Source organism: Arvicanthis niloticus, chromosome 29 (genome assembly GCF_011762505.2).
Source record: "Arvicanthis niloticus isolate mArvNil1 chromosome 29, mArvNil1.pat.X, whole genome shotgun sequence".
Classification (NCBI taxonomy): domain Eukaryota; kingdom Metazoa; phylum Chordata; class Mammalia; order Rodentia; family Muridae; genus Arvicanthis; species Arvicanthis niloticus.
Genome location: NC_133437.1, coordinates 540,297 through 601,597, shown reverse-complemented (window position 1 = coordinate 601,597; position 61,301 = coordinate 540,297). Strand labels below are relative to the sequence as shown.

The 61,301-nt window shown below is 37.2% G+C and overlaps 1 protein-coding gene across 4 annotated transcripts; it reads right to left on the bottom strand.

Annotated features, from left to right (window-relative positions):
* Nucleotides 1–24,420: 24,420 nt before the first annotated feature.
* LOC143440318 (sulfotransferase 2A2-like) lies at nt 24,421–51,225 on the bottom strand. Of its 4 annotated transcripts, none has more exons than XM_076926983.1 (7): nt 51,019–51,225; nt 49,718–49,926; nt 47,947–48,073; nt 35,510–35,604; nt 30,505–30,682; nt 29,330–29,514; nt 24,421–24,638 (listed from the first exon to the last, which is right to left on the bottom strand). In XM_076926983.1, exons 1-7 carry the CDS (start codon nt 51,152–51,154, stop codon nt 24,603–24,605), a joined length of 966 nt encoding a protein of 321 aa, XP_076783098.1. In that variant the 5' UTR covers nt 51,155–51,225; the 3' UTR covers nt 24,421–24,602. The 4 variants fall into 4 exon arrangements, with proteins under 4 accessions (XP_076783098.1, XP_076783100.1, XP_076783099.1 ...); XM_076926984.1 differs by lacking the exon at nt 24,421–24,638 and adding an exon at nt 27,943–28,919; XM_076926985.1 differs by lacking the exon at nt 29,330–29,514 and having other exon boundaries at nt 51,019–51,224.
* Nucleotides 51,226–61,301: the final 10,076 nt, after the last annotated feature.

Sequence of the window (61,301 nt, the reverse complement as noted above, 5' to 3'; positions counted from 1 at the left end):
TTGTCAGGAGCCATAATGGGACAAGCTAGTAACTAGCAGGTGATCATCCTGAAATGGCTTGCCTTGTGTAATTATATAATCTGCGACAAGTGAGCTTTTATTCACCAAGGCTGTAAGACACTTTATAAGGAAAGATTTCTGCTATTAATATTAATATGCTTTTCCTATTATTATTAAACATATATAACAATCACTAAGCAATAGCACACCCCTTTGGAGCAGATCTCTGTAGATCTACAAAGGTGTACTGTCTTGTATTGATGCTATATAGACAAATAGATGACTTCTTAAGTCTTACTGATGATCCTATAACAATTCGTAAAATTATATTTGTGATTATTAAGCTCTTTTATAATGGGACTGCTATTAGGTCCTTTTCTGATAGTCAAAACTGCAATGAGAACTCTGTCAGTCTCTCAAGTGTCATCAGTTTATTGCTCTTAGATAGTATCCAGACATTCTTCTACTCAGAGCACATTACAAAAAGTTGTAAAACAATTAATCAAAGGTCACTAAAAGGGAACTAATGATTTATTATAGGTGCTAGGACAGAAGATAAAATATTGCCTGGGTTTATCTACACAAAACTTCACTAATAACTTAGTTATGGTTTGAAACATTAAGTGAACCTTTGGAACTAGACAGGTGATAGATTTTTTAGCCAGATATTTACTCCTAATGGATGTGCATGTAAACATCTTCTGTTGTAAACTTCCATTTCAATTTATAATTTGATTTTTGGTGTGAACTTGTGGTGAACTTTATAACATGTGATCATGTATTCTGAACTATGTATAAGTACTGAGGACAAAGAGATAAGAAGCAGATACAATGGAGAGATAGGATAGAATTTTTTACCTTTTCCCATTTAGAGTTGTATATTGAATAAGATTTTTCCCTTTTCCCAGGTAGACATTTTCCATACCCCCCTTAGGACCTTTCTGATTTTTTCCCTTAGATAGCTTTCATTTGGAAACTTTTAACAACTTAGTAATAAATGCTATAACCACATCTCTAAGTGTCTTTTCTTCCTGCGACTTCAAACTAGCAAGGTGAAAGTTAGAGCCCAGCAGTTTCTGCTGAGAAAGAACAAAGACTATTTACTTGATCTTTTGCTGTTTTTAGGATGAGGTGCAAAGTGCCAGAAACTGAAGTTTCTGATCTCAGAGGATCAAAGAAGGCAGGTCAGCTACAGTAGCATAGTAAGTAAACTTTTCTAGAATAGATAAGTAAACTCTTATTACACAGCAACCATAAATATCTCGTAAAACCAAGTCTTACCCCTGCTGATACTTTTTTTCTCCCCTGCCTCAAGAAGAACCAATAACAAGAAAGAAGAAGACTTTTCCCTCCAAGCTGAAGCTGGCCTCTAGAAGACCATATAGTCTATCATAAAACAAGCCCCAAACAAAATAAGAAGACTGAAATAATTTCATGCATCCTATCAAATCATCATGTACTAAGACTAGACTTCAATAACAACAAAACCAACATAAAACCCATAGAGCCTTGGAAACTGAGCAACTTTTTACTCAGTGATAACTTGGTCAGGGAAGAAATAGAAAAAGAAATTAAAGCCTGATAGGTATAAGATGGAATTTTACAGTTTTGACTTGTATTTACCTTGCCAGTTTTAGCCCTGGTGTGGGGCTAGGGGTCTCCTTTCTTGTTTGTTCTTCCTGAAGCACTGAAAGAGGAATAGCATCGGCAGAGTGTAAGACTTGGTCTTATGAGATACAGACATAAGACTTTGTCTTATGAGCTATTTAGGGTTGCTGTATAATAATAGAAACTTTACTTATCTAAGTCTAAGTTACCTTGCTACTATAGCTGACCTGCCTTCTGTGATACTCTAAGGCCAGAAACTGTAATTTTTGGCATTTAACAACTCTTCCTAAAAAGAGCAAATGATTAAGTAAGAAGCCTTTGTAATATCTCAAAAAGAACTGCAAGGCTCTAACTTTCAGACTGCTTGTCAGAAGTAGCAGGAAGAAAGAAGGAGAATTAGTAAAGTGATTACAGCATTTATTACTAAGTTGTAAAAAGTTTCCTATGAAAGCTAACTAAGGCAAAAAGCAGAAAGATCCTAAGTTGAGAAAGGGAAAAATTCTCTAAAAGGTGAAAAGGGGCAAAAATTCTACTAAAGGAAAATATTCTTCTAAGGGAAAAAGTTCTTTTTTATCTGCCTCTCATCTCTTGGTCTTCAGCACTTAAACACCTTTCAAAATAAATGATCACATGATATAAAGTTTATCATGAGTTCACAAACAAAGAAACAAATCATAAATTGAAATAGAAGATTACAACAGAGAATGTTTACATGCATATCCACAAGAGTAATTATCTGGCTAAACATCCATCAACTGTCACAGCTCCACAGGTTCACTGAATATTTCAAATCATAACTAAGTAGTTAGTGAAGTTTTGAATAGATAAATCTAGTCAATATTTTATCTTCTGCCCTAGCACCTATAATAAATAGATAATTCCCTTTTTATGACATTTGGTTAATTGTTTTACAAACTCTTGGAATGTACTCTGAGTAGGAGAAAGTCTGATCATTATCTAAGAGCAATTAACTAGTGACAATTTAGAGAATGGCAGAGTTCTCATTGCAGTTTTGATAATCAGAAAGGTTCTAATAGCAGTCCCATTATAAAAGAGCTTAATAATCACAGATATACATTTAGGAATTTTTATAGGATCATCAATAAGACTTAAGAGATTATCTACTTGCCTATATAACATCACTACAAGACAATACATCTTAGTATATCTGCAGAGATCTGCTCCAAAAGGGTGTGTTATTAGTTACAGATTGTTATATATGTTTAATAATAACAGAAAGATCATATTAATAGCAGGAATCTTTCCTAAAATGAATTCCCTAATGGGCTTTCCAAATAAGGTAGGACTTTTCATAGATTATATAGTAATCTGTAGCAGGCCATCTCAGGAAGATTACCTGCTAGTAAAATTCAACCAAAAATGGGTGTAGAGCTAAACAGAGAATTTACAACAGAGGAATCTCAAATGGCCCAAAAGCATGTAAAGAAATGTTCAAAGTCCTTGGTGATCAGGGAAATGCAATGAAAACAACCCCGAGATTCCTCCTCACACTAATCAGTAGGGCTAAGATAAAAACTCAGGTAACAGCATGTGTTGGGGGGATTTGGAGAAAGAGAAATACTCCTCCATTGGTGGTGGGATTAAGAACAAGCAAAACCAATCTAGAAATCAATCTGGAGGTTCCTCAGAAAATTTGAAATAGGTCTACTTGAAGACCAAGCTATACCACTCTTGTGCATATACCCAATAGATGCCTCAATATGTGTCAGAAGCATGAGCTCCACTATATTCACAGTAACCTTTTTGTGACAGTCAGAAGTTGGAATTAAGCCAAATGTCCCAAAATAGAAGAATGGATACAGAAAATCTGGTTCATTTACACAATGGGATACTATTCAGCTATTAAGGAGGACATTATGAGTTTTGTAGGAAAATTGATGGAACTAGAAACTATTATCCCATCTGGTAGTGGGAGCAGACACCCAGCGGCGTCTGCACCCTTGTGGAGACTTTATCTTGAGACATCCCTGGGAGGTCAGTGTCCTCAGGGAGGCAGAAAACCAGAGGGTCTGCACCCTTGTGGAAGCTGTATCCTGAGACATTCAGGGAGGCAGGTAGGGCCAGCTGCACATCGCCCTACACACCAGAGCCAAAGCTGGGAGTAGGAAGCTCTCAGGACCCCCCAGGCACCAAAACCCTGCCCTTGTGGAATTCCATCCCCCTTCCGCCCCTCTTCAGATCCTGGTGGCGGGAGCAGGCATCCAGCAGGTCTGTACCCTTGTGGAAACCATATCCTGAGACATCCTAGAGAGGCCACCAACCTAAGAGCAGGGGACACCTTAGTCATCTTAGAGGAGCCATGGAACCCAGAGCAGCAGTCACCTTATCCTGAGATATTCTAGAGAAACCACTGCACTCAGAGCAGTGAATACCTTGTTGGTCTGCTCTCAAGAAGACACCTTACCCTGAGACATCCTAGAGGAGACACTGCACTCAGAGAAGCTGGAGCTCAGGATCACAGGATCACAGAGACATCTGAACCCTGAGGAGTTCTGACACAAGCAAGGTAACTGGAAAGACAGTCCTGAGTCAGAACCAGTGAGAGAGGGTAGCACTAGAGTTAACCAAATGGTGAAAGGCAAGTGCAGGTACGTAAACAACAGAAACTAAAGTTACTTGGCATCACCAGAACCCAGTTCTCCCACCATACAAGCCCTGAACACCACATCACACTGCAAAAGCAGGACACAGAATTAAAATCACTTCTCATGATGATGGTAGAGGACTTTAAGAAGGTCATAAATAACACTCTCAAAGAATTTTAGGAGAAAACAGGTAAACAGATAGGAACCTTTAAGAGGAAACACAAAAATCCCTTAAAGAATTGCAAGAAAACACAAACAAACAGGTGAAAAAAATTAAACAAAATGCTCCAGGATCTAAAAATAGAAGTAGAAGCAATAAAAAAACCTCAAAAGGAGACTACCCTGGAGATAGAAAACTTAAGAAAAAACCCAGGGGTCATAGATGCAAGCATCACCAACAGAATACAAGAGATAGAAGAGAGAATCTCATGTGCAGAAGATACCATGGAACACATTGACACAATTGTCAAAGATAGTGTGAAATGCAAAAAGCTCCTAACCCAAAACATCCAGGAAATCCAGGACACAATGAGAAGGCCAAACCTAAGAATAATTGGTATAGACAAGGGTGAAGACTCCCAACTTAAAGGGCCAGTAAATATTTTCAACAAAATTATAGAGAAAATCTTCCCTAACCTAAAGAAAGAGATGTCCTTAAATATACAAGAAGACTACAGAACCCAAAATAGACTAGACCAGAAAAGAAATACCTCTTGTCACCAATAATCAAAACATCAAATATACAAAACAAAGAAAAAATACTAAAAGCAGTAAGGGAAAAAGGCAAAGTAACATATAAAGACAGACCTATAAGAATTACACCAGACTTCTGACCAGAGAATATAAAAGCCAGAAGATCCTGGACTGATATCATACAGACCATAAGAGAACACAAATGGCAGCCTAGACTACTATACCCAGCAAAACTCTCAATCAACATTGATAGAGAAACTAAGATATTTCATGACAAAAGCAAATTTACACAATATCTTCCCACAAATCCAGCCCTTCAAAGAATAATGGATGGAAAACTCCAATACAAGGAGGGAAATTACAACGTAGAAAAAACAAGAAAGTATTCTCCCAACAATGCCAAAAGAAGAAAGTTACACAAATATAATTCTACCTCCAACAACAAAAGTGACAGGAAGCAACAATCATTTTTCCTTAATATCTCTTAATATCAATGGACTCAACTCTCCAATAAAAAGACATAGGTTAGCAGACTGGATACATAAACAAGACCCAGAATTTTGCTGCATACAGAAACACACTTCAGTGAAAAAGACAGACACTACCTCAGAGTAAAAGGATAGAAAACATTCTTCCAAGCAAATGGTCCCAAGAAACAACCTGGAGTCGCAATGCAATTTTGGAGTAACAATTTTTTTTGATTAGGTTGATTTTCAACCAAACCTAATCAAAAAAGATAATAAAAAAGATAAGGAAGGACACTTTATACTCATCAAAGGAAAAATGTACCAAAAGGAACTCTCAATTCTGAACATCTATGTCCCAAATGCAAGGGCACCCACATACATAAAAGAAACTTTGCTAAAACTCAAAGCATACATCATACATCACACAATAATAGTGGGGGACTTCAACACCCCACTCTCAGGAATGAACAAATCATGGAAACAGAAACTGAATAGAGACACAATGAAACTAACAGAAGTTATGAACCAAATGGATTTAACTGATATATATATATATATATATATATATATATATGATATTTCACAATTCTTTCTTATATTTCACAATTCTTTCACAAAAGAATATACCTTTTTCTAAGCACCTCATGGGACCTTCTCCAAAATAGACCATATAAATGGTCACAAAACAGGCCTCAACAGATACAAAAAGATTGAAATAATTTCTTGCACTCTATCAGACTACCATGAACTAAGGCTGGTCTTTAATAATGACAAAAACAATGGAAAGCCCACATACACATGGAAACTGAAGAATGCTCTACTCAAGGATGACTTGATCAAGGAAGAAATAATGAAAGAATTAAAGACTTTTTAAAATGAAAATGAAGACCCCACATACCAAAACTTGTGGGACTTCATGAAAGCAGTATTAAGAGGAAAAATCATAGCTCTAAGTACCTACAAAAAGAAACTGGAGAGAGCATACATTAACCACTTGACAGCACACCTGAAAGCATTAGAACAAAAAGAAGAAAACATACCCAAGAGGAGTAGACGGCAGGAAGTAATAAAACTCAGAGCTGAAATCAACCAAGTCAAATCAAAAGGACTATAAAAAATATCAACAAAACCAGAAGCTGGTTCTTTGAGAAAAGCAACAAGATAGACAAACCCTTAGCCAGATTAAACAAAGGGCACAGAGACAGTATCTAAATTAATAAAATCAGAACTGAAAAGGAAGACGTAACAACAGAAATTGAGGAAATTAAAAAAATCATCAGATCCTACTACAAAGGTTTATACTCACCAAAATTGGAAAATCTGGATGAAATGTACAATTTTCTAGACAGGTACCAGATACCAAAATTAAATCAGGAGCAGATAAACCATCTAAACAGTCCTATTAACCCCCCAAAAATAGAAGAAGTCATTAAAAGTCTCCCCACCAAGAAAAGTCCAGGACCAGATTGTTTTAGTGCTGAATTCTATTAGACCTAATACCAATTATCTTCAAGCTATTCCATAGAATAGAAACAGAAGGGACACTACCCAATTTGTTCTATGAAGCTACCATTACATTCATACCCAAACCACAGAAAGACCCAACAAAGAAATCGAACTACAGACCAGTCTTTCTTATGAACATTGATGCAAAAATATTCAATAAAATTCTCTCAAACCAAATGCAACAACACATCAAAATAATTATCCATCATGATCAAGTAGGCTTTATCCCAGGAATGCAGGGATGGTTCAATATTCAGAAATCCATCAATGTAATCCACTACATAAATAAACTCAAAGAAAAAAACCACATGGTCATCTCACTAAATGCTGAGAAAACATTTGACAAAATTCAACATCTCTTCATGTTAAAAGTCTTGGAAAGATCAGGAATTCAAGGCACACACCTAAACATAGTAAAAGCAATATACAGCAAGCCAGCAGCCAACATGAAACTAAATGGAGAGAACCTTGAAGCAATCCCACTAGGATCAGGGACTAGAGAAAGCTGCCCACTCTCACCTTACCTATTTAATATAGTACTGGAAGTCTTAGCTAGAGCAATTAGACAACAAAAGGAAGTAAAAGGCATACAAATAGGAAAGGAAGAAGTCAAAATTTCACTATTTGCAGACGATATAATAGTATACATAAGTGACCCTAAAACTTCCACCAGAGAACTCCTTAAGCTGATAAATGACTTTAGCAAATTGTCTGGATATAAAATCAACTCAAACAAATCAGTAGCCTTCCTCTATTAAAAGGATAAACAGGCAGAGAAAGAAATTATGGAGATGACGCCCTTGACAATAGCCACAAATAATATAAAATATCTTGGAGTGAATCTAATCAAGGAAGAGAAAAATCTGTATGACAAGAACTTCAAGTCTCTGAAAAACGAAATCAAAGATCTCAGAAGATGGAAAGATCTCCCATGCTCTTGGATTGGCAGGATTAACTTAGTAAAAATGACCATCTTGCCAAAAGCAATCTACAGGTTCAACACACACCCCATCAAAATTCCAAATCAATTCTTCATAGACATAAAAATTCAATTTGCAAATTTATTTGGAATAACAAAAAACCCAGGATAGTGAGAACTATTCTCAACAATAAAAGAACTACTGGGGGAATCACCATCCCTGACCTCAAACTGTACTACAGAGCAGTAGTGACAAAAACTACATGGTATTGGTACAGAGACAGACAGGAAGATCAATGGAACTGAAGACCCAGAAATGAACCCACACACCTATAGTCACTTGACCTTTGACAAAGGAGCTAAGACTATTGAGTGGGAAAAGGACAGCATTTTCAACAAGTGGTGCTGGCTCAACTGGAGGTCAACATGTAGAAGAATGCAAATTAATCCATTCTTATCCCCTTGTACAAAGCTCAACTCCAAGTGGATAAAGGACCTTCACATAAAGCCAGATACACTGAAACTAATAGAAGAGAAGTTGGGCAAGACCCTTGAATACCTAGGCACAGGGGAAATGTTCCTGAAGAGAACACCAATGGTTATGCTCTAGGATCAAGAATTGATAAATGGGACCTCATCAAATTCCAAAGCTTCTGTAAGGCAAAGGACACTTTCAACAAGACAAAACGGCAACCAACAGATTGGGAAAAAATCATTACCAATCCTACATCCGATAGAGGGCTAATATCGAATATATACAAAGAACTCAAGAAATTAGACGCCAAACAACAAAATAACCCCATTAAAAATGGGGTACAGAGCTAAATAAAGAATTCTCAACTGAGGAAACACGAATGGCCGAGAAGCACCTTAAGAAATGCACAACATCTTTAGTCATCAGGGAAATGCAAATCAAAACAATACTGAGATACCACCTGACACCAGTCAGAATGGCTAAGATCAAAAATTCAGGTAATAGTAGATGCTGGTGAGGATATCGAGAAAGAGGAACACTCCTCCATTGTCCGTAGGTTTTTAAGCTTGTACAACCACTCTGGAAGTCAGTCTGGCAGTTCCTCAGAAAATTGGACATACCACACTACCTGAGGACCCAGCTATACCACTCCTGGGCATATACCCAGAAGACGCTGCAACATATAACAAGGACTTATTCTCCACTATGTTCATAGCAGCCTTGTTTATAATAGCAGAAGCTTGGAAAGCACCCAGATGTCCTTCAACAGAGGAATGGATACAAAAAATGTGGTACATTTACACATGGAGCTATTACTCAGCTATTAAAAATAATGAATTCGAGAAATTCTTAGGTAAATGGATGGAACTAGAAAATATCATCCTGAGTGAGGTAACCCAATCACAAAAGAACACACATGGTATTTACTTACTGATAAGCAGATATTAGCTCAAAATTTTGAAACAACAAAGATTCAACTAACAGACCACAGGAAGTTTTTGAAGAAGGAAGAACAAGTGTTGATGCCTAGGTCTTACTTAGAAAAAGTAACAAAATACCCAAGGGAGCAAATAAGGAGACAAAGTGTGGAACAGAAATTTAAGGTGATGTTGTATGGAGACCATTCTACGTGGGTATTCATCCCATGTGCAGTCACCAAAAATAGACACTCATATGGATGACAGAAAATACTTGCTGACAGCAGCCTGATAAGGCTGTCTCCTTAGAGGTCCCCCAGAGTCTGACATACCCAGAGGCAGATACTCACAGCTAACCATTATTCAGATCAAAAGTTCCCAATGGAGAAGTTAGAGAGAAGACTGAAGGAGCCGAAAGGGTGGATGCTCCCACGAGGAGAGAAACAATACTAACCAACCAGAGGCCCCCAGGGTCTAAACCACCAGCCTAGGAGCACATAGGGAGGGACCCATGACTCTAGCTGTATATGTAGGGGAGGATGTCCTTGTTGGGCATAGGCGGGAGTGGAGATCTTTGGTCCAATGAAGGCTGAACACTGAGTGTAGGGGAATTTGAGGGTGGGGAGGTGGGAGTGGGGAGTAGGTGGAGTGCAGCCTCATAGAAGCAGGAGGAGGGAGGATGGGATAAGGGGTTCCTAGGTGGTGGTAGGAATGGGGTAAGCATATAAAATTCTAAATGTAAATATTATATTCAAAAAGGGGGAAAAAAGAAAAGCTTTTAGAACCAACATCATTAATAAAATGTCAACCCTCTAAAAATTATCCTGATACTAAAATTTATTTTGGGAATTGTACATTGCAGAATACACAGCCTTGGTGTATCTATTCATCAAGCAAGTTATGCAGACTTGCTCAAACCTCTGATGTCCTAGAATTCCAACTGGATGCAGTGAAGACAGTGTCAGAGGCTTATCAATTTACTCCTCCCCCAACCCCTCTTCTGATATCTCAACACCTGTAATCAGCTTGAAGACATTAATGACGAGTCAGCACCCCTATTCTCTGGGCTTGGGGACTAAGGTGGTTAATATTGGGCTGTCTTTCTAGGGAAAAGTAGTGGTTTTCTGGAAATAGAGAGGATTAGCTAGGATTTATTGCATAGCCATAACCTATTGGTAGAAATCTGTATAATTATTGATAATTATTATCAAGATGAAGTTATAATTTCTTAAATGGTACAAAATTTACTTTGATTTCAAATTTAAGGGTTTCTTTGGTATAAGCTTCTTATTGACATAAAAGTGAGAGGAATACTGATACTCTCATAGGCATTGTGCCTATATAACACATTTAGGAATACAAGGCCTAGACCCAGTCCTTCTTTAACTTTTGCAACTGATCTGAGATGGTTACCCTGTGAGTTAAGGTACTACAGCAAATTCATGGCTTTGAGTTTATTGTTAGGGTGTTTTCTATATTTTATTAATAGCTGAGTGGAGTTAACAGACAACAGTTTAGATTAACTTACATGGATAGTTGGTTTTCAAAACGTCAGAATTCCACAGAATTGTCGTTACAAACATTTCTGTATTAATGTTCATTTTGATTAGAAACCTGTCTGTTGCTGGACGGTGGTGGCGCACACCTTTAATCCCAGCACTTGGGAGGCAGAGGCAGGCGTATTTCTGAGTTTGAGGCCAACCTGGTCTGCCAAGTGAGTTCCAGGACAGCCAAGGCTATACAGAGAAACCCTGTCTCAAAAAAAGGAGAGAGACCTGTCTGCTCCTGACAGTTTCCTGTATTGGGTTCCAAGAAGAAATTGAGCATCTTTGGAGTTACTTCAGTTGTGGTGAGACAGCCACTTGGCCAGAATTGTCTCTTTTCATCTACAGACAAATTACTGTCCAGAAAAGGACACTCTTGCAGAATACTAGACTGATTATATCTGCCTAGAAAGAATAATCAGCTTTTAATAATTCCGCATCACTAGGTCTGTCAGATGATCCTGGGACAGAAGGCTGAAGATCAGATGCTCCAACGTTTTGTATTATAGGGAGTGTCCAGGTGTTCAGCCATCTCTATAATTTGGCTAAGTTTTAGAAGCTATGCTTTGTGCTTCCCATAATTTTAGTTAACTCAGTTAATCTGGATTTCTGACAGGGTTGAAAACTTATAGTCCCATAGCCAATCCTTGCTATTTACTTTGAGAGAAAAGATTTGAGTGGATGGTTTTCATCTGACATTAATTCTAAAGCCAAGAAAAAAGCCAAGTCCAAAACTAAGTGTTTTAGTTAGGAGACATGACAGAGGTTCTATTAGTCAACAAAATAATGGACTAGGTATTAGGACTCTCTTGTACCTCACTGATACAAATTGGCATAATTATGCTCTAATTGTATTTTGAGAGAAAAGTTTTATTTTAACAGGAAGGGTGATATGTAGGAGGAGCTAAGGTGGGAGGAGTACTGAGAGGAAGAGAAGGAGTAAGAAGAGGAGGAGAAGAAGAGGAGAAGCTAGGTGATGAGAGAGAGAAAGAGAGGGAGGATATGTAGGCAGATGTTCACGTGTCTTCACCAGTCAAAGATAGTTGATATATCTAGGCTGGATATTAGGTTACACTTCTGATTGAGCAATACCAAACTTATAAAGCCTTTGATTAACATTTTTAAAAATGTATAAGTGCAAAAACGAAAGGGGGCATGGGATAGGGTTTTTCTGGGATGGATGTGGAAAGGGGATGGCATCTGAAATGTAAATAAAGTATCCAATAAAAAAAGAAAATATTATCCTGGGTGAGGTAACTCAGACTCAAAATGATATGCATGGTATGTACTCACCAATAAGAGAATATTAACCAATAAATACAGAATATGCAGAATGTAATTTACATTACTCAAGAAGGTTAACAAGGCAAATGGCCTAATTGGCGTTGTTTTGGTTGTACTTGGGATGGAGAGGAAAACCATACAGGGGTAGAGGGAAGAAGGAACCTGTGTGGGAGAGGGGACAAGGATGGGAAAAGTGGAACATAATCAGGTATTGAGGGTGGCATTAGAGAGTAGCCCTGAGGGCCAGTAGAAGGAATGGATACATGCAACCTTGAAGTGAGAGGTAGGAGAACCCTCTAGAATGTACCTATGACCTGGGAGGTAAAAGAATCTCAGGAATCAAAGGAAAGGACCTTAGATGATGTGCCCAACACTGGGGATAGGGAATTTGTAGTGTCTACCTCCAGTCAAAAGAGAGAACATCAAGTAGAGAGATGGTTTTGCCATTCCACTGTCAAAATCTCTGACCCAGAATTGTTCCTTTCTAAAAGAACTGCAGGGATAAACATGGAAAAAAGCCTGAAGGAAAGGAAGTACAGTGACTGGTCCAACTTGGGATCCATCTCAAAAAGAGGCTCAAAGGCCTGATACTATTACTGATGCTATGTGTCCTTACAAACAATGTCCTAGCATGGCTGTCCTCTGAGAGACCCAACAAGCAGCTGAATGAGACAGATGTAGATGTTGACACCCAATTAATGTATTGAAGTTGGAGACCCCTGTGGTTGAATTAAAGATACGCTGGAAGAATCTGAGGAGGAGGGCAACCCCGTAAAAACACCAGCCATCTCAACTAACCTGGACATTTGGAGATGTCTCAGATACAGACCAGCAACTAGGCAGCATACACTATCTAGTATGAGGATCTCAATACATCCATGTACAACAGAGAACTGCCTGGTCTGGCTTCAGTGACCCTCAAAAGACTTGAAGCCTCAGGGAGTGTGGATGCTAGGCTGTGGGTATTGTAGGGGCTTGGGGAGTTGGGGGATTGAGGATATCCTCTTGGAGACTAGAGGAGGAAGAATGAGATGAGTAATTGTGAGAGGGTGGATCTTGAGGGGGGATAATGACTGTACTGTAAAAAATCAAGTTAATAATAAAAATAAAAGAAAGGAAAAAAAAATGCCCTGCCTCCAGATCATATGGAAGCATTTTCTGAATTGAGGGTCCCTCTTTTAAGATAACTTGTGTCAAGGTGACATAAAACTATTATATTATATTAATTATATTATATTATATATTACAATTACATTATGGGGTATGGGTCATGGCACATGTATGGAGGTCAAAAGGAATTTTGTGAGGATTCCTCATTCCTTTCTGCTTTAGGCATGATATGCAAGGAACTTGTTACATCTGGCTTGCAAAAGCAGGTCTCTGTATCTGTTGTGCCAGCTATTGACTTTTAACATTTGTTCCCACCCTGGACATAACAACCCATGGTGTAGCATTTTTCAATAGTAAGCAGAATTGTATCTTGAGGCTCCCATAACTAAGCAGAATTATATCATGAGCCTTTTATTCTCATGAGACTTCTGGATCTTAGATGCATACTTACATGTTCTGTTGTGTTTGTTCTTTGTATGACTTAAGGTCATGATATAAACTTACTGTTTTATCTAAGGTCCTTTTTCTATCAAGACTTGTCCTAGAGAGGAGATTAAATAAGTAAAGATACTTGCCATCAAATCTGAGGAAGTAAGTTAAGTCAATATGATGAAGGCAAGAACCAGCAGCTACCAAAATTATCTTCTTACCTCTACTATACACAAACTATACACTATACATATACTATATACTATACTATATACTATAGATAGTGTATAGTGTATAGTGTATAGTGTATAGTGTATAGTGTATAGTGTATAGTGTATAGTGTATAGTGTATAGTGTATAGTGTATAGATGCCTTTCTTTCTTTCTGTCTGTGTGCTCTATATGCACCCAATGTGTGTTACTTGTGCCCTGAGAGACCAGTAGAAGGCACAACATCCCCTGGAACACATGGTTATGAGCCAGTATGTAGATTTTGCAACTCAAACCTGTTGTGTCTTTGACAAGAGTAGAAATGACTCTTAATACTGGCCCATTTCTCCAACCACTATGTTTTTAATAGACTTATTTATTTTATATGTATATGTGCATGGCATGGATATATGTCTAAAGCATCTGCAGATGTGCTTTATGGCTCTGGAGATACCGGGAAGTGGTAGTGAACCACCTTCTACATGTTAAAAACTGAACCCAGGCCCCATAGAAAAACAGACAGTGCTTTTAAGAGCTGATAGTTCTATTCAGCGCCTCATTATTTATTTGAGCCTAATATACTTTTAGTTACTTTAAAGCCTCACTGACACAGCTGCCTAATAGACGTGCAAACATTTATAAGGAAAAGCTCACAATACTTCAAACCTATAGGCAGCTAAGGAATACTGAGGTCATGAGAAATAATCTTCACCTGGTAAAAGCATACAAATTGGTTATTCAATACCTAATTGTGAACCCTGAAAACATACAAGTAACATTATATAGACTGAACAGCATGAACACATGTAAAGATAAATCTATCTATCTATCTATCTATCTATCTATCTATCTATCTATCTATCTATCATCTATCTATGTCAACACATATATAATAACAATGAAAAGAGGCTATAAACGTGGGTTGGCCCGGGCCTCAACATTTTGCCTGGGCTGCGACGTTTTTGCCTGCCCCAACATGGGGCTAGTGTGGACCCCAACATTATTTTGGCGCACGAACAGGGACTTGAACCTAGGCCCCAACAAATTTTATTGAGTATTTTTGAATTGATATTCATAAGAGAAACTGGTTTGAAGTTTTCTTTACTTCTTGGGTCTTTGTTTGGTTTAGGTATAAACACAGTTCTGGCTTTATAGAACAAACAGGGTTGTGCCTCCTTCTGTTTCTATTTTGTGGAACAGTTTGAAATGTATTGGTGCTAGGTCTTCTTTGAATGCCTGATAGAATTGATGAGTAAACCCATCTCATCCTGGGCTATTTTTTGGTTGGGAGACTTTTAATGACTTCTTCTATTTCTTTAGAGTTTATGGAACTGTTTAGATGGCTTATCTCATTTTAATTTAACTTGGGCACATGGTATCTCTTTTAAAAAATGTTCATTTCATCCAGATGTTTCAATTTCACTGACTATATACATTTATAGTAGGATCTGATGATTTTTTTAATTTCCTCAGGTTTTTTGTTATGTCTTCCTTTTCATTTCTGGTTTTATTAATTAGTATACTTACAGAGACAGGCAGGTAGATTAATGAAATAGACTTGAAGACCCAGAAATAAACCCATGTAACTATGGTAACTTGATCTTTGACAAAGGAGTGAAAACCAAAAACTGAAAAAATAACACAGCATTTTCAACAAATGTTGCTGGCTTAACTGGGGGTCAGGATGTACTTGAATGCACATTGTTCCATTCTCTCTCCATGTACAAAACTGAAGTCCAAACCAGATACACTGTAATAAATAGAAGAGTAAGTAGGGAAGACTCTTGACCACACGGTCACAGGGGAAATCTTCCTGAACAGAGTACCAGTGGCTTATGTTCTGAGATCAAGAATTGACAAATGGGACTTCATAACATTGCAAAACTTCTGTAAGCAAAGGACACTGTCAATAGGAAAAAACAGCAACCAAAATATTGGGAATATATCATTACCAATTCTACATCCCATAGAGGGATAATATCCAATATATACAAAGAACTCAAGAAGTTAGTCTCCAGAGAACCAAATGACCATATTAAAAAATAGGAACCAGAGCTAAAAAGAGAATTCTCAACTGAGGAAAATCAAATAGCTGAGAAGAATCTAAAGCATTGTTCAACATCTGTAGTCATTGGGGAAATGCAAATTAAACAACCCTGAGATTCTACCTTATGTGGGGACCATCTCTAGCTGGGTCCCACAAAGTCTCCAGCATAGCAGAAGATAGGATGTAAACAGCTGCTGTCTCTGTCACTATTGCTGTACCTGCCTGTGGATGGTCCGGGGCAGAGCACTAGTGGGGAAGATCTGCTGCTGCCTGTCGCCATCTCTGTAGTGAAGAGAGGAGAGCTCTGAGGGCACACCTTGAGAGTCAGCGGGTTCTGAAGTGCTACAGCTCTTGAGCCTGCTAGCTGGCTAAGAGGGAAGGGTCCATGACAGAAGCTCTCCAACAATAGGATGATTCTTGCGCATGCCTTTACTTCTCAATTAAGCTCAATATATACAGTTTGGGGTAGGTGAAGGTTTTAGCAGCAGGTAACCCCATTGGCTTAGTCTGAGGTTTTGGGGATGCCTCATATGCATGGGAAGAGAGCCTGGGGCACTATTCCTATGTGACCTGATGGTCGTAGACCTCTCAACTTCTCTGTGATAGGGGATGTGAAAGGCAGAAGCTGAGAAAGCCAGGGGACCAGGAACAGAGCTGAACTCCTGCCATCCCTAAGGGTCTCCGGGGATCAGAAGCTTGTTCAACCAGACGCCTGGTTTTCTCTCATAGCTCAGTGCCCTACAACCTTACACCAGTAAGAATGGCTAAGAGCAAAAACTCAGATGACAGCAGATGCTGGCAAGAGTAACACTCTTCTTTTGTTGGTGGGACTACAAGCTGGTATAACCATTCTAGAAATTGTTGGTGGGACTACAAGCTGGTATAACCATTCTAGTCTGGCAGTTCCTTAGAAAATTGGACACAGCATTACCTGAGGACCCAGCTATACCACTCCTGAGCATATACCCAAAATATTCTCCAACATGTAATAAGACCACATGCTCCATTTTGTTCAAAGAAGCCTTATTTATAATAGCCAGAAGCTGTAAATAATGTAGATGTCTTTTAACAGAGGAATGGATAGAGAAAATGGGTTACATTTACACAATGGACTACTACTCAACTATTAAAAACAATGACTTCATGAAATTCTTAGGCAAAAGGATGGGACTTTAAAATACCATCCTGAGTGAGTTAACCTAATCACAAAAGAACACACATGGTATGCATTAAATGATGATTGAATATTAGCCCAAATACTCAGAATACCCAAGATACAGTTCACAGACCACAAGAAGCTTAAGCAGCAGGAAGACCAAAGTGTGGGTGCTTCCATCCTTCTTAAAAAGAAGAAAAACTACACATGGGAGCAAATACAAAGACAAAATGTGGAGCAGAGACTGAAGGAAGGCCATCGAAAGACTGTCCCATGTGGGGATCCATCTGATATCCTGTTGGGGGCCAACTTTTAGCAGAAAGCAGCTATCAGCTTTGCAGCCATCTTGAGCCATATACCCTGACATGTGACTTGGATTACAATAGCCTACAACAGCTGAACACACTCAGATAATCTTGGTTTAGATACCTTGAGATTAAAGGTGTGTGAGATTAAAGGTGTGTGAGATTAAAGGTGTGTGAGATTAAAGGTGTGTGACTTCAGAGTATGACTTAGAAGTGTAGAGATCAGATTTAGAGACAAGACCTAAGGGTATGATTAAAGGTGTAACTTAGAGTGATTTTCTGACTTTGTTCATCAATTAATGACAACAGCAGGAAGGATTTTTGGTAATGCAGAGGCAGGTGTAGATTATGTGAAACAACTTGCATATGAAAATGCTAATTCTGCCTGCCAAGTGGCCATTAGACCTTACAGGAAAAAGACAGACCTTACAGGGTATATCACACTCTGTTCCAACATAGGTCCGTCTTACCAACAGGGCTTAGCTATGGCAGCTGCTATGCAAGGAAAATCAATAAGAGTTTTTTTGGCAAGTAAAGACAGAAAGACATGTTTTAAATGTGGTAAGCCTGGACACTTTGCAAGAGATTGCATGGTAGAAAATGAGTTAAGCCAGAGACAGCCCAGAAAACAGCCTGGCCTCTGCCCAATTTGCAAATGTGGAAGGCATTGGGCTAGTGATTGTAAGTCTAAACAAGATGCACAAGGTAACACCCTTTCCCATAATCAGGGAAATGGGAACAGGGGCCAGCTCCAGGCCCCAAACCGATGCAACCCAAAACAGGCTTATGGAGCAGTCAGTTTTGCACCAACAAACAACAATCCCTCTCTGAACTCAGTTGAGCAACACCAGGAAGTGCAGGACTAGACCTCAGTTCTGCCACCCACACAGTATTAACCCCAGATATGGGACCTGAGGCCTTACCCACCAAAGTGGCTTTATCAGATTCTCCATCTAACTTGGATCAGGCCATAAAGGCTCATGAGTTACATCACCTTAATTCTAAAACTTTAAAATGTATGTTTAAAATTACCAGAGAACAAGCTAGACAAATTGTCAAGCAATGTCAATCATGTGTTAAACTTTTACCAGTTCCTCATTTGGGTGTAAATCCAAAGGGACTGATACCAAACAGTATCTGGCAAATGGATGTTACTCATTATAATGAATTTGGCAAGCAAAAATATATACATGTATGTGTAGACACATACAGTGGTTTCATTTATGCAACATTACAAACTGGAGAAGCAAGCAGGCATGTGATCACTCATATGCTTGCTACAATCGCTGTATTGGGTGTGCCTAAACAGATAAAAACTGACAATGACCCAGGTTATACAAGCTCCAGTTTCCACCAATGTTGTGAAAGATTGGGAATACTACATAAAACGGGTATTCCATATAATCCACAGGGCCAAGGTATGGTAGAAAGGGCACACCAAACTATTAAATGTCAATTTGAAAAAAATTAAAAAGGGGGAATGGTACCTTACCAAGGGAACCACCAGAAATATCCTTCATCATGCACCCTTCATTTTAAATTTTTAAAATTTGGATTCTGAAGGAAAATCTGCTGCAGATAGATTCTGGCATCCTGATACCCAAAAGAATTTTGCAACAGTCCTCTGGAAAGACCCATTAACTGGAATCTGGAATCTGGGGAAGAGGTTCTGTTTGCATATATTCCCAAACTGCAGATGCTTCACATTGGCTGCCGGAGAGACTGATTAAACAAATAGACAACAATAACAAATCCAGGGAGGAGAAACCCCCTGAGAAGCGCATTTTTTTCTTCACAGGAAACATGAAGATGCTTCACAATTGCCTTCAAACTGGAACAGATCAATGAGTAAACCTGACTTGGGAAGTTATCAGTGCTGAAGGAGACATCACCACCTGAATCTCCAGGGTGGCTCTATTGGACTCTTGATTCCCTGACTTATGATTTAGTGGGGAACTAGATTGTTTTAGATTTAGTGGAAATTTAAATTGTTTAGACCCAGGAGAAAACCCACTATCACAGTTACTATAGTTGTTTTGGGGGTTTGAGATTGACTAGAGCAGGAACAGGGATTTCCTTAGTTTTCTTTAGATCAAAGCTATGATCAGTTTTGTATTTCTATAAATTTACATTCTGATATAAGACATTTATAAACAGAATAGAAGAGGCTTACACGATTTATTCCTTTGATAGAGGAAGTTATATGTTGCCATTAAAAAAGAGTGTTGCTGTCACACTAACTATTCAGGCGTTGTTAAGTCTCTTGTCTTTTGGGTCCATGTGGTTCAACAAACTGATGGCTTTTGTATGAGATGCTATCCAAATGAAACCCACACAGGTCCACTATTACAGGCTGGAAGTAGGGGACTCTGAAACCTCTGTCATTAAGACTGACGAGGATTAACCCATAACTTACATGCTAAACCGGGTAGTCAAAGACGGGTAAGAGAGCATACCGAGACCCTTGCCCCTAAAAGAAGGGAGGCCTTACCATCCTAAGACAGAAGCTCAACCAATGGCTATTGAGTATCCAAGGAGGGGAAAGGAAGTCTGGGGTGCTTTGCTCCAACCTAGGGCAGGCACGGTTTCCATAAGTTTTCCCAGCCTTCCCATTTGAAAAAAAAATTAAAAAGGGGGACCTGTTGGGGGCTGACTTTTAGCAGAAAGCAGCTATCAGCTTTGTAGCCATCTTGAGCCATATACTCTGACACGTGACTTGGATTACAATAGCCTACAACATCTTAGCACACTCTGATAATCTTGGTTTAGATACCTTGAGATTAAAGGTGTGTGAGATTAAAGGTGTGTGAGATTAAAGGTGTGTGACTTAAGAGTATGATTTAGAAGTGTAGAGATCAGATTTAGAGACAAGACCTAAGGGTATGATTAAAGGTGTAACTTAGAGGCGTGGCTTAGAAGTAAGACATATAAAAGGCAGAGACAGAACAGAACTGGGAATCAGACATTAGGGAGACACAGAGGAGAGAACTAGACACAGCAGAGAGAAGACAGAGAATCAGACACTTCAGAGAGTACAACTTGGAGTACAACTTGGAGTAGGAATTAGGCATTAGACACTTGGAACATGGAAGAAGTAACTTGGAACTTGGAGGCACTAGGAAGTAGGAACTAGGAACTCAAGACTTGGGACTTAGACCAGGAAGAGAGACTGAAGAATAAACGGGATTGAATCATACTCTGTCTGGTCTCCATTCTTCGAGTCTGCCCTCACTCTCTCTCTTGCTGAACCCTGACGCTCGGACTGGAGCAGCAACTTGGACTGGGATACAGAGGCCACCAAACGCAGGGCAGCCCGGGCCTCAACATTTTGCTTGGGCTGCAACATTTTTGGCCGCCCAAACGTGGAGCTAGCTTGGACCCCAACAATATACAGTCACCAAACTCAGACATTATTGTGGATGTCAAAAAGTGCATGATGATAGGATCCTTATATAGCTGTCTCATGAGAGGTTCTGCCAGAGCCTGATAAATAAAGAGGTGGATGCTCACAGCCAACCTTTGGCCTGAGTATGGGGTCCCCAATGGGGTCCTTAATGGAGTCACCAATGGAGGAGTTAGGGATAGGAGTGAAGGAGTGGAAGAGTTTTGCAGCCCTATAGAAAGAACAATAATATCAACCATCCAGAAACCCCAGATCTCCCAGGAACTAAACCACCCACCAATGAGTACACATGGAGAGACCCATTGATCCAACTTCATATGTAACAGAGTATAACCTTGTAGGGCATCAATGGAAGGAGAGATCCTTGGTTCTTTGAAGGCTTGATGCCCCAGTGTAGGGGAATTCAAGGGTTGGGGGTCTGGAGTGTGTGGGTGGGTGGGGGGATGGCCTCATAGAAGCAGGGGAAGGGGGATAGGATAAGGGGTTTCTGTGGGTGGGAACCAGAAAAAGGAATAACATTTGAAAAGTAAATAAAGAAAATATCCAATATAAATAAACTGAAAACAAAAAAGGTTAGGCTACAAAAGGTACAAATCAAAAGAAACCAATTAAGGATTCTTAAAGAATTTCAGAAGTTATTGGAAGATATTAACTGAGTGTGCCTTCTAATTATCCTCGCTACTCAAGAGCTAAACAGTTTATTTCATACCTTACAAGGTGATAAAGATTTAAATAGCCAAAGGAAATTATCAGCCAAAGCTGAGAAGTTAGCGCTTCTAGAAAGGAAACTACAAGATACTCATCTAGATTGTATTAATCCAAAATTGGCCTACATCTTAGTTATATTACCTTCTACTCATTTCCCTACAAGAATTCTTATACAGAGAGAAAATTATATCTTATAATAGATACTTTTATCACATAAATAGAGTAAGATATTTAAAACCTACATAGAGAAAATCTAAATTGATAGTAAAAAAATGAGACTTTGACAATTAGCTGGAACGTATTCAGCTGAAATTGTGGTACCTTTTACTAATACATAGATTTTCTCATTATGGGAACAAGATGAACATTGACAAAAAGCATGATGTAATTTCTTGGGAGAGTTTAAGAACAGATAATTTAAAAACAAGTGACTTTAGTTCTTAAAAAGAAGTAATTGGATTCTCCCTTGTATGATAAATAAAAATTTAAATTTCTACTGCTCCTACATTTTACACTGATGCTAATAAATCAAGAAAGACAACATATAAATCAGAAGATGTAAGTAAGTTGGCTGAGAGTTCCTAAAATTTGGTTCAAAAATTTGAATTATATACAGTACTCATGGTTCTGTCAGATTTTCAAGAGTCTCTTAATATAGTAACTGACTTTCAATATGCAGAAAAGGTTGTTTTACACATAGAGACTGCTGAACTTATTAAGGATGATTCTGAATTAACTTCTCTGGCTACTCAACTACAATAAATGATCAGAAATAGAAGATATTCATTATATATAAAGCACACATAAGACCCCATATGGGTCTGCAAGGTTATCTGGCACAAGGTAATAATAAAATTGACCAGTTTTAAAAAGAAAGGTTATGAGAAGCTTAAGAATTTTATAAAAAAAAAAAAAAACCCACCATGGTAACAGTAAAGGCCTAAAGAAAGAATTCTCTACCACTTGATAACAAGCCAAAGAAATTGTGAAACACTGCCTAGTTGTTCATTATATAACCAATCTCTGTACCTACAGGAAGTAACATTAAAGGTATTCAAAGAAATGAAATTTGGCAAAGGGTTATGTTGCATTTTACAGAGTCTGGTAAACTGGAATTTGTGCATCATATTATAGACATATATTCAGGATTTCAATGGACAACTAACTGCCTTAGCTTCAGAGAAGGCTGATTCTGATAATACTCATTGGTTAGAAGTTATGCTCATTATGGGAATACATATATAAATTAAAATGGACAACAGTCAAACATATGTCTCTAATATGATGAAACAGGTGTTTTACATATTATAAGATAAACTATGTTACAGTAATATCATATAATTCTAAAGGACAGGCAATTGTAGAGAGACTTAATTTCATCTAAAGGAGATGCTTAACAGGCAAAAAGGACAACAAAACCCCCAGAGATAGATTGCATATTGCTTTGTTAACCTTAAATTTTTAAAATGATAATGAACAAAAACCTATGGCTGCTAAAAGACATTGGAATATAGAAAAAACTGTTAAATTAGAGTGTTTATTTTAAGGATATTCTGTCATCAGAATGGAAAATGAGAAATGTGTTATGCTGGTGGATGGGTTATGCCTATATTTTCACAAGGAAAAAAATACTATGGGTTCCTTTCAAACTGATAAATATCGGAGATGACAAAGATAGACTTTCTAAAGTACTTGCCTACAGACTAGAAGAAAGAGAATAACAAGATCAACAGGATAGATGATGAATATGTGGTGATGTATATTTCTCTGTACAAAGAGACAGCTCTAGAACCAGCTGAGATTTAAATGTCTATATACATCCAATAATACCTGTAGGGTACAAAATTTTCATGACTTATTATTACATACAATCCTTTAATATGGCATGAATAGAAATTTATATTTTACTTTGATTATGTGATCAAACTTACCTCTAAAGGAAGACAGTTGACTTTCTTTATTGATCTTCATTAACTGATCTGTGTTCCTCACACCTTCCATATAAATATCATTACATATCTATGTGATACTTGTAAGGTTTATATGTTGCAGAATGAAAGAAGAGGAAGACAGGCCTGCCAAAGTTTATGCTCTGGGATGCTGAGATTCTGGGATCTTCCATTCCTGCTTATTGTTTGGTTCTATTTCATCTACATAAAAGCTATTTCCTCTAAAGATATGCATCCAGGACATTTCCATAACATCTCACTTTTCCTCCATGGTGGGAGGTACCTGCTGTCCTTTAGGAGAAGAGGAGTGGGCATGGAGGGAAGAAGTTGTGAGTCTGTATTTGAAGGGAGAGGAGTGGGGCAGCCTGAACCAAAATGTAAAGTGAATAGATAAATAGGTGAAAGAAAGAAAAAACCATTTAAGCATATACATACGTGTTTCTGCAGCAAATAATTTATCTGTTATTCATGCATAGTATGATAAATACATAAATACTGAGTAATACTTGTTTAATTTCCATAGCATCACACTTACAACTTTGTCATGTTTAATCTCAGTAAACAAAACCCCATATAAATGATTTATTTAAATCAAAATAAAGTGTTTTCAAATTGGAATTCTATGAAGTCAATTGGAATTTGCTGATAATACACAACAAAATAGCAAATAAAGTAGCAAATATTTGATGACTCAAGACTCCATGTTTCTAGGCTAAAGAGATTAGTCTAAAGTTGGAGAGATATAAGTAGTACTGTATGCATAGGCAGAGTACCTGAGTTCAATTCCTAGGACCCTAAATAAATATTTTACAGCTAAATAAAATTTCAGGTCCCATGTATGCAATACACTCTTCTCACCTCTGAAGGCACTACAAAGAGAAAAGTATACATACTACCACCACCACCACTGTTGCTACTACTAGTATTAGTAACACTATGTTTTTAAAAGTTACCTTCAGAATTTCACTACAGGATTTTTTCTATGTCCACATTCAGTTATTCACATATAGAACAACAGGAACATAAACATCAGTGTTCATGTAACAGTATTAGTAACACTATATTTAAGAAAAAAAATACCTTCACAATTTCACAACAGCATTTATTCTATGACCACATTCACTTAATCACATACAGAACAACAGGAACATAAACATCAGTGTTCATATCATATTTAAAATTTTGAAAACTTATTCCCATGGGAACATCCCTGGAGGGAAACCAGCCATTTTCTCCTGGAATACTTTATCAAAAACTTCAGCTTGGGCTACTGTGAAGTGATTCTTCCAGTCGCCAGTTGTGCCTGGAAAATGTGAAGCAAATACATAGGTGGATTAATAATGGTCTTAACACTGTTCTAGCTCCTCCCATCATGTTCTCTTACCATCTGTATGAAAAAGACTACACAGTTAATAAAACAAAATATAATTTTCTGTAGAAACCTTTTAAAGCTCTTCTACAGTCATATACACAGACTTCTCCCTCTGTGGAAATTATGTCCCACATTTTCCTTTCCCAAACTATATGCTAAACAATCTACCCGGAGCAACAGTGGCTTGACCTTTTTATATATCCAGATTGTTCCTGCTTCCAACCAAGCCTGTTTCCATCACACTATCCAACTCAACAGTGTTTATGCTCTCAATGATCCAAACAGACTTCAATTGTTCTGTCTATATTATAATATTTACTTATAGAAGTTCTTCACAACATGCAAACAACTTTTAAATTATATCTTAAAATAGTTTTTACTTTTGTGTGTGTGGGTTCACATGAATGCTGCAGATACACACAGTTATGAGCAGTATTTCAGCTGTCTCGAGTTTCCCAAGAGATACACACAGCTACTACCAGCTGACAACATCATGACTTCTGTTTTACTAATCCATGGTGTTTTATGATGCATGAAGATGTGTATAATTTGTGCCCCTGTCCATTATAAAACTGTCTTTTCTGGAAAAACATTGGTTTTCACCACTTCATTCCAGAAATTGTCCAATTTCTAATTCTGTATTGCATCCTCCTTCAACCCATATGGCAAATATCTTTAATATAATTACATCTATTTTTTGTCTTTTTATTAATGACACTGTAAACTTCTCTATCTTTCCTTCATTTACAACCCAGCAACCCTCTTCCTTGATTTATTTTCCAGCTGTGTCACTGTGATGTGTTCCACCCACTTCTGCTTTGAATATACACACAGAACATGCATCTAATATGTTAAAAAGAAAGTGTTTCTTAAAGTACTATATGGTTCATTTTGCAAAGAGTGCCAGACATACAGGCCACACTCAGTGAGGGATTATTTTAATGAATCCATGAATACATGGGAAAGGTGTGAGCAGTGTGCTTGTTTTGCTGATGAGAAAAAAAATAGTCTTTGAGATGTTTTCAAGCATAATGATGGATGTGGATATGAATCCAAAAGATTGAAAATAGAAGTCATGTTTTCTTTATTACATTACTTTCTTTCTGCATCATCACAGAAGTTAATTTTAATAATCTAGTGGGCTGTATTCAAGAAACTATAGCCAGTTCTATTATGTGTTTGTTTGTTTTTCTTTTTTATTATTGGATACTTTATTTATCTACATTTCAGATGTTATTCCCTTCCCCATTCGTTACCCCCAGAAACTCCTTAACCCATCCCCCCTCCTCCTATTTCTATGAGGGTGTGCCCTGACCCAACCACTCACTCCCACTTCCCTCACTGGGACATCCAGCCTTCAAGGGTCCAATGCCCTCCTCTCCCACGGATGCCAGACAAAATCATCCTTCTCTACAAATACAGCTAGAGACATGGCTTCGTTCATGTGTGTTTCCAGGCTAGCTGCTGAAATTCAGTGAGCTCTGGTTAGTTGGTATTTTCTCTCTTTCCATGGAGCCACAAGAACCTTCAACTCCTTCAGTCTTCTATCTTACTCCTCCATTGGGAACCCTGTGGTCAGTTTGATGCTTAGCTGTGAGCATCCACCTCTGTATATGTCAGGCTCTGGCAATGCCTCTCAGAAGACAGGTATATCAGGCCCCAGTCAGCATGCACTTCTGGACATCCACAATAGTGCTTGCATATGGTGATTGCATCTAGGAGGGATCTCCAAGTGGTACAATCTCTGTACAGTCTCACATATTTTCTCCTGTATTTTGTTACTCCTTCTAATAAGGACTGAAGCACCCAAACTTTGGTCTTTCTTTTTCTTGGGCTTCATGTTGTCTGAGTCCTGTCTTGGGTATTGTGTGATTTTGAGCTAATATTTACCTATCAATGAGTGCATACTATATGTGTTCTTTTATGATTGGGTTATCTCACTCAGGATGATATTTTCTAGTTTCATTTATTTGCCTAAGTATTTCATGATTCATTGTTTTTAGTAGCTGGGTAGTACTCCATTGTGTAAATTTTCTGTATCCACTCCTCTGTTGGAGGACATCTGGGTTCTTTCCAACTTCTGGCTATTATAAATAAGGCTGCTATGAACATAGTAGAGCATGTGTCCTTGTTATATTTTGGAGCATCTTTTGGAAATATGCCCAGGAGTGGTATGACTGGATTCACAGGTAATACTATGTCCAATTTTCTGAGCAACCTCTAGACTGATTTCCAAAGTGGTTGTACAAGCTTATAAATCCACCAACAATGGGTGAGTTTTGCTTTTTCTCCACATCCCTGCCAGCATCTGCTGTCATCTGAGTTTTTAATGTTAGCCATTATGACTGTTGTGAGGTGGAATCTCAGAGTTGTTTTGATTTGCATTTCCCTGATGACTAAAGACGTTGAACATTTCTTAGGTGCTTCACAGCCATTCAATATTTCTTAGGTAAAAATTTTTTTGTTGAGCTGTGTACCTCATTTTTACTAGGGTTATTTGATTGTCTGCAGTCTAATTTCTTGAGTTCTTTGTAAATTTTGGATATTAGCCTTCTATCAGATGTAGGATTGGTAAACATCTGTTCTCAATCAGTGGTTGGCTGTTTTGTCCTATTGATGGTGTATCTAGCTTTACAGACATATTACAATTTTATGAGGTCTCATTTGTCAGTTCTTGATCTTGGAACATAAGCCACTGGTATCCTGTTCAGAAACTTTTCTGCCAGTGGACAGACCTGGCTTGGAGGACAATCTTCTTCTTCTTGTCTGTTCTTCTTGAGGCAGTAGAGTGGGAAGAGCATCAGTGGGGGTAAAACTTGGTCTTATGGGATATTTGTGGTTGCTGTATAGTAAAGGTTTACTTATCTTTTATTTATTTACTTTGCTACTGGAGCTGACCTGCCTTCTGCGATCCTCTGAGGCAAGAAACTACAATTTCTGGTGCTTAGCACCTCATCTCAAAAGAAGCAAAGGATTAAGAAAATAGCCTTTGTACTGGGTTAACTGTGTCAGCTGGAACTGCTGGGCTCTAACTTAGGCCTGCTAGTCTTAGGTCACAGAAAGGAAAAACACTTAGAGAAGTTATTATAGAGTTTCTTATTAAGTATAAAAAGTTTCCTATGAAAGTTATTTAAGGGGAAAAGTGGAAAGGTCCTAAGTGGGGGAAAAAATCTAATAAGGAAAAAGTTCTAAGGGAAAAAATTCTAGGCAGGAGAAAAAGAAAGGAAAGAATGAATGACTCTTCAGTAATTATATATCTTTCAGAATACATGACCACAGGTTACAAAGTTCATCACAAGTTCACACCAAAAATCAAATCATAAATTGAAATAGAAGTTTACAACAGAGAAAGTTTATGTGCATATCCATTAGGAGTAATTATCTGCGTAAACATCCATCATCTGTCTAGCTCCACAGGTTCACCGAAGGTTTAAAACTATAAGAAATTAGTGACATTTTGTATAGATAATCCCAGGCAATATTTTATCTTCTGTCCTAGAACCTATAATAAATTGTTAGATCCCTTTTAGTGACCTTTGGTTAATTGTATTACAACATCTTGGAATGTGCTTTGAGTAGGAGAAAGTCTGGATACTATCTTAAGAACAGTTCACTGGTGATGCTCGAGAGACTGGCAGAGTTCTCACTGCAGTTTTGACTATCAGAAAGGGACCTAATACCAGTATCACTATAAAAGAGCTTAATAATTATTGATATAATATTAGGAATTTTTATAGGATCATCATTAAGACTTAAGAAGTCATCTATTTCTCTATATAGCATCGCCATAAGACAGTACACCTTTGTGGATCTGGAATGATCTGCTCCAAAGGGGTGTGCTATTGCTTAGTGATTGTTGTGTATGTTTAATAATAATAGGAAAAGCATATTAATAACAGGAATATTTCAAAAATAAGTCCCTTAGAGCCTTGTGGAATCAGAGCTCACTTGTCACATATTATATAATAATCCAAGGCAAGCCATTTCAGGATGATTACCTTCTACTTATTAGCTTGTCTCATTATGGCTTCTGACATTTTCCTCTCTGCCGATGTGTTTGAGGATCTTCCCAATTTCTCTTTTATTAGTTTCAGTGTATCCAGTTTTATATGGATGTCCTTGAACCACTTGGACTTGAGTTTTGTGCAAGGAGATAAGAGTGAATCCATTTGCAATTTCCTACATGCTGACCTCCAGTTCAACCAGCACTACCTGTGGACAATACTGTCTTTTACACACTGTATGGTTATAGTTCCTTTGTCAAAGATCAAGTCACTGTAGGTACCTGGTTTCTTCCTATCATTTAAGCTACATGATACATAATGTGTGTATCTGAAAAAGATTTAATCCAAGTATGTTCTCATCCTAGGAGAATATTCCTGGAAAAACAGAAACAACAATTGTACTCATGGAATTTTGTCTTAAATTCTATTCCATCTGCTCTGATGTGTCTCTGTTAAAGCTTTTGCTTGTCAGTTTCCTTATCCCTTTAATATTAACAGAGATTCTTCGTTCCTTTATTACTTAATAACAGACTTTTTTGTTCATATACTCTTTTACCTCTGCCAAATTCTGATTTATTTTAGAAAATCTAAGAACAGACCACTTCTTTTTGGTGATACCTTCAGTTCAAATGCAGAAAAATATGTCTCCACAAAGTCTGAAGTGAAGGAATCTGAGAGCATATGGCAACAGCAGTCTACTTCTAGAGTCGACTTCCAGAGGAGTTGATCTTTAGTGAATAGATACCAATTTTCTTGTGGTGAGTGGTGACATATCATTATGCTTAAATCTGATTCAAATTTTCCTATTATGGATATATTAAGAGTATTAGATTAGATGAAATCTAGTCATTACTTTGACTTCATTTTACCTATGAAAACTCCTAATATCTTTCAATTCTTAGTATCCAAACGTCACACACTGGAGAAGAGGACTGAAGGTAAAAGCTGAATCATTTAAATTATGGGTAAAAGAAAATTAAACCCACAAGTCTTTACTTCCTTCATTTGTACCAATGCTTTTAGTAATTGTTAAATATCTGATTCTTGACACCTTCTTTCTTCTACTCTGAGTGTCATCTCACCTATCATTACCTTATCAAGTTGTAGAAAGTTTCAAAATCTGATTCAGGCTAACAAAATCATTTCTTAACCATACAGCCATGAAACCATACACACAATCTACTCCCAGCATAGAGAGGTGGCACAGAGATAGAGAGATTTGAAATTCCCCTTTTAGGAGAGACAATTCAGAAAGAAGAGAGAGAGGTCATGAATGTAAAGTAATCTAAACACAGGTTGGCAAATACCATCAAATTTTAACATTAGAGAAATTTATGTAGTCATTTTGGGGTTACTCTTGGCCTACTCTGGGGCAGCAATCTTGATCTGTTCAGCATCTTTTCCATCTATTAATGTAATTGTTGTGGTTCTATGGTTATCATCTCAGATATATCTTCAGTCTACTCCACTACACTTTATATATTTTAGAGTTGAGGATTTTGATACAGGGAATTTAACAATGCCTCTTAGAAACATGATCATTTTCCCATTTTTCATTGCAGTTATTTGACATGACCATCTCCAATGCCAAGATTGTCTCCCAGAATAAATCAACTTTTCAGAGTGAAAAGGCCCACATCTTTGTCATAAACCATTACTTTGTAATGTCTGTGAGAAGCCATCAGTGATGAGCAGTGACTGCCAGTACATACCCAACAATTACTTAGAAATTCATTGGCACAAAAAGTCCCTAACATGTTCTGACATATTCTGAAGATAGACAATTTCTTTACCTTTTCTCAGAAGATTCAAGCCATTAGGAATCAAATTTTTGTCAATGAGACTAAAATTGGACATCTTGTTTTCTTTCATGGCTTGGAAAGAGCTGTACTTGAGGACTAGATCCAGCTCATCGGGCCCTAATTTTTTTCCTAGAAAGTCACAGATCTTCTTTATGGTTCCCTTTACATCCTAAAAGAAGAAGAAACAAAATGAGCTTTGTAAGTAGAGAGGTCTGAGAGAACAGATGCAAAGAAGGGATCTGTGGATTGGGGATGAGAAAGGGATGTGAAGAAAGAGCATCAGCAGATGAAAGAGCATGAATGGAGTTTAGGCAAGAAAAGGCAATGGAACTAAGGCAAGAAAAATGCACAGAAATTTATATACTGAGTGGGCTTGCAATGTGGCTGATCTTTATTTTCTAAAGACAGAGCCTGGGGTTTCTTTTTAGGGAGAAGAAAATACTAGAGATAGTATCTCATTGAACCAAGGTTAAATTTAAACTTACTTTGTAGAGAATAATGAACTTGAATTTCAGACTTTCCTACTTATTTCTCCATAGTTCTCTGGTCACAGGTATGTGCCAACACATTCACTAAGTATACTGACAGTTTTTTTTCTTAAGACCAAACATCCAGTGCTTCCAGGGTCTAAACTACCAGCCTGGGAGAACATAGGGACTGACCCATGGCTCCAGCTCTGCATTTAGGGGAGGATGGCTTTGTTAACCAAAAATGGGAGAGGAAGTCCTGGCTCCCATGATGGCTGGATGCCCCAGTGTGGGGGAATTCTAGGTCAGGAAGATGGGAGTGGGTGGGGGCACATCATGATAGAAGCAGGAGTAAGGAGTAGGGGGGGATGTGATAGGGGATTTCTGGGTTGGGAGAAAAATGAAGAAAGGGAATAATATCTAAAATGTAAATAAAATATTCAATGAAAAAAAGGACAGGGCACTACTCTGGAGTTTTGGCTTGTGTAATAGATGTTGCTATGGAGACCAGTATACCTCAACCTCACAGAGATTAGAGATTCATCTATCTGGCTTTTTGTTTCCATGTGCTGGCATTGAAAGTATGTACAACCATACATATCCTGCCCTGGGACGTTTAAAGTAACTTACAGAAATGCTGCTAGATAATGATCAAGGCAAATGAAGGAATGTGCATAAAGACCTCAAATTGATTATTGTTTATGCCAGATAATACAGTTTGCTTAGGCTAACTGAAAACAATACAGCTTTCGAAGAGTCTGCAGCAACATTCTCAATATTTATTACTTGGAGGAGTTCTCAGAGACTTTGTTTTGAGTAAGCATCTCAGGTTACAGCTCAGGTGGGCATCAAAATCACAATTCTTCTGTCTCAGATCTCAAATTGTTGCAAGAATATCTGTGTACTATAACAATTAGTTTAATCCTAGGAAAAAGTCATCATCAGGCAAAATTTTATAACCCAAAAATTGTGATTTGAATATTAGTTTTCTCCCTGGGCTCATGAGGTTTTTTTTGTTTTTTGTTTTTTTGTTTTGGTTTTTTTTTTTTTTTTTTTTTTTTGGTTTACAAAAGTTTTTACATATATCACATTTCCACCTAATATTTCATAGGAAGGTAAACAATTATGACAATAAATAATAAGAATGTGTTAAATTGACAGAAAGGTGCCTTTTGGAAATCTGCACTAGTGTGAAGCAGATAGATAGGTAGTGATTCTTCCTAGGGAAAATTGAATTTCATGATGATTAAATAAAAGAGTCTACATATGGGAAAAAGAGTGTGACGAAAGTTTTGTCTTTACATGTAACTTTCTGATTTCTGAGAGATAACACTAAGGTTAAGTCATTTTTGAATAATTTCATCTTTTTTGTTTTGTTCGTTGTGCTTTAATTTTTTATTAATAATTATTTTTCTCAATCTCTTCAGAAAAGCAGGTAGACTGACAACAGACCTTCAACTTTCCCTTGTTTTTCTTGATCCTATACCCAAGTTTCATCCTTAGGTCTGTAGCAGAAAATTTGTGGCAGCACTTTCCTTCTTTAGTGAGTCTAAAGATTTTTTTACTTTTACTATTGCTCCCTCAATTCATTGCATTATCCCAGCCTCCAAGTTCAGCACTCCCTGAGAACTCACTGACCACTCTGGCCAGGGAAACAGAGAGGCTATCTGCAGATTGATCTTCCCTTTTCCCAGCATGTCTCAAAGTCCAGTTACCTAGTCTTATTCTTATCTCTGCAAAAGAACTCCTAACTTTGGGAGGTGAATTGCTTTGCCTCAGCCTCCAACTCCAGAATGTACTCCTGAGGAACTGAGAGCCTATTATGACAAGGGAAGCAATTAGGTTACATCTTCAGATCTTTATCTCTCTGTCCATTTTTAAAATCCAATCCCTGAGTCTCATCCCCACCTCTTTATCAAAACTTCTGCCTCATTATATGGCTCCATTCCAAGGATACTGACTATGTAGACCCTCGTGGAACACCCCACTTTCTTCTCTCTTGTGATGTCCCTCTATTGAGTCCAGTCCATCTCCATTCCTAACTCTCTGGTCCCATAACCAATAAACACATCTTACCTGGTACCCTAATGTAATTCCTACAGCCTATATAGAACCACCTCATCCTCCTAATAACCAGAGTGAAACAAAAGCCAAGGCAAAAAACTCCCACCCAATACAGACAAGACCAGATAGCAGCACCTAGAATCATTATATTTGTAATCTAAGATGCATAAATGCCAGTGTAAAGACACAATCAATAATAATCAGGACAATATATCTCTACTAGAGCCCAGCAATGATAACACAGCATGCTCTGAATATTTCACCATAGCTGAGGTACAAGGGAAAATCCTTAAAACAGCCTTTATGAATATAACAGTGTCTTTTAAAAGGAAATGAATATATCCCTTAAAGAAATCTATGAAATCAAAAACAAAGAGTGAAATGAAATGAATTAAAATGATTTCCACCTGGGTAGAAATAGAATCAATACTGAAAATCCAAATTGAGAATATTTCAGAATAAAAATTTCAGGAACTCAAACAGGTAACTCAGAGGCATTCTTCACCAACAAGTAGATAGATAGAATGGAGACCTTTTTGTATTGAAGACACGGTAGAAGAAATAAATACATCAAATAAAATATTATATATTTAAAATTTCTGGTTCATAATATCCAGGAAATCTGGGTCACTACTTTGAAAACACCAGATGTACAAATAATAGGGATAGAAGAAGGCAAATATGCATATCTCTTGTCACAAAGATAGAAAGAAAGAAAGAAAGAAAGAAAGAAAGAAAGAAAGAAAGAAAGAAAGAAAGAAAGAAAGAGAAAGGAAAGAAGGAAGGAAGGAAGGAAGGAAGGAAGAAAGAAAGAAAGAAAGAAAGAAAGAAAGAAAGAAAGAAAGAAAAGAAGAAAGAAAAGAAGGAAGGAAGGAAGAAAGATTCCAGTACTAGGATTGGGTTACATCTAATTGAGATTTTGGGCAAGTAAACTCCATGGGAATCACTCTCAATAAGCCCAGACTGTTGCAAAGACTATAAGTTGCTCTCCACAAATTGACAGCAAGCCCTCATTTCAAAAAACAACACCTATACCAATTACTGAATGTGAAGATGTCAAGCAGGTCACTACAAAGAACCTCTACCCTTATATCCTCATTTTTTCAGACAGAAATGCACTTTGTATGCTCCACAATGAGAAATATAAAAACCAAGCTATATACAAAATTTTCTATTTATAGTGGTGTATTACTTGCAAGATAAGTTAGATCAGTGGTGTCTCAAAGCTTTATGTGAATAAATAACAAACCAATAAGTGATTTGACTTAAATCCCATTTCATGAGATGGAGCCTATATAATAAACTGCTTGTTGATCAAGGACCTAAGACTACATAGCCCAAGGTCTTATGGTAAAACAAAATAATGCTCTTAACAAATAAAAAGAAAGAAAGATGTCTAATGATATTCTGCTTTATGCATACAACAGTGACTTGTTAACACATTATAACAAAAACTTCCTCTTGAAGCAAATGGGGACAAATATAGAAACTTACAACCATACATTATAAAGAGTGAGATATCCTAAATGGATGTCTCTGTTCAAGCCCTCCTTCCAGAGCTCAAGGGACCCTGCAGAAGAAGAGGATGAAAAACTGAAAAAGCAAGAGAAAATTGAGAGCACCAAGAGATATGAATGCTTGGAGACTAAAGCAGCATGGACAGAGGTTGACTGGGTTTGTCCCACACACTTTGTGTCTATATCATTGTCTCAAGTTTAGTGTTTTCATGAGATTCCTGAAAGAGTGAATGAGTAGGTTACTGGTCATTTTTCTTTCAATCAGACTCTTTTCCTTATGTTGGTTTGACTTGTCTAACTTCAATGTGATACATTTGTTTTATCACACATCATTTGGCTTACACTTATACAGCATTGTTAACCATTGGAGGAAGTCAAGACAAGAAGTTAAACATCACAGGACCCTGGTGGCTGATGCTGAGGCAATAGCAATATTCTGCTTGTTGTCTTGTTCATCATAGTATATGTACCTGTATTCTTTAAAAAAACACCTGGATGGCAGCTCCCTCAAAAGAATGGGTCCTCCCCCTTCAATCAGTGATTAATAAAATCCCTCACAGATTTGCCTACAACCTGATCTTTTGGATGCATTTTCATAATTAAAGGTCACTCTTCTCAGGTGATTCTAGCTTGTGTCATGTTGACACACAATTATCCAGCATATTATTCTATATTACATTCTATCATATATTCTTACCTTAATTTGAGAGACTTGTTGTACTAGATATTTTTGAGGAGAAACTTTAGAGTTTTGTGGGTAAAGAGGCATAGAGGATGTGGAAGGCCTCACAGAGATCATATGATTATAATGCATTTACATTTAAAAGTTGTTTTAATTAATAAAAGATAATTTTAAAATTCAGAACAAAAATTTACAGTTCTCAATAACATTCCTCATTACTAGGATCTATTTTTTTATTGTGTGGTGACTGTAAGACTGATGCTCACCTTTTGCATGTCTTCATAATACAGCACCAGAAAGTTGTCCCATTTTCTCATGGACAGCCAGCCACGAATATGCTCAAACCATGAGCCATATGGAACTGTATGCAGGGAGAAGTAAAGTGTCAATTACATATACTTATTACAGGGTCTACTTGACTTTCTTCACTTCTCTGAAAGCAGCAGCAGAAAGCTTCACTAAGAAAAAATAACTATGAATAGCATTAAACATGATGTTTGAGGCACATACACAAATAAATAACTGATAAAATCAAGTTTATTAACAAACTCATTACCACATAGACTTACCACAGAGGCCATGAGGAGATATTCTACTGACAAGTTGCAAGGACAGGAATATGTACTGGAGGAATTTTTCACACAAATAAAGGAATCTAGAGGTGATTCCTACAAATACCTGCCTTTTGGTGATGTGTACTAGAAAGACAGAAAGATTTGATGACAGAGATGGGAGAACCATATTTTATATAGTGTTGGAAAGAAAGATTCCCATCAATAGAGCAACCCATTGGATGAAATCTAACGGAGGTATGAATCAAGGCTATATGGCATCATTAATAATCATAGCAACATAGTGAGTGAGGGGAGTAGGGCACCCTTGTGTGTTGTGTGTGTGTATGTGTGTGTGTGTGTGTGTGTGTGTGTGTGTGAGAGAGAGAGAGAGAGAGAGAGAGAGAATGCTTGTGAGGTTTTAGAATACCCTTAACATATTTACTGCAAGAAGATCTGTTGATTTGGAGAAATATATAGGGCACTGACAAGTGGGGAAGACAAGAGGCAGAGGAATCTGAACTGAATCTATCTACTCAGCATACTTATGTCTGCAATTCCCTATGGGGGTATCCTTTTCATTTCTTATTTTTCAATGTTCAGTCCCTGATTTTTCCCATAATGCTCTTATCCTGCCTTGATCTCACATGCTACAATACAAATGTGCCAGACCCGATGTGTCTAGTAATGCAATAATGGCACAATTATTATAGAGTAACTTAAGTGATGTCTGATTAGATTTGAAGCTTGATCCTCTGGAGGGAATTCATGCCTGGTACTATAAACCTTGTCATGAACACACAGCTGGAGGTGTCATAGTTCTAACTATGGTACCTACTGTCATTTTACTAAATTGTCATATTGTCAAACTACCTTCTAAATACTTATATTTATACCCATGGATATGTGCTGTTCTTTACTTTTGTTAGAGATTTTTTTTTTTGGAAATGGCATTAGTTAATGCAGAGACTCATAACTGATCAAAATATGAAGCATAATTGTGAGTGCTCAGTCATTAATGCAATTTCTATAATTTCCTACTCAAGGCTCAGAAAATATTGTGGAACAAGAAAAAAGCTAGAAAATGGGATGGAGTGCTTTCAAATGTCCTCTGTGAATATTCTCCTCTGAACATGAGTTGACTGTTATGCAAATTACTCATATCATCAATGGTTGTCTATATAAAAACTGCATATCATAAATCCTGTTAACACTACAGGATGGATGGAGGAGGATGTCCTGAAGCTCAACTCCTGATTTAAAATCTATTTGCAGTTGAAGACTGCTAGATAAGAAAGACTTCTACACCTTTTTGGTATAGGACTACTGTTAGGTATTTTATGCTCATGTCGATTGCCCTACATCTATGCACATTTGAGCATCACAAATTAGACTCTGTGAGTTGTATTTTTTTGAAAAAATTAAGTTGAGGTATGGACATAATGGGGAATGTATAGTGTGTTGGAGTGCATACTGGCAAATATAGTAGAGTATGACACACTATATTCATTTTTTAAATTTTCAAAGAATAAATATATTATTTAAAAAACAAAAAAATATGAAAAATAAATCAAGAACAAACAAATTAGAAAGCAAGATCTATGATTTTTCTTACTGAAATCATAAAAGCAAATAAGTAAGGAAGAGAGAGCCAATATTTGATGCTAAATTACTTTTCTTCTGAAAGATACCAATTCCAATGTCTGAGACCTATTTATTCCAAGAATGCCTTGTTAAAAAAAAAACTTAAGAAACGAGCTCATAATGACTTTTCATTATAGTTTAGTTCATCTTTCATCCAGAATTAGAAATGACTACCCCTGAAGAAATAGAAGCAGTCATTAAAAGTCTCCCCACCAAAAAAGTCTGGGACCAGATGGTTTTAGTGCAGAATTCTATCAGATCTTCCAGTAAGACCTAATACCAATTCTTTTCAAACTATTCCACAGAATAGAAACAGAAGGAACATTACCCAATTGATTCTATGAAGCTAAATTACACTCATACCTAAACCCCACAAAAATCCCAAAAAGAAAGAGAACTACAGACCAATCTCTCTTATGAATAGTGATTCAAAAATACTCAAAAAATTCTCACAAACTGAATCCAAAAATACATCAAAACAATCATCCATCATGATTAAGTAGGCGTTATCCCATAAATGTAGGAATGGTTTAATATTTGGAAATCCATCAATGTAATTTACTACATAAACAAACTCAAAGAAAAAAACCACATGGTTATCTCACTAGATGCTGAGAAAGCATTTGAAAAAATTCAACATCCCTTCATGTTAAAAGTCTTGGAAGGCCTTGTGGCTGGAGCAGACACCCAGCTGCTCTGCTCCCATGTGGACACCATATCCTGAGACATCCTAGAGAGGCCACTGGCCTCAGAGCAGCCGGTAAGAACAGTTGGCCACTGCCCTACACCCCAGAACTACAATTGAAAGCAGGGAGCCTTCAGAACCCACTAGGCACACAAACCCCACCCCTGCAAAATACCACTCCCCTTCAGCCCCTCTCCTGGTCCTTGTGGCTAAAGCAGACACCCAGCTGCTCTGCTCCCATGTGGACACCATATCCTGAGACATCCTAGAGAGGCCAGTGACCTCAGAGCAGCAGGTAAGAACAGTCACCAACTGCCCTATGACCCAGAGCTACAACTGGAAGTAGGGAGCATTCGGGATTCACCATGCACCCAAACACTGCTCCTGCAGAATACCACTCCACTTCCACCCTTGCCTGGTCCTTCTGGCTGGGGCAGACACCCAGCTGGTCTGCTCCCTTGAAGACACCATATCCCAAGACATCCTAGAGGAGCAACTGAACTCAGAACAGTAGACATTATATCCTGAGACATCCTAGAGAAGCCACTATACTCAGAGCAGTGAACACCTAGCTGGTCTGCTCCCATGAAAACAACATATCCTGAGACATCCTAAAGGAGCCACTGTACTCAGAGCAGCAGGAGCTCAGGATCATAGGATAACAGAGACATCTGGACCCTGAGGAGTTCTGACACAAGCAAGATAACTGGAAAGGCAGGCTACAGTCAGAGACAGTGAGTGCAGGCAGCACTAGAGTTAACCAGATGGTGAAAGACAAGTGCAAGAAAGTAAGCAACAAAAACCAAAGTTACTTGGCATCACAGAACCCAGTTTGGCCATCATAGCAAGCCATGAATAACCCATCACACGGGAAAAGCAGAATTCAGAATTGAAGTCAGTTCTCATGATGATGATAGAGGAATTTAAGAGGACGTAAATAACACTCTCAAAGAATTTGAGGAGAACACAGGTAAATAGGTAGAAGCCCTTAAAGAGGAAACACAAAAATCCCTTAAAAACTGCAAAACATACAATCAAACAGGTTAAAGGAATCTCATGTGCAGAAGATACCATGGAAAACATTTACACAACTGTCAAAGAAAATGCAAAATGCAAATCTCCCCTAACATCCAGGAAATCCAGGACACAATGACAAGGCCAAATCTAAAAATAATAGGTATAGATGAGGGTGAAAATTTCCCACTTAAAGGGCCAGTAAATATTTTCAACAAAATTATAGAGGAAAACTTTCATAACCTAAAAAAGAGATGTCAATAAATATACAAGAAGCCCACAGAACTTCAAATGGACTAGACCAGAAAAGAAATACCTCCCGTCACATAATAATCAAAACAACAAATGTACAAAACAAAGAGAAAATGCTAAGAGCAGTAACAGAAAAAAGTAACATATAAAGGCAAAACTATTAGAATTACACCAGACTTCTCACCAGAGACTATAAAATCCAGAAGATCCTGAACTGATATTATACAGACCCTAAGAGAACACAAATGGCAGCCTAGACTACTATACCCAGCAAAACTCTCAGTCACTATTGATGGAGAAACCAGCATATTCCATGCCAAAACCAAATTTATACAATACGTTCCTACAAATCCAGCACTTCAAAAGATAAAAGGAAAACTTCAACACAAGGAGAAAAACTATAACCTAGAAAAAGCAAGGAAGTAATCTTCCAACAATCCCAAAAGAAGATAATTACACAAAGATAATTCCACCTATAGCAACAAAAATACCGGGAAGAGACAGTCATTTTTCCTTAATATATTTTAATATCAGTGAACTCAATTCTCCAATAAAAAGACAGACTCTCAGGATGGATACGTAAACAAGACCTAGAATTTTGCTGCATACAGGGAACACACCTCTGTGACAAAGACAGACCTACCTCAGAGTAAAAGGATGGAAAACAAACTTCCAAGCAAATGGTCCTAAGAAGCAAGCTGGAGTAGCAATTCTAATATCAAATAATATCGATGTTCAACCAAAAGTAATCATGATATATAAGGAAGGACACTTCTTACTCATCAAAGGAAAAATCCACCAAGATGAACTCTCAATTCTGAATATCTATGCCCCAAATGAAGGGAAACCATATACATAAAATAAACTTTATTAAAGTTCAAAGCATACAATGCACCTCACATAATAATATTGGGGGATTTCAACACCCCACTCTCAGCAAGGGACAAATCATGGAAACAGAAACTAAACAGAGACACAGTGAAGCTAACAGAAGTTATGAACCAAATGAATGTAACTGATATCTATAGAATATTTCATCATAAAACAAAAGAATATACCTTTTTCTCAGCACCTCATGGTACCTTCTCCAAAATAGAACATATAATTGGTCACAAAACAGGCCCCAACAGATACAAAAAGATTAAAATAATTCCTTGTACCCTATCAGACTACCATGGACTAAGGCTGGTCTTTAATAATGACAAAAACAATGGAAAGCTCACATACATGTGGAAACTCAACAATGCTCTACTCAATGATGACTTTGTCAAGGAAGAAATAAGAAAAAAAATTAAAGACTTTTTTAGAACTTAATGAAAATGAGGACACATCATACCAAAACTAGTGGGACTCCATGAAAGCAGTACCAAGAGGAAAACACATAGCTCTAAGTGCCTACAAACAAAGTTGTTAGCATACACTAACAACTTGACAGCACAACTGAAAGCCTTAGCACCCAAGAGGAGTAGATGGCAGAAAATAGTCAAACTCAAGGATGAAATCAGCCAAGTAGAAACAGAAAGAACTATACAAAATGTCACCAAAACCAGGAGCTGGTTCTTTGAGAAAATCAACAAGATAGATAAACTTTTAGCCAGACTTGCCAAAGGGCACAGAGACAGTATCCAAATTAATAAAACCAGAACTGAAAAGGGAGACATAACAACAGAAATTGAGGAAATTAAAAAAAATCATCTTTCTTACTACAAAGACTTATACTCAACAAAATTGGAAAATTGATGAAATGGACAATTTTCTAGATCGATATCAGGTACCAAACTAAAATCAGGAGCAGATAAACCATCTAAACAGTCCCATAACCCCTAAAGAAATAGAAGCAGTCATTTAAAGTCTCGCCAACAAAGAAGTCTGGGACCAGATAGTTTTAGTGCAGAATTCTATCAGACCTACCAGTAAGATCTAATACCAGTTATCTTCAAACTATTGCACAGAATATAAACAGAAGGAACACACCCAATTCATTCTATGAAGATACACTTAAGCTCATACCTAAACCTCACAAAGACCCAATAAAGAAAGAGAACTACAGACCAATCTCTCTTACGAATATTGATTCAAAAATACTCAATAAAATTTTCACAAACTGAATTCAAATTACATAAAACATCTATCATGATCAAGTAGGCTTCATTAGGAATGCAGGGATGGTTGAATATATAAAAATTCATCAAGGTAATCTACTACATAAACACACTCAAAGAAAAAAATCACATGATCATCTCACTAGATGCTGAGAAAGCATTTGACAATATTCAACATCCCTTCATGATAAAAGTCTTGGAAAGATCAGAAATTCAAGGCCCATCCATACCTAAGCATAGTAAAAGCAATATACTTCAAGCCAATAGCCACCATCAAATTAAATGGAGAGAAATGTGAAACAATCCCAGTAAGATCAGGGACTAGACAAGGCTGTTCACTTTCTAACTATTCAATATAGTACTGGATGTCCTAGCTAGAGAAATCAGATAACAAAAGGAAGTCAAAGAAATACAAATAGAAACAGAAGAAGTCAAAATTTTACTATTTGCAGATGATAACATAGTATACTTAAGTAACCCCAAAACTCCCACCAGAGAACTCCTAAACCTAATAAACAACTTCAGCAAAGTGGCTGGTTATAAAATCAACACAAACAAATCAGTAATCTTCCTCTACTCAAAGAATAAACAAGCTGAGAAAGAAATTATGGAAATGACACCCTTCACAATAGTCACAAATAATATAAAATATTGTGGAGTGAATCTAACCAAGCAAGTAAAAGATCTGTATGACAAGAACTTCAAGTCTCTGAAAAAAGAAGTTGAAGATCTCAGAGGATGGAAAGAACTCCCATGCTCATGGATTGGAAGGATTAATTAAGTTAAAATGGCCATCTTGCCAAAAGCAATCTATAGATTCAATGCAATCCACATCAAAATTCCTAATTAATTCTTCATAGAGATAGAAAGAGCAATTAGCAAGTTCATTTGGAATAACAAAATCCCCATTATAGTGAGAACTATTCTCAATAAAAGAACTTCTGAGGGAATCACCATCCCTGACCTCAAACTGTCCTAGTGATAAAAAGTGTATGGTATTGATACAGAGACAGGCAAGAAGATCAATGGACAGGAATTGAAGGTCCAGAAATGAACCCACACATCTATGGTCACTTGATCTTTGACAAAGGAGCTAAAACCATCCAGTGGAAAAAGAGCAGCTTTTTCAACAAATGGTGCTGGCTCAACTGAAGGTCAGCATATAGAAGAATGCAAACCAATTCATTCTTATCCCCTTGTACAAAGCTCAAGTCCAAGTGGATAAAGGACCTGCACATAAAACCAGATACACTGAAACTAATAGAAGAGAAGTGGGGAAAGACTCTCAAATACATAGGCACAGGGGAAAAGTTCCTGAACAGAACACTAATGGCTTATGCTCTAAGATCAAGAATTGACAAATGGGACCTGATCAAATTGCAAAGCTTCTGTAAGGCAAAGGACATTGTCACTAAGACAAGATGGCAATCAACAGATTGGGAAAAGATCATTACCAATCCAACATCTGATAGAGGGCTAATATTCAATATATACAAAGAACTCAAGAAATCATCATCCAGATAACCAAGTAACCCTATTAAAAATAGTGTATGGATCCCAACAAAAAATTCTCAATTGAGAAAACCTGAATGGCTGAGAAGTACCTTAAGAAATGCTCAACATCCTTAGTCACCAGGAAAATACAAACCAAAACAACTCTGAGATACCACCTCATACAAGTCAGAATTGCTAAGATCAAATATCAGGTTATAATAGATGCTGGTGAGGATGTGGAGAAAGAGGAATACTCCTCCACTGTTGGTGGAATTGCAAGCTGGTACAACCATTCTGGAAATCAGTCTGGCGATTCCTCAGAAAACTGGACATAGCATCACCTGATGACCCAGCTATACCACTCCTGGGCATATACACAGAAGATGCTCCAACATATAACAAGGACATATACTCCACTTTGTTCATAGAAGTCTTATTTATAATAGCCAGAATCTGCAAAGAACCCAGATGTTCTTCAACAGAAGAATGGATATAGAATATGTGGTACATTTATACAATGGGAGTATTACTCAGCTATAAAAAACAATGAATTCGAGAAAGTCTTAGGTAAATGGATGGAACTAGAAAATATTATACTGAGTGAGGTAACCCAATCACAAAGGAATACACATGGTATTTACTCACTGATAAGTGGATATTTTCCCAAAAGCTTGAAATAGCCAAGATTCAACTCACAGACCACATGAAGTTCATGAGGAAGGAAGATCAATTGTGGATGCCTCGGTCCTGCTTAGAGGGATTAACAGGGTGTTCAGAGGAGCAAATATGGGGACAGGGTGTGGGATGGAGGCTGAAGGAGGGGCCATCTGGAGACCATTCCTCCTGGGTGTCCATCCCACATGCAGTCACCAAAGGTGTATGGTGATGTGGATGTCGGGAAGTACATGCTGACATGAACCTGATATGGCTGTCTCCTTAGAGGTCTGCTAGAGTCTGACACATTCAGAGGCAGATGCTCACAGCTAACCACTGATTTGATCATGGGTTTTCCAATGGAGAAGTTAGAGAGAAGACTGAAGAGCTGAAGGTGTTTGTGGCCCCATGAAGAGAGCACCAATGCCAAACATACAGAGCTCCCTAGGGTCTAGACCATGATCCTGGGAGCACATAGGAAGGGACACATGTCTCCATCTGTATGTGTGTGGGAGGATGATCTTGTTGGGCATAGGGGGGTGAAGAGATCCTTGTTCCCATGTGGGCTGAACACCAAGAGGGGGGAATTCGAGGGTGGGGAGGTGGAAGTGGGGGTTGGAATAGTGCACATTTTTTGGAAGCCTGAGAAGGGGGGGATGAGATAGAAGGTTCCTGGGTGGTGGTGGGAATGGGATAAAGGGATAAAATCTGAAATGTAAATATAATATCCAATAGAAAATAAATGACAAAAATGACTACAAATAAGTGAAGAGCAACTCCAGAATGCCAAGAAATTCATGGAGATTTAACAACTCACAACTGAATGACGAAGAAATCAAGAACAACAAGACACCTACAATCAAATGAAGATGAAAACAAAACATCCTCTAATATGTAGGATAAAATGAAAACACCCCTAAGAGGAACATTCAAAGAAAAGAGACATTCCAGAACACATAGTATGGAAGTGGAGGGAATGAATGTGACAATGAGGTGGTAGGCATATGCAAGGATGGGATGGTAAGATGAAGGATATAATGAATCAAAACAAAAATATGCCTATGAAAATTATATGAAATATATGATAATATATAAAAAATATATGAAAATGCCTTATGGAATCTCAGTTTGAAAACTTATTAATATATTAGTCAAGGTACCTTGTATAGGTAGAAAATACTGCTTGTAGAAGTTATAGGTTCTTAAATAAAGACTCTGTTGCTAGTGGTGGGAAACCTCTCTAGGAGTTATAGCCTGGAAAATGCCCGAGGATCCAAATAATACATGAAATTGTCACTGTTGTCAGTTGCCCACAAAAATTAGTTGGTAAGTACCTATTGCTAAAGACATCCTTATGTGATTATCATTGGACAAAAGAAAACATGCAGAGAGTGGACTGGACAATGTCCTTCTGCTTAATAGCCCTCACAGTGTTAGTCAGGCTGTTATTAGGAGATTGATATCTACACATACTCAGCTGTGGATACTGTGACCTATGCTTCAACTAGCCTTATAAGATATGCTCACTGGTCAATAATGGCTATTAGGTTATGGGGTAAATAGACATTTTTTGATTGGTATTGAGAAGAGTTCAGAAAAGAGTTTATGTTGGGAAGGGAATAGATCCTAGTATGTAAGCTATCTTTGTTATTCTGGTAAATGGAGATGATGTGAATATCAAATTGTTTTCTAAAAGCCATGCTTTCCCCCCTTATATATGTCTACCATCGGCATGATCATAAGATGCTTCCTGCATTTGGCAGTGGTGATTTGACACACAAAACTAGCCAATGTGCTGAGAATAAGCGACATTTCAGTGTTCACTATAAATGAGAATCCTTGGCCCACCATATAGACTTAAGAAATAACAAGAAAGAAGGTATGAGAATAATATAAGAACGTAAAGATGGAGTAGAATGATGTGAAATATTGTCTTCTAGATATGACATGGTCACAGCACTCTTGACTCGTAGTAGCTGTGGTTACTGCTCAAGGCCTCCAAAAACCTGGGACCTTCAATATTTTATCAAAGAGAGAGGAGGTGCTCTTACACCCCTACTCATTTCTTGAGGATTTATTGGCAGTTAACTGTAACTAGGAGCAGGACTCATGAGAACCCCCTCCTTTCAGCATATATAGAATGTTAGTGATTGCTGCTGGAGAGATTTTTTTTTTTGTAGAGTAGTTACTGATAAGGTTCCCATGTTCCTGCAAATGACTCCTTGCCTTTGCTCCAGTAAGCAACCCCAGTGGAATTTACTGAGTTAAAACCACACACATCAAGAAAAGAAATATGAAAGTAGAAAGGAGAGCTAGTTGGGAAAAGGAACAGATCAGCAAGAATGGGAAAAAGGCAAGAATGATAAGTGGGCTATTATTGTTATCAAAATACCTGTACACATGTATGAAATTATTAAAAATAAAACACTATATTAAATATATTAAATATATTTCAATAAAAATTTATATAAAAAGAAGTATGAAGAATCCATTCTCCTACCTCTGAAAATGTTTTTGAGACCAATAAGAGATTAGAATTTACAGTATCTAGAATGATGCATTTTAACAAAATGATGGATGGCCAAGCTAATATATAAGATGTATAAGAAGCCATTCCAAAAAAGACTACGAAAATCCACAAATGAGAAGCATAGTAGAAAGAAAACAACATTTGTTATTTTTCTGTTGCTGTGATAAAACAACAACATGAAAAAGACAATTTAAGGAAGAGAGAGCTTGTCCATGGTCGAAGAGCTATAGGAACAGGAAGCTGGGATTTTATTTCCTCAGCTACAAGCAGAAAGCAGAGAGAGTACAGTGGAACTGGTTAAGAGTTTAACATCTCAAAGCCCCCTTGAATGGAATACTTCCTCCAACAAGGCTTGGCCTTATAAACATTCTGCAAAAGCACCACCATCTTGGAAACAAGTATTCAAATATGGGAACCTGTGTTGGACATTTCTTACTCAAATGAAGACTGATGCATCTACATTAAGTTGGAAAGACTATATGTTCCATATGGTGCTGAAATGGTAGGTTATGGGGCAACCTGTGGCTGTTTCCTGTTCTTTGGTGGTGTGTGAGAACAGAAAGACTTCACATTCATCTTTGAAATGGTGATGAGCCTTGGGCCCTCAGACTGATTAAATATAGATGAATAAAATGGAGCCTAAAGAAGATACTAAATGGCTAGAGATTTAGACAAGTTAGGTAACCCACATGAAATTGTGGGTTTGAGTCTCATTATCAAATAAATAATGTACACAGTAGGAGCTTTTAATCCTAGAACTCAAGAGGTAGAAGAAGGAACCAAGTTTCAAAGTCATCCCTGACTATATAGAGAGTTCCAGGCCAACCTAAGCTATATCTCACTTTGTCTTTTTAAAAAAAAAATAGTCTCTGAGACCTGGGATGGGGAGACTCCAGAGACACTATGGTGGTGACTCTATCTGAGCCTCTTCACAGTAGGATTTATGAAGCCTACAATGCCACCTCCTACAGCCAGGTAGGGCTCCCAGTGAAAGAATAACAACAGCAAGACATTCACAGAACATTTGTTCCTGGAGTGTCCTGCCTACAAGATATGCAGACACAAAGATGGAGCAGAGACCAAGAGAATGAGTAATCAATGACTAGACAAAATTGAGATACACATCATGGGCAAAAATATCACTGACACTATTATTGATACTCTGATATGCTTGCAGACAAGAGCCTAGAGTAACTATATTCTGAGAGGCTCCATCCAGCAGCTGACTAAAACAGATGTAGAAATTCACAGCAAATATTAGGTAGAGCTTGGAAGACTTATGGAAGAGTTGGGAGAAGGAATTGAGGGATCCAAGAAGATAAGAATCCAGAGGAAGATCAACAGAGTCAACTAACCCAGACCTTTGAGTATTATCCAAATACCAAACAGCGTTCATGAGCTAGACATAGGGCCCCTGAACTTATGTGGCAGATGTGCAGCTTGATCTTAATGAAGGTCCTCCAACAACTAAAGCTGGGGCTGTTTCAGAATTTGTTTTCTGTCTGTAGACCCCATTCCCCTTACTGGGCTTCTTTGTCTGGCCTCGGTGAGAGAGGATATACCCTGTCCTGCAGATACTTGATGTGTCAAGGTGGGAAGATACCCTGGGGGCACCTACCCCTTCTCAGAGAAGAGGAGAATGGGGAAAGTAGCTGTAGGAGGGGAATATTGAGAGGAGAGAGGTGCTGAATATTGGGATATAACATAAATAAAGAAAGAAATTAATTAAAATATGACTGAGTTTTTTCCCATCTCCCATATTTCACAGGATACTCACCATTGCCATTGAGGAACCATTCAAAATAAGTCCCCAGTGAGTCTGGATTCTTCACAAGGTTGGTCTTACCCCAGAAAAAATAACCAGAAACAAGAACATCTCTGGGATTTCTAATGAGATAGATAGCCTTAAATGGAAAAAATGTAGATTAAGGTCAATAGTGATTCCTTACTTATTAACTGGCATAGTTTATAAGAAAGGTCAGTAAAATATGCAAGGGTGTCTAAAATCATTTCTTATCTTTATTTGGGTAAAATATATATGAGTGAAAAAATATATAGTCATAATTCTCCTTTACTAATTTTATTTGTTTTATAAAAATGAAACAGCAAAATGACTAGTTCATTGATACTTTAAAAATAAATCCCAAACCAGAGTGATTCAACAGTTGTGAAGATCAAACAATCATAATTGGTTATCCAACACCAAATGCCCAGCCCATAAAATATACATACAATTAACAGTGTACTGATTAAGAAGTTTGTACTGAAAGATTTAGGAAGATATAGATTTCTTTATAATATATTGATTATTAATTTATTTAGGAGTATTTTATATATAGTAGAAACACATAAATGTACACCTATATATGAATATATACACACTAAAATATATTTTGGAATATATGGTTGCTTGTGTGTGTGTGTATATGCAACATGAATTAATAAAAAAGAAACCATATTTGAAAGAGAGAAAAGATGAATATATCAATTGGTTTGGAGGGAGAATGGAGAAAAAGAAATAATGCATATAATCATATTTTATTATTGCAATTTCAAAACATAAAACAAATAAAATAAAATTATTTTTTAAAAAAAGACATTTACTTGATTTACATGAGTACACTGTCACTGTCTTCAGATGCATCAGAAGACATCCCATTATGTATGGTCATGAGTCACCATGTGTTTGATAGGAATTGAACTCAGGACTTCAGGTAGTGCGATTAGTGCTCTTATCCATCAATTAATCTCTCCATCCTCCAATTTAATCATTCTTAATAAGAGACACTTTATATTTTGTACCAATTATTCTAGAACTCATGTATTTAGGCTTCAGTTTCCCCAGCCAAAAGTTTTCCAAATCCAGATAAGACACATGCATATATGTGAATGGTCACAAATTCATTGTGACATTTTAAATAGAGATTATTCTAGGTTTGTCTTTGTAGTTCAAATATCAACTATTTATAGATTCTATGGTGGAGAGACTTACAAAGAACTTTCTTACTAACTTGGAGCTATGATTGGTCAGACCCTGAATATCTCTGATTCTTTCTAGTGATTCTCTTTCAGTTTCATGGGAGATTCCTGTGGCTACTGATCTCAACAGACAGCTAGAGAGAACATGACACTGGCCTTTGTACATTGATGCCTGGTCAGGCTGCTTCTCCAATGAGAAACTGTGTCTTAGGTGATTCACCCACAGGGCTTTGGGTATATTTTATAATTAAGACTGGCTCATTGGCTTTGATGACAATAATACAGTAATATTGACTGTACAGTAGAGTTTGAACTCTGCTTGATGTATATATGTAGTTCCTGAAGATTTTAGTGTGATATTTTACTTTATTACTTAAAGCTCCCCAGGATTACTGTGTGATGGTCCACACTCTGGTTCTCTAATGTGGTTTGAGATGGGGAAACATCAGCATCACCTAGACAATGAGAATCCCACCTTTTTTGTTTCTGAAATATCTCCAAGACCTGTCAGGGTAAAATAAGTTCAAAGAGAATTTGGTCAAACAATATTTCAACCACTGGACACTGACCTTGGCCTTGGAACTGAAGAGAGACTTGGGAAAAATATGGATAGGAAGATGAGAGCTCATGAGTCGTGGTCCTTCCTTATGAATTAAGAAAGGATATCCTCTATTAGTCTCTAGCCAGGGTGATCGATCCCAGATGGGCACAGATTGGATCCACTTGGGATCTCCCTTGGTCTGAATCAAGCTGACAATCTCAACCAGCCAGTTTGTTCCTGAATAAAAAAAAAGTGACAATCACGCATTTCAAGAGTACTTGTGACAAAGCCTCAAGTAGAATATATACCCATACAATTTACAGTGATGCAGTGATGCCAATTTTCAAGCACACAGACTTTTGGTGTTCACAATGTCCACATGGTGTAAGTACAAAGTATATTCACTCATAATATTCTGAAGACTTAATTTTGCAAAAGTGAGACCCTAAACTTAGTAAACACCCATCTGCCTATGGAATATCTCCTACAGCCTTGGGTCATCATCATTCTAAGTTCTGTTGGAATATATTTGACTATCCCAGATATTTCACAGTGGTGTAATCATAGTGTCTGCCCTCTGATATTACATCCTTTAATTTAGTTCACTATCGCTGAGACACAGCCATGCTCCAGTGTATAACTGAATACTTCTTTTTAAGGTGAACAAATTTCCTTATGAATATTCACCACACAAATACCTTCATTTGTGTTTATTTGCTCATTTGTCAGTGGATGTTTTTTAGCTTCCTTCTGTGAGTTATTATCTGGTGGTTTTTTTCCTGTATTCCTACTGTCTTTGGATTTTCTGTGTCATTGTGCTTTCTCTATCAGCAGCCTAATCCTTACCCAGTGTTCAGCGCTTCTTCCACATAGCAAACATCCATTCCCCAAACCATCATAAAATTGCGTTTTGGTTTTTTGGGTTTTCAGAATTGTTGGACTTCCTGGACAAGGTCCATCATAATTCTATCTAGCACTCACTTTTCTTCAACATATCCTCACATAAATGTCTTTGTCTCTTTCTGCTATTTATTCTGTTTATTCTCATCACTCTCCCTCTTCTTCTATCTTTCCCCACAGAGAAAGAGAGCCATGCCAGATTCTGCCTCAGGGTCCATCATCATTGTTCCAGTGCCATAGCTGATAGCCTCTGCCAACATAGGCCAGAAGAGGTCTTCCTCTGAGTGGCACACACACAAATCTTCCTGACCACAGATCAGTTTACAGTTTGGATATGTTCAATACTCTACTCATCATCCAAAATTAATGAGGATAAAAGCCCTAACCTCTCTCATCCAATTCAGAATCAGTCTTACTTATGATGCTTACCTGACTTTGGGTAAGTCAATATGATCAAGTCATCTTCTTTCACCACAAACTTATTACAAACATCTTCCATAATTTCTTTTGAAAACCATGTAGGACTTAAAGGTATTCCTTCAAACCAACTATAGTCTGACATCATGAATAGCTCTTTGTACGTGCTGTTAGGATTCCAGCCCTGGCCACCTCTTTAGCTTATAGCTATTGCTGAGAGGTAAAATTTATAGTACAGGTAAAAGAAAATCATTAACATTCTCTAGTTTGTTGTGAAACTAGTTACTGATAAGAAAAAATAAATACTGTAACCCACAGTCAAAGGTTACTTTATTGAGCAATTTTGAACTCATACAAAGAACATTCAGTAGCAGTTGTGAGCCAGAGTTCATAACCCTAAACCAGAAAGTAAGTAAGGAACAATAGAACATAGAAATGCAGGTTAATTTCAAATGTTTTCTAATACAATTTAGCTTTCAGAATGATTTTTTTTGAGACAGGGTTTCTCTGTGTAGCCCTGGCTGTCATGGAACTCACTCTGTAGACCAGGCTGGCCTCGAACTCAGAAATCTGCCTGCCTCTGCCTCCCAAGTACTGGGATTAAACGTGTGCGCCACCACCGCCCGGCCAGAATGATTTTTAAATGTGCAAAAAATGACAGGGTTCATACAGAAACTTTCAATGGAAATTATTTTTTTTAAATAGTGATTTTTTTGAGAAAGTGATACCACATTAGCTGTCCTTCTTCTTCTTCTCATAGCACTCCCTCCCTGTTCAATATTTATGATGTCTTCTTTAATATGTGTTGCCATTTATATATGCACACATGTATAGATAACCTACTGAGTTCATTTCTTTGGTCTTGTATGTAATGTAACCTGAGGTGTGCAATTGAGATTGGAAAATCAATGTGAAATTTCATTTTCATACACAGCTTATTCTCGATCTCTCAGAATTCATTTATATAAAGGATTTCTTCTTCTTGGATAAAACCATATAAAATTTCCACTAGCCTCTTTGGTTGTGCCTTCAAGTGCCCTTATTCTGTTTTTTTTTTTTTTTTTTTTTCAGTAACTATACTGTTAAGAGTTCATGTGTCTATTTTCTCTGTAGTGTCTAAGATAGATATATTCTATCAACAGGAATCTTGGGACAGTTGGAGATTTTTCTACCATCTTCTGTGATTCCCCCCCCCCCCGAGTCTTAGTTCAAAAGGATTTATTGCAGATGTTTCAGTTGGGGTTAGGCACCTTACTGTTAATTTTTATCTACACTTTGGCCCATTGTGGATCTTTGTGAGAGTCTTCATAATTTGCAAACAGAAGACTCTTTTACAAGGGACGAGAATTGAATTTAGCTCGGGTATAAGGACAGGTATTTAGAAAACAGCTGGAAATTACACTGGTTTAGGTAACTGTTGGTAGTGAGCCTCTTGGGCTTTTGCCTTTTCGAGCCCCGGGTGGTTGTCTATGTTTACAATATCATACATGATGTCTCTCTTTTTGAGTATGCCAATTAGATAGCATTTGATTCCCTCAAGATAAAAGTGCTACCGTTGTGCCCCTGAGAATGTCTTACTAGTCAAGTCTTTTTTTGTGGCTTACAAGCTTAATACTTGCATATTTTTTGGGTTTGATTAGTCCTCTCTCATGGCAGATTGAGTAGCATCTTACTTTATGAAAACCACTTCATTTGGACAAGATTACAGGCTATTCTAGGTCAGTTACTCCAAATTCTGTATTTGAAGTACATTGTGTGGCTTCAGCAACATAATCTTATCTTCAACTTTTGAGAGGAAAACGATGGCAGCAATAGCTGATGTTGTTTTGGGGGTGGCGTTTCTTAGACTCTCCTGGCCAACTACTTAAGAAAAATTTCTCATGCATGATACTTGTGTTTTGTTATATAGTCAGTAGTTCTTGGGGAGAACATTATCATTCTAAATGGCACAATATCTTTAAACTACATTTTAATGTTTCACATATATATGTGTTTTATATGTAATTATTAGGTAAATATTGGGTAATATAATTCTCTATGTGTTTTCAAACATTCTTGGTAGGAATCTGACATTAGGCTAGAACAAATAAATAATTTCAGGCAGTAATCTAAATCCTAGGCTAGAAAAAAAAGAAATTTCAGGCAGAAATCTAAATCTTAATCTGGAACAAAGAAGTAGGCTTCAGGCATGAAAATGATTTAGGGATAGAACAAGAAAGTAGAAGGCTCAGATATTTTGTTCATCTTGATAAGCCCTTAGAAATAGTGATCATGGGTGTAAATAAGGGACTTTGTTTATTGTTCTGCTTGTTCTTTGACTCTCTGGGGTTTATTGTCTTGCCTGCTTTGTGAATATTTGCATTTATTGTAGTGCTGGTTCCCCCAACCTAGAACTGACCTTAATTCTTGCATGTAATTTAAATGGTATAAAAGCAAAAAAAGAGGAGGAGAAGGGATGAGATAAGGAATTAATGGGGGTGAAATGTGGAAGGGGGAGAACATCTGACATGTAAATAAATAAAATATCAAGTAAAACAAATCCAAAAAAAAAAAAAGAGAGAGAGAGAAGAAAATGTAACTAGAACAATATTGAACTGTGAGAGGTTTTCCTCTGCATCAGAAAGTTGTGACTAAATACATTCTTATACAACAGACAACAATTGCAACCTAGGAAACTATCAGCAGCAGCTGAGCAGGGAAACTCAGTGCATAAGATACTATGTGTCCACACTTGCTTACAATCAGCTCCAAAACAGGTCAGGGCACCTAGATAAAATTATCTTTCAAGAGACTATCTCAATGTATCTAACAGATGCTATTTTTGTTGTTGTTGTTCTTGTTGTTGTTACTATAAAACAACTCTAGTTTGTTTTTAAAAAGAATCATTTTTTTATTTTTTTAATTATCAAATTGTAATTTTTACTTTTTAACACAGGGTTTAAAAACACAAAAAGGCAGGATATGGGGAAGGGGATAACACAAGAGCATAGGTGTTTACGGGGAGTACAGATATCTTTAAGAACAGGGTATCAGCTAGATAAAGGTTCAGGGAATAGGTCACTATGACTCTGCCTGTGATTCACTTGTCCTTATCTAAGCGGTACTATCTGCCAAGGCTGCCTATTTATAAGGTATATGACTATTCAGGCTGGTAAATTTCCACAGATGCTGCCTTTTTACAATAGCTTATAGCTATCTGTTTCAGTGTTTTTCCACAGAGACCCAAGACTTTGTGTTAGCAGGCATGTATGTCAAGCCTATTGCTGATTTTAGGCTTATGGCTGATTTTAGGCCTTCAGTGTATAAGCAGGGCTGCCCCTGACATCTCCTCCCTTCTCAAAGTATAAAAGGGTTGTGGTGATTCTAATCTTGTGAAGTTGGGGATAGAGGCCTGACCTCCAGTAATTAAAGGGGACCTTGTAATGGCTCCGGTCCTCCTGTCGTTGTCCAGTGAGGCATGAGGGCCACACCCATCCTGATGTCTTTTTTCTGGAGAGGAGATACTTTTGACATCAACTCCTATGCAGTCAGGCTTGACCCTCAGGGAACCCAAAAAGATATTTTTAACTTTTATTTATGTTCCCTTGCAGTGCTTAGCCTCGAAGCCTAAGCAAGAATTTAGATCGCCTGTCAGAATGGTTCTGGGTGGCCCCTCTCTGCTTGGTCTAGGGGTGGAAGTTCTCTCATTTAGGTTGGGTAGAGATGGGATTTTGGAACACCCTGGATAGATTAACAACCTCATCGTGAGTCTCTTGGTCGTCCATAGCTAACTTATGATAATGTGTTTGAATAGATTTTGCTATCAAATTATTTATCTGTTGTTTCACAAAGTTAGTCAGCCTATTTAAGGCCCAGTGACCAAAATAAATAAGCAAAAATAACCCAATTAATTGTCCCATAATAGAAGGAAGTAGGGTTGACAACCATGGAGAGGTTCAAAACCAATTCTTGTACCAGCTCTCATCTTTCTCTTACTCTCTCTGTCTTTTCTCAAAGCCTTCTATGATGTCTTTTATGTTCTTTTTAACCATCCCTGTTTTGTCTATGTAAAAGCAACATTCTTCTTTAAGGGCTGTACATAGTCTAGAGCTGTACACAGTCTTTTCTATTGTAAAACAGTAAATCAAGTCCAATAAAGTCCTTTGCAATTTTTGGAGACCACTTTAGACAGTGAAATGAGAGATTTCTTCAGATTTCTTTGATGTCCTTGTCAAAGGCCCATTGAAGTTCTAAGTAGTATAAGTCCAGAGACCAGCATAAGAATTAGAACTCCTAACAGTAGATATCATTGGGTGATTTATTTCTACCTGGAAAGGAAAAAGAAGGGAATTATCAGGAAGATTTTTCTTCCTTAAATGTCAGTTGTTATTCATCTTATTTATAATTGGTCCTGGTTTTGTGGAAATATCTATTTCATTAATTTTTTGGCAGCCATTTAGCTGTGCCTTCTGTGCTATCAAATAGGCATATCAATCCTCAGCCCCATATGAGAACTGGGTCCTGGTCATTCCATTTAAGGGTAAGAGGGTCCTTCCATCTAGCTATGCCATAGATTTTATTGGTATCAGCTATGCCAGAGGCAACCAACAGCAGATTTGCCATGAGCTTTCAGTTTTAGAAAGTTTAAAGTAAACAAGGAATGATTGACAGTATTTTTGGGAGACTAATTCTGCGGATACAGTTGTACCTCTTTTGTTTTTAAAGCCAAATTTTCAGAGTTCTTGTAAAATCAGGGCAGAAGCACCAACAGCTGCTCCTTCTACCTTCAGAGGGTCATGATGACACCATTTAAAGAAATATAAATCTTTATTAATAATCTCTTTTATCAAAGGACTATAATAAAACAGTCAACAACTAATCAATTTATATAATATATTGATTAATAATAGCTTCTACTTTTTGTAAAATTATTCCTCTTTTGTCAATTAATTGTTGAGGGAAATTAGGATTTGTATCTCTCTTGAGAATATTAAACAGAGACATAAATTTTTTTGATGAGTGTTTAAAAAGAGATCTTAGCCAATAAGCATTTCCTGGAAACTTTTGAAAATAATTTGAAATAGGTAAACAATATTTTTTGTTGCCAGACCCATTATCTGTTTATTTATTGGATATTTTATGTATTTACCTTTCAGTGTTATCTCCTCTCCCATTCACCCCAAAACCTTTTATACCACAGTCCCTCTTCCTACTTTTATGAGGGTATTCTCTCATGATCCTCCCAATCCTGCCTCTGTGCTCTCAAATTCCCCTACACTAGGAAATCCAAACTATTGGAAACCATGGCCTTCCAATTTCACTGATGCCTAACAAGGCCACCCTCAATTACCTATACAGGTGGAGCCATAAGTCCCTCCCTTTGTGTTCTCAAGCTGGAGGTTTAGACCCTGGAAGCTCTGGTTGAGTATTTTGATACCCCTTATAAAAAGGACCAAAGAATGCACACTCTTTGGTCTTCCTTCCTCCTCTTCAGTTGCATGTGTTCTATGAGTGTGTCTTAGGTATTGTTAGTTTTTAGGATAATATCTACTTATCAGTGAGTGCATACCATGTGTGTTCTTTTGTGATTGGGTTACCTCACTTAGGATGATATTTTCATGTTCCATCCATTTGCCTAAGAACTTCATGAACTCATTGTTTTTAATAGCTGAGTTGTACTCTATTGTGTAAATGTAGGACAATTTCTGTATCCATTCCTCTGTTGAAGGACATCTGGGTTCTTTCCAGCTTCTGGCTATTATAAATAAGGTTGCTGTGAACGTAGTGGAGCATGTGTCCTTGTTGTATGTTGAAACATCTTTGGCTATATGTCCAGGAGTGGTATAGCTGGGTCCTCAGGTAACACTATGTTCAATTTTCAGAGGTATCCCTAGACTGATTTCCATAGTGTTTGTATCAGCTTACAATGCCCCCAACAATGAAGGAATGTTCCTCTTCCTTCACATCCTCACCAGCATCTGCTGTCACCTGTGTTTTTGATCTTAGCCATTCTGACTGGTGTTAGGTAAAATCTCAGTGTTATTTTCATTTGCATTTCCCTGATGACTAGGGATGTTGAACACTTCTTTAGGTATTCTCAACCATTGAGTTTCCTCAGTTGAGAATTCTTTGTTCAGCTCTGCACCTTATTTTTAATAGGGTTATTTGATATTCTAGAGTCTAATTTTTAGTTCTTTTTATAACTTGAATATTAACACTCTATCAGATGTAGGATTGGTAAAGATCTTTTCCCAGTCTGTTGGTTGCCACTTTGTCCTATTGATGGTGTTCTTTGCTTTACACAAGCTTTGCAGTTTTATGAAGTCACATTTGTAAACTCTTGATCTTAGAGCATAAGCCATTGGTGTTCTGTTCATGAAGTTTTCCTTGTGCCCATGTGTTCAAGGCTTTTCCCCATTTTCTCTTCTATTAGTTTCAGTGTAGCTGGTTTGTGTGGAGGTCCTTGATCCATGTGGAATTGAACTTTGTACAAGAAGATAAGAATGAATTGATTTGCATTCTTCTACATGCTGACCTCCAGTTGGACTATCACCATTTGTTGAAAATGCTGTCTTTTTTCCATTGGATGTTTTTAGTTCCTTTGTTGAAGATCAAGTGGTTATAGGTATGGGGGTTCATTTCTGCGACTTCTATTCTATTCCACTGATCCTCCTGCCTGTCTCTGTTTCAATACCATGCAGTTTTTAACACTATTTCTTTGTAGTATAGCTTGAAATCAGAAATAGTGATTTACCCCAGAAGTTCTTTTATTGTTGAGAGTAGTTTTTGCTATACTGGACACATTTTTATTTTAATTGAATTTTAAGATTGATCTTTCTATCTCTGTGAAGAATTGAGTAGGAATTTTGATGGAGATTGCATTAAACCTGTAGATTGCTTTTGGCAAGATGGCCATTTTGACTATACTAATCCTGCCAGTCCATGAGCATGGGAGATCTTTCCATCTTGTGAGATCTGTTTTGATTTCTTTCTTCAAGGGATTGAAGTTCTTGGCATAAGGGCCTTTTATTTCCTTTGTTAGATTCACACAAATGTATTTTATATTATTTGTGGCTACTTTGAAAGACACTGTTTCCATAATTTGTTTCTCAGCCAGTTTATCTTTTGAGTAGAGGAAGACTACTGATTTGTTTGAGTTAATTTTATACCCAGCCACTTTATTAAAGTTGTTTATCAGGTTTAGGAGTTCTCTGGTGGAAGTTTCAGGGTCACTTAAATATACTATCATATCACCTGCAAATAGTGATATTTTGACTTCTTTCTTTTCCATTTGTATCCCTTTGATCTCCTTTTGTTGCCTAATTGCTTTGGCTAGGACTTCCAATACTTTATTTAGTAGGTAGGGTGAGAGTAGGCAGCCTTGTCTAGTCCCTGATTTTAGTGGGATTGCTTCAAGTTTCTCTTCATTTAGTTTGATGATGGCTATTTGTTTGCTGTATATTGCTTTTACTATGTTGAGATATGGACCTTGAATTTCTGATTTTTCCAAGGCTTTTATCATGAGGGGGTGTTGAATTTTTCAAATGCTTTCTCAGCATCTAGTGATATAATCATGTGGGTTTTTTCTTTAAGTTTGTCTATATAGTGGTTTACATTGATAGATTTCCATGTATTGAACCAACTCTGCATTCCTGGGATAAAGCCTACTTGATCATGATGGATAATTTTTCTGATGTGTTCTTGGATTCTGTTCAAAAGAATTTTATTGAATATTTTTGCATCAATATTCATTAGGGAGATTGGTCTGAAGTTCTCTTTCTTTGTTGGGTCTTTGTTTAGTTTAGGTATGAGTGTAATTGTGGCTTCATAGAATGAATTGGGTAGTGTTCCTTCTGTTATTAGTTTGTGCAATAATTTGAAGACAATTAGTATTAGGTCTTCCTTGAAGGTCTGATAGAATTCTGCACTAAAACCATCTGGCCCTGGACTTTTTTTGGTGGGGAGACTTTTAATGACTGCTTCTATTTTTTCAGGTTTATGGGACTGTTTGGATGGTTTATCTGCTCCTGATTTAACATTGGTAACTGGTATTTGTCTAGAAAATTGTCCATTTCATCCAGATTTTCCAATTTTGTTGAGTATAAGCTTTCATAGTAGGATCTGATGGTTTTTTGAATTTCCTCAGGTTCTGTTGTTATGTCACCCTTTTAAGTTTTGATTTTATTAATTTTGATATAGTCTTTCTGCCCTCTGATTAGTCTGGGTAAGAGTTTATCTATCTTGTTGATTTTCTTAAAGAACCAGCTCCTTGTTTTATTGATTCTTTGCATAGTTCTTTTTGTTTCTATTCGGTTGATTTCACCCCTGAGGTTAATTATTTCTTCCCGTCTACTCCTCTTGGGTGTATTTGCTTCTTTTTGTTCTAGAGCTTTCAGGTATGTTGTTAAGCTGCTAGTGTATGCTCTCTCCACTTTCTTTGTTAAGCACATATAGCTATGTGTTTTTCTTTTAGCATTGCTTTCATTGTGTCCCATAGGTTTTGGTATGATGTGTCTTCATTTACATTAAATTCTAAAAAGGCTTTAATTTTTTTAATTATTTCTTCCCTGACCACATTATTATTGAGTAGAGTGTTGTTCAATTTACATGTGAGTGTGGGCTTTCCATTGTCTTTGTTGTTATTGAAGACCAGCCTTTGACCATTATGTTCTGATAGATTGCAAGGGATTATTTCATTTTTTCTGTATCCGTTGAGGCCTGTTTTGTGACCAATTATATGGTCTATTTTGGAGAAGGTACCATGAGGTGCTGAGAAAAAGGTATAATCTTTTGTTTTAGGGTGAGATATTCTATAAATATGTGTTCAGTCCATTTGTTACATAACTTCTGCTAGTTTCACTGCATCTCTTTTTAGTTTTTGTTTTCATGATTTGTCTGATACTGAGAGTGGGGTGTTAAAGTCTCCCACTATTATTGTGTGATGTGCAATGTGTGCTTTGAGCTTTAGTAAGGTTTCTTTTATAAAAGTGGGTGTTTTTTCATTTATCGCATAGATGTTCAGAATTGAGAGTTCATGTTGGTTGACTTTTCTTTGATGAGTATGAAATGTCCTTCTTTATTCTTTTAGATAGCTTTAAGTTGGAAGTTGATTTTATTCACTGTTAGAATGGTTACTCCAGCCTGTTTCTTAGGAGAATTTGCCTGAAAAATTGTTTTCTAACCTTTTACTCTAAGGTAGTGTCTGTCTTTGTCACTGAGGTGGGTTTCCTGTATGCAGCAAAATTCTGGGTCCTGTCTGAGTGTCTAGTTTTTTAGCCTATGTCTTTTTATTGGGGAAATGAGTCCATTGATCTTAAGAGATATTAAGGAAAGGAGATTGTTGCTTCCTTTTATCTTTGTTAATCATGGAGGCATTGCTTATGTGGTTATCTTCTTTTGGGTTTGTTGGAAGAGGATTACTTTCATGCTCTTTCTGGGGTATAATTGCCCTCACTATATCATGGGAGCTTTCTGCCATTATGCTTTGTAGTGCTAGGTTTGTGGAAAGATATTGTGTAAATTTGGTTTTGTCATGGAATATCTTGGTTTTTCCATCTATGGTTATTGAGAGTTTTTCTGGGTATAGTAGCCTGGGCTGACTGTTATGTTCTCTTAGGGTTTACATGACATCTGTCTAGGATATTCTGGCTTTTATAGTATCTAGTGAGAAGTCTGTTGTAATTCTAACAGGTATGCCTTTATATGTTACTTGGCCTTTTCCCCTTACTGCTTTTAAATTCTTTCTTTGTTTTGTGCATTTTGTGTTTTAATTATTATGTAACAGGAGGTATTTCTTTTCTGGTCTAGTCTATTTGGTGTTCTGCAGTCTTCTTGTATGATTATGGGCATCTGGTTCTTTATGTTAAGGAAGTTTTCTTCTATAATTTTGTTGAAGATATTTATTGGCCCTTCAAGTTGGGAATCTTCACTCTCTTCTATACCCAGTATCCTTAGGTTTGGTCTTCTTATTGTATCCTGTATTTCCTGGATGTTTTGTGTTAAGAACTTTTTGCATTTTGAATTTTTTTGAGAGTTGTATCAATATTTTCTATGGTGTCTTCTGAACCTGAGATTCTCTTTTATCTCTTGTCTTGTACTCTGTTGATGATGCTTGCCTCTATGATTCCTGATTTCTTTCCTAGGTTTTCTATCTCCAGGGTAGTCTCCCTTTGTGATTTCTTTATTGTTTCTTCTTCCATTTTATGTCCTGGATGGTTTTGTTCAATTCCTTCACCTGTTTGATTGTGTTCTCTTGTAAATCTTTAAGGAAGTTTTGTGTTTACTCTTTAAGGTCTTCCAACTGTTTACCTGTGTTC

Bases quoted from the DNA above. Each gene is read 5' to 3' on its own strand.
- LOC143440318 (XM_076926983.1), bottom strand. From the start codon at position 51,154: ATGATGTCAGACTATAGTTGGTTTGAAGGAATACCTTTAAGTCCTACA. The intron at 49,927-51,018 runs GTAAGCATCATA...TTTTTTATTCAG, and splicing joins ATTGACTTACCCAAAGTCAG to GAACAAACTGGCTGGTTGAG. The intron at 30,683-35,509 runs GTGAGCATCAGT...TTCTTCTTTTAG, and splicing joins ATTATGAAGACATGCAAAAG to GATGTAAAGGGAACCATAAA.